The sequence below is a fragment of the Lactuca serriola genome, chromosome 1 (assembly GCF_051521515.1).
Source record: "Lactuca serriola cultivar US96UC23 chromosome 1, Lser_US96UC23_V15, whole genome shotgun sequence".
NCBI lineage: Eukaryota > Viridiplantae > Streptophyta > Magnoliopsida > Asterales > Asteraceae > Lactuca > Lactuca serriola.
This window is the reverse complement of record NC_136408.1, coordinates 17,252,837-17,324,925: the sequence shown is the minus strand read 5'-3', so window position 1 is coordinate 17,324,925 and position 72,089 is coordinate 17,252,837. Positions and strand designations below refer to the sequence as shown.

General features: G+C 35.6%; 5 protein-coding genes across 6 annotated transcripts; 3 read left to right on the top strand and 2 right to left on the bottom strand.

Moving 5' to 3' along the window:
* Positions 1-6,014: 6,014 nt before the first annotated feature.
* LOC145059888 (Leucine-rich repeat (LRR) family protein) lies at positions 6,015-9,028 on the top strand. The gene is made up of 9 exons (XM_079007676.1): positions 6,015-6,414; positions 6,795-6,864; positions 6,989-7,035; positions 7,351-7,459; positions 7,878-7,963; positions 8,038-8,128; positions 8,314-8,399; positions 8,521-8,607; positions 8,729-9,028. Exons 1-9 carry the CDS (start codon positions 6,316-6,318, stop codon positions 8,837-8,839), a joined length of 786 nt encoding a protein of 261 aa, XP_078863802.1. The 5' UTR covers positions 6,015-6,315; the 3' UTR covers positions 8,840-9,028.
* A 3,602-nt stretch (positions 9,029-12,630) lies between these two features.
* Positions 12,631-15,229, top strand: LOC145059826 (uncharacterized). Its single transcript, XM_079007623.1, has one exon. The coding sequence runs from the start codon at positions 13,545-13,547 to the stop codon at positions 14,988-14,990; it is 1,446 nt and encodes a 481-aa protein (XP_078863749.1). The 5' UTR covers positions 12,631-13,544; the 3' UTR covers positions 14,991-15,229.
* A 28,799-nt stretch (positions 15,230-44,028) lies between these two features.
* Positions 44,029-47,195, top strand: LOC145059758 (SNAP25 homologous protein SNAP33-like). The gene is made up of 6 exons (XM_079007564.1): positions 44,029-44,247; positions 44,923-45,470; positions 45,598-45,691; positions 45,803-45,936; positions 46,777-46,874; positions 46,984-47,195. The coding sequence occupies exons 2-6, from the start codon at positions 44,982-44,984 to the stop codon at positions 47,081-47,083; spliced, it is 915 nt and encodes a 304-aa protein (XP_078863690.1). The 5' UTR covers positions 44,029-44,247; positions 44,923-44,981; the 3' UTR covers positions 47,084-47,195.
* Positions 47,196-53,253: 6,058 nt separating this feature from the next.
* LOC145067669 (LYR family of Fe/S cluster biogenesis protein) lies at positions 53,254-53,792 on the bottom strand. The gene has a single exon (XM_079014756.1). It carries the CDS (start codon positions 53,723-53,725, stop codon positions 53,447-53,449), a length of 279 nt encoding a protein of 92 aa, XP_078870882.1. The 5' UTR covers positions 53,726-53,792; the 3' UTR covers positions 53,254-53,446.
* Positions 53,793-54,414: 622 nt separating this feature from the next.
* On the bottom strand, positions 54,415-57,741 carry LOC145059639 (heparanase-like protein 1). Of its 2 annotated transcripts, none has more exons than XM_079007471.1 (10): positions 57,558-57,741; positions 56,796-57,037; positions 56,673-56,709; positions 56,410-56,593; positions 56,177-56,325; positions 55,863-56,096; positions 55,579-55,768; positions 55,384-55,509; positions 55,200-55,302; positions 54,415-55,086 (listed from the first exon to the last, which is right to left on the bottom strand). In XM_079007471.1, the coding sequence occupies exons 2-10, from the start codon at positions 57,003-57,005 to the stop codon at positions 54,703-54,705; spliced, it is 1,617 nt and encodes a 538-aa protein (XP_078863597.1). In that variant the 5' UTR covers positions 57,006-57,037; positions 57,558-57,741; the 3' UTR covers positions 54,415-54,702. The 2 variants fall into 2 exon arrangements, with proteins under 2 accessions (XP_078863597.1, XP_078863638.1); XM_079007512.1 differs by lacking the exon at positions 57,558-57,741 and adding an exon at positions 57,224-57,362.
* Between the last annotated feature and the right edge of the window lie 14,348 nt (positions 57,742-72,089).

Genomic DNA, 72,089 nt, shown 5'->3' with positions numbered 1-72,089 from the left:
GAGAGTCAGAGAAGGTTGACAGGTGGACTGAGTCAAGCTGGAACTCGCCGAGTTGTTCTTGAGACTCAGCGAGTTGAGTCGTGGTGGTCCCGCGATTCATGCCAGGTGGAACTCGTCGAGTCAGGGAAGTACTCGACGTGTCAAGAGAGGATCCTAGGGAGTCAGTGAACACGTATAGACTCGCCGAGTCTGTTACAATAGTCAAATTCGGGTCAAGTCTAAGCCGGACAAGGTCAACGAGTCAAACCGGTCAACTCAATTAAACCTTGTATGATAGGGTTTGTATTATGTAATTTCTGTATAACTCACTATCTTAATGAGAAAACATCACTTGGAAAGTTCGTGTGTTTAAATTTCTTTAACCTTAGTGCTAAACAATGAACAAGAACAATAAAACAATGTTGCATACTCATAGGGAGTGTGTAAGATCCTAAAACATGGCATAACGGGGTTTACGGACCTTGCATTGCGAAGCCGGACACTCACATTCATCACACACGAAACCGCTCTCAATCGTTTTCACTCTATCTCTTCTTATCAAGAATCTCTCCCAAATCTCTCTAAGTATGTGAAATCTCTCCCAAATATCTCTCTGTATGTGAAATCTCTCCAAGTATGTCAAATCTCTCCCAAATCTCTCTAAGTATGTGAAATCTCTCCCAAATATCTCTCTATATGTGAAATCTCTCCAAGTATGTCAAATCTCTCCCAAATCTCTCTAAGTGTGTGAAATCTCTCCCAAATATCTCTCTGTATGTGAAATCTCTCCAAGTATGTCAAATCTCTCCCAAATCTCTCTAAGTGTGTGAAATCTCTCCTAAATATCTCTCTGTATGTGAAATCTATCCCAAATATCTCTCTGTATGTGAAATCTCTCCAAGTATGTCAAATCTCTCCCAAATCTCTCTAAGTATGTGAAATCTCTCCCAAATATCTCTCTGTATGTGAAATCTCTCCAAGTATGTCAAATCTCTCCCAAATCTCTCTAAGAATATGAAATCTCTCCCAAATATCTCTTTGTATGTGAAATCTCTCCAAGAATGTCAAATCTCTCCCAAATCTCTCTAAGAATATGAAATCTCTCCCAAATATCTCTCTGTATGTGAAATCTCTCCAAGAATGTCAAATCTCTCCCAAATCTCTCTAAGAAAGTGAAATCTCTCCCAAATATCTCTCTGTATGTGAAATCTCTCCAAGTATGTCAAATCTCTCCCAAATCTCTCTAAGTATGTGGAAGCTCTCTCAAATCTCTCTCAAAATCTCTCTCAACTTTCTATAATCACTCGGGGCATCCCGACCCTCGAATTTGGCGAAAACAGCCCAAAAACGGAAGTCTAAGCGAAAAACGGACTTAAGGAGCCGAAACCTCTCTTAGGAACCGAAACCTTCTGAGTCGAAGGCTGCTGAACCGAACCCGAAAGGTCCTCTCGGGCCCGAACCTCGCATGCCTCAACCGAACCCGAACGTTCGGCACATTTCGGATCTGACCTCTTCTCTTCTAATGGCTACCGAACCTTCCCTTCTGACCACCTTCGCTTCTGAGCTTCGGACCGAACCCTCGGCCTAGGACCCTTCGCATCTCGCCTCTGGTTCGCAACCCACTTCCGACTCGGCACCAGCAAGGACCGAACCTCGGCCTAGGACCGAGAGGTCTCGCTGGGAATGTTTTTCTTCCCGGTTTTCAACTAAATTCGCATTTTAGGCCCGTTTTTAATTGTTTTAACATGAGATTTTCACCCAAAACTTTATTTTAACATATAAGGACCCTTAACTATTAATTAATCACATTTTTAAGGATAAAACCTTATCCAAAAGAGAGTGGGTGAAGTACAAAGGTAGAGTGTTGACTTTACTTATTTCTATGACACAAGCAACCACTCCCATACCCACTCCATGTCACTATTCACCACCAGCCCATCCCTAGTCACTTCATAGGTCCTTTTTCACTATTTTCAACTATTCCCACATTCTTAGGGCTGGAACATCCATCCTCTCTCCTCACACTTTAATCATTCTCTCATTTTTACCAAGAATCACACTCCAAACTCTCTCATCTTTTTCTCTCTAATTCGAGAATTTCAAGGCATACTCCAAGACTTTTCTCCTACAATTAGTAAGTATCATCATCTTTCTTATGATTATTACACATCCTCCTACTCAAAATCATAGATTGCTTACACAAACATCATCACATTCTTGTTAGATCTTCGAATCTTCAAGTGATTCTCCAAGTGTTCTTGGGTTGAACACTTCTCTTCTTCAACACTTACCTACTGAAATCACTCAAGGTGAGTTCATACCCCTACATTTTTATGTTTTCTTAAGTTTTTAGGGGGGGAATACAAGTTAAAACACCAAGAACATAACTAAAATTTTCTAACAGCTTTCATCAGAAAAGTTGGACTCCATTCATGGACTGTTTTGGACAACTTAAACATTTTTGTTTGAAAAACTGTTTTAGGTGTAATTAGTTCCAGTTCTTAGCTTTAAAATGACTACTTGCACATCTCCATACGATTTTTCTACAATTTATGGTGATTTTTACAAAACTGCCTATCATTTCAAACACCAATCCGGACCAGTCTGTGATTATGGACTTTTTCACCCAAGTTGGAGGTCATTAAAAATCATGATAAAAATTATGAGTAAACTAGACACATTTTGGGAACTCTCAGAATTTACGGATTTAGTTTTCAACTTCGTATGATTTTTCTATGACATTTCAAAAACAGTGTAGAAAGGTTGAAAATTTGTTAACAGCTTATAACTTTCATAACACTTTGTATTATGTTGAGCAAAGTGTATAATGATAAGTTCTAAATATTGAATGTGTTTCCTTGTTAGTTTATCATCATAAACTGAAATATAGTCATTCATGATAAGATTATTCATTCATTTAGAACACGTATATTAAGCTATAATGAGCATAGTTTATGGATTCATAGCATTAAAGCATTCATAAAAGAATTCTTATACATTACAAACGTTTTGGATAAACTATAATAGGTATAGTTTATGTATCATTTACTTCTCAAACTTATTTACCAAAGGTTTTCAGTTTAGTTCACGTAAATCTGTTAATGAATAAATTTGTGAGTCATTCCCTTCGGGTTACTTCCAAAGTAACAAAGTCAAAAAGTCCTGTAAATTGTAACCAGAGTCTCTTGTAGGGAGAACGTGATAGTTGTGTATAGATCTATATTGGGTTTGACAAACCCACACCAGAGCTGCTAGCAACAGCTAGACCGGCAGGTCTGTGGTGACAAGTGTCATTTAACGGCGACGCCTGAAGAACGTCGCATTATGAGGCCGTCTATGTCAAGTATGGTTATAATAACTCACGGAAAGTATTAACAAACTTAAGAATTTACGAGAATTTCACTAATATCATACGCGTTTATATCGAAATAAACTCATGTTATTTTCTGTAAATAAGGAAGATTACTCATACGTTTCAGTCTTTGGATACAAGACTACAGTATTCATTTTAAGGAAAATATCGGATTTTTCTGGAACAACTATACAATTACGAGACAAGCTTTTTCATAATTATATACAAAAACTTATGAACTCACCAACCATTGTGTTGACACTTTTTCAAACTACTTGTATTCTCAGGAAATCGCTAAACAGGTAACAAAGTACTTTTGAGGATGGGACGTTGAGGCGTCAAACTTATCATATTTTGTCAACATATTGTAATTGATTTTGAAACATGTAATTCATACAATGATGTAACTCTTTCAATTATATATATGTTGGTTGTGTTTACTTTCATCACTATTGCCATTGTTGTTATGATACTACATATGAAGTCCTCCACCCCCGGGCGTTTCCGCCATCCTTGGTTTGGGGGTGTGACAGAGTCGCTCTAGTGCACTCGCCGAGTCCGGTCAAAGTTGACCGTTGACCGTTGACTAGAGTTGACCAGTGTTGACTTGATAGGGGTAGTCAACCTTAGTTGTGAAAGTGTTAATTAGAGATATATCGTGTTATAGGAGGATTATAGCTCGGAGGATCGAGCACGGGTGATTTCCGGGATTTGCGAGTATCGAGATACGCGAGGTGAGTCTTCTCACTATATTTTACCTTGAGTAGGTAAACAGAGTTATGTGACAGAGTATTTGTATGCTATGTGTTGTACTGCATTATTTCTATGTGATTTATGCTGTGCATGTTTACAGAGTTAGAACCGAAAGGTTCACAGAGTTAGAACCAGAGGGTTCATAGAGTAGGGTCCACGGACCCACAGAGTTATAGCCTCGAGTGGCTAATATGTGAATGTGTGGTATTTTGGGGAACTCACTAAGCTTCGCGCTTACAGTGTTTTGTGTTATGTGTTTCAGGTTTCTCTCAGGATCACGGGACGGCACCGGTTCGATTGTACACACCAGAGAAAGAGTCATGTTTTGAGGATCCTGGTTTATTATGCAAGTGAAAATGGAGTTATGTTTTGTAATTCGATTATGAATAATATTTTAAGCAAAGTGTTTTTAAGAATTAAACGATTATTTTTAAATGAAAAATTGTTTTTAAATTTTCGGTGTTACAATAGGTTTTTTCTCTTCATCTATCCATCAATAATCTTCCTTCTTTCTATCTCTTCTTCATTCAATTCCTCTCTATCTAAAATATAGGGGTGAGCATGGGTCGGTTTTACCCAGAACCGACTTATTGGTTTTCAGAAAATTAGAACCCAACCCAACTCAAAACCGATGGGTTCGATTTCTCAATTTTATTGGATTGGTTTCGGCTTTAATCATAAAACTGATTCCAAACCTAACTTTGAGAATTGAGAACCTGGGGTTTCTCTGTATAAGAGATGAAGTGTGCTCAAGTTTCATACAAGTTCCAACTTTAAAGAAGAGAATTCCTACTGATATCGGTTAAGCTGCCAAAAGAAAATTAAACACAAATGCCAAAGGCAAGACTCGAACTTCGGTGGTAGAGAGGCTGAGTAATATGAGTGAAGTGCCTTAACCAACTGGACCAAATACCTTGTCTTAGTTGCACAACATTAATATATATATATATATATATATATATATATATATATATATATATATATATATATATATATATATATATATATATATATATATATATATATATATATATATATATATATATATATATATATATATATATATATATATATATATATATATATATAAGGCGTAAAACACAACGAAAATAAAACAAACGTAATGAGGCCAGTGGGTTTCGATCATTGACCTCAAGAAGGCAACAACAACATTTAATATGTTTTTTTATCTATCAGGGTGTCAGGAATGGTTACTCCTTCATCCCTATGATATGTGGGTGGAGGGTTGTGTTTTCGGCTCTTGTTTTTTTCCGTATGTTGTGTCACCACATACATGCCAATAGTTTTTCTCTGTATCTATCAATCAATAATCTTTGTTCTTGTGTCTCTTCTTCATTCAATTCCTCACTGTCTAAAATATCCTAGCAAAATGCTTTGATACAAAGTCAAAGTTAGTTGAACTAATCGACATTTTTAGTCCCTTTAATCTAACTTTTTATTTGGAAGTTAAGATTTATTTCTCACTTCACATATAATTATTTATTACAATTATTATGATTTTATTTATTTATTTTTGTTATTTAATTAGTTTATTTATTTATTTATTTTTAAATTTCATTTTTATCAAAATTAGACAAACATTATAGCCATAAAACACGGATATTATATCAAGTCTTCAAGCCTTAAGCCATATATAAGAGATGAATTTGCATAAATGTAAATATCATGTTTTTTTTTTATCAATCTCTTGATAAAACAACTCAAACAAGATCACAATTTAAAACACAAATTTTGAGATATCAAATTTCTTGTGGAGAAAAATGCTAATTTATATGATTCATTCTTAAAAAAAAAAAAAATGCATTCCTACAAATTACAAAATTATATATCCGTGTGGTTGCGTAGCCAAACAAACGTTGAATTTTCGTTTAGAAAAGTTGCAAGTTTTCTTAAAGACAAAGAAAAAGAAAGAAAAAGAAAGACGTGATTTACCAAAAATATAACAACTTACAAATCAGATTCGTTGATCAGTTTCTCTAAAACTTGGATATCTGTCAAACCCAAAAGAGAGAACAAGACAGGCGCCCAGGTTTTGTCGTTTAAAGTCTTCCCCATTTCATCATCATCGTTATTAGTTTTGTCTCGTTCTCTTCGATTTATTTCGAGTTCGGAAAGATTAAACCCACAAGAAGAAATCCCTTTTAATAATTGAAACATTGGAGTAAATACGAGACCCTCTTCGTCCTTCGTCAATCCGGTAGCGAAGATCAATGGGTTGTGCTGCCAGCAAGACTGCTGATTCCAAAGCCGACCGCCTGTCACGGTGGAGCGCCACCGGCATTGTGGGCTTACGTGACGCCAAATTAAAGGCACACACTCTTATCTGTATATTTAAATACCCTTATCTGCAACTGTGTTATACGTTCTTTCATTTTGATTTTTCCATAAAAACTATTGTGTTAAGATAAATAGCTTAATTTCCGTGGGAAGATATCGACTTTGTTCATATTTGTTTATTTATGAATCAAAAGGAATTATTCAAACACATAATCCATCCTGAACATGGGCAAAAATGTCCACCATGTGTGTTTTACTGTTACATTAGCATATAGGAATAGGGGTTTTGGCCATTTGAATCTATGGAGATGAAATAATCGTTTATATTCTTAACCAATTAGCTAAGACATTTATGTTTGATTAGTTAATCAAACATGTTTCAAAACTAACTCAAGTTTATGTAATGAACCAGTCGTTTCCAGATGAAGTTCTTGAGCTGGATAGATCAGTACGGACTCTTGATTTGACACACAACAAATTAGGTACATTTTCTCTTTACACAACTTAATCTGACAAACTATATGGATGTTTCCTTTTGACCTAACACAGACTTAATAGAAAAATCTAATACTTTTCCTTGCTAACTTTTTCTTTTTGCTACCATAGCTGACATTCCAGAGGAGATCAGCAAATTCGTAAACATGCAGAGGCTGGTAAGAACCACAAATTTGCATTATCTTTTTCTATTTAATCTATTATATATATGAAATAAAGTATTAATCTTTAATTCTAAACTTTACCAAGCATGCATCATTCTATTCACAACTTTGTTCAGGGTAAGGTTGAATGATCAAGCTTACAACTTTCATGACCTTTTCTTGAATCAGTTCTTTAAATTGACAAATAGAATTCTTATTTAAGCTTTTATCTTTGGGGCATTGTGGGATATGTAGTTATTAACGACTAACATGTCTGTATGTGTTAATTAGTAAATATTAATATCTGAAACTACAACGCTTTGTTTTCAGATATTGGCTGAAAATATAATCGAGCGCCTTCCAGGGAATGTGGGAAAACTTCAGTCTTTGAAGCTATTAAATCTCGATCAAAATAGAGTTACCTTTTTACCCGATGAATGTAATAACACCAAATCTAGTTCATCATTTCCTCCATTCCATGAAAATTGCGTTTTTGACCCCCTTTTTTTTTTTCTAAAAAATAACCTTGGAAACCGTGCAGAGTCAGACATTGCAATTTTCATGAGACGCTGAATGTCTTATTTTTCATAAATTCCTAATTTTAAGGCTTTATTTTGATTCCTTGGGCTGTGTTTGTTACACAACAAGCAGAACTGGACTGGACAGGACAAACTTTCTTGGGTTATTTTAATGATGATGACAAGGAGGGCGTTTACGTCTTTTTCCAGAGACGAGAGATTGAGAGCGAGGTCTTGTCCCACCTTTTTGGGTGAGACAGTACAAGTCTGTTATGCTCTGTCCTGTTCTGTTCTGTCTTGTCGTGTGTAACAAATGGGGCCTTACAACTGTTTCTTCAGTGGGCCAACTTGTGAAACTTGAGCGGTTATCCATCTCGGGCAACCAGTTAACCAAACTGCCCGAAACCATTGGAAGCTTGCGCAATGTAAGTGGCTTCATTTACCAACTTACTAATCAATTTTGAAATTTTAGAACTCAATTGAGCTTTTGAATATGCAGTTGTTGCTGTTGAATGTGTCAAATAATCAACTGAAATTTCTTCCGGAATCTATTGGCAGCTGCTATTCTTTAGAAGAGCTACAAGCAAATGGTAAAGTTCTTTGTTTCAAGGAGTTATTTAATATTTGCTTCTCGTTTTTCTTGATTAGTGTACTCAACTTCATGTTGCAAATAGATAATCAATCTTGGAGAAATGAAAAAGAAAAAAAATAAAACATTGTTTATTCACATCTCTCACTGAATCAGCTTTGTGTTTCTTGGTTTTGTGGTTTCTAGAAAATTCTATTGAAGAACTGCCTCCTTCGGTCTGCAATCTCATTCACCTGAAGTCACTATGCTTGGACCATAACAAAGTCAAAAAGGTTGTTTTTGTTTGCAAAATATGGGTGTTTATGTAATTTAATGTAGAAAGATTAGGGGTAGTTTATGAACATCAAATTTTACCTAATATAAAACTTAATTTTCACACCATTTGCTCAACAGATACCTCCAAGTTTATTGAAGGAATGCAAGACTCTACAAAATATTTCACTGCATAATAATCCCATATCTATGGATCAATTCCAATCGGTAAACTTTAATGCCCCCCCCCCCCTTTTTTTTTTCCTGATTTTCAGTTTCTGCAATTTAGCCATTGAAGTCAAATTAGTTTGGTTAAAACATGAGATGATCAGATTTGAATTTTTCTCAGATGGAAGGATTTCAAGAATTTGAAGCTCGGAGGAAAAAGAAATTTGACAAAAAGATAGATTCAAATGTGATGATGGGTTCTAGAGGCCTCGATGAAGGCGTCGATCTGTAAAATTAAACCTCCATACCATTTTTAGTGAAGGCCTTACATCATATCATATGTTAATTTTGAGTTCATTTTTAGTGAAGGTCTTATTGTACATAACAAAACATATTTGAATTACAAGTTAAAAATGTATCTGCAATTGAAATAGACAATGTGTTATTATTATTATTATTATTATTATTATTATTATTATTATTATTATTATTATTATTATTTTTGAGTAGACATGTCCATGTCATTCCTTGATTCCTATACTCTCTTTTTTGTGTTTTTGGCTTTACTTTATGAGTGATTATGTGGACACTATTGCAAGTCAAGCTTCTTTAGTGCCGGTGACATTGAAGCGGGCCAACACATGACTCAAGGCGGTGGGCAACAAGACAAGGATGCTAAGACCGTCTTTGTTTCACAGGACACCGACAAATCATAACAGTGTTATCTGTGTTTGACATTTACTGGACTAAGACTAATAAAACTAATGGTAACCAGACAAAATTTGCAATTTCCCAAAAAGGTGAAACAATCTGGGCCGGGAGTTGCCTTTGATTTCTTCTGTGTGCAAAAGACGTTCATACCCTCCTCATCGATAATAGAAGAGACAATTTGTCTAGTCCTGTCCTAATCAATATTGTCTGTTATCGAGTCATGTATTATGACACATAGGACTGATCCATTCAAAGCAAATGTTGGTTACAATAGTTTACCATAGAGCTTTCTTAGTATATTATTAAGTTTTCTAAGATAACAACTGTGATTTTTAGGACTTCTCTAAAAAAGAAATTGAAGACACAGAAGTGTATCACATTTTTAGGTAAAAACACATGGAAAATGTGGAACTTTTTTAAACAATGATTGATTTTTTTTTTTTTTTAGATTTTGGTATTTTTCTTTGTTATGAAATGTTAATTTTTGAATTTAGCCTTTTATAAAATGCTAATTGCAATAAGATAACATAATTTTTTTTTCAAGAAAAATAAAATATTTAGCAAACTTAAACATGAATCTACATTTATTTGTGCCCCCACGTGGAGATGGCAGCCTGTTTGGTGAACTAAGCTCAATCTGCAACACCAAAACAGGAATAAACAAGGGACAACACTATGCATATGATGGTGGGTGGGACTTTGGGGGATATCGTCTTTTGTTATGGATCACATTAATATTTTAAAATACAACTCTTTTTTTTATCTATATAAAATACAAGAATCAAATGCCATTACAATTATAAGAATGCAATTCAACAGTCCTTATACATATAAAAAATACTATGTCAAGATTTTTCAACTTAGCAGTTTGTTCATGTTAGTTTAGTGACATTAAATTAAGTCTTTTATCTTAGTAATCTTAATGGTTGCTTGATCCAAGAGAGTAGGTCCCACCATTTGAATTTTTAAGGAGTTTATTTTGGTTTGGGTTTGATTGACTCTTTGTTAAAGAGTATTTTTTAAGCATGGCTGGTGAGAAACTTGTTTATTAAACACATGAAACCATTATCACTTTTGTAAAGGAACACATGCACTTTATTATGATTGGTATACAATACATACAAGATCCTTGTGGAACAAAAGAGTAAAATTTGTAACTTATAATTTATTTTCTTTTTCGCGAGCAATGTTGATTTCATCACGATAACATATAGATTTTAGGTTTATAGATCCCTTCTTCAAATCAATAATTTTAAATTCAAAATAGTAGTATGAAAAATAGTACAGAAATTTGTATAGTTGTTAATTTTGGAGAAGGGTTTAGTTGTATGATGTATGATTAAAGCTTGATGTGGTCATAACCTAATAATAAATTCTTTGGGATTAAGAATTAATTAATAACCAGTTAATGTTGATGACCAATTAAGCACTCACATGCTTTACTTTATACAACAAGATTGCTTTTGGGGCAATCAAGCACTTCAAATGGTTATGAGTCTCCTTCATGCACTAAAAGCTCACCTCCTATTTTGCTTAGACTTGTGGTTTAAAGACTAATTGGAAGTTGGTTCATCTTTTTAATAAAGATATTCCCACAACTAAATAGGTTTATAGAAAGGTCCACGTACATATTTATACAATAATATTTTTTTCAAGTTATGTAACAAAATAGTTTAATTTTGCAGAAATATACAACCACGTTTCATTTTAGAACCAAAACATCGCTTAAATATTTATTTATGCAAAGGTGTTTCACATTTTACCAATTTATACAATATTTTAATTATTTTATCAATTTTTGTTGACATGTATTACACATATATGGTTCAACGGGTGGTGAAACATGCTCTCGATAAAATTCCACATCATTTGGTTCTAAAATGAATTATTGTGGTATATTCTGTATAAAGAAAAAGGTGAAATGATGTTGTATAAATACATATATAAACAGATACAAAATAAATTTTGTATGTGACATTTTTAAAACCACAAAGGGAATAAAGATCAAAGTAAGGCATCTTATTTTGGCCTAAAAATGTATACAAAATGGCATGGAATAGAAGACAAAGAGTGACCAAAACTTGCCTTGAAGGGTTAAATGGGTTGTCAACTTGATTAACATCACTTTTAGTCATGCATTTGTCTACTCTCTCTCTCTCTTGTCTCATAAGCGAAGCTTAATTAATGCCACTACATGTGTGTATGTTTGTGCTTAGCATTAGGCATCAATAATCCTTTTTTTTTAACTAATCATAAATATTCTTCTACATATACTTTGTAGTTTATGCAACAAAGTTTGTACATTTTATTTGTAACTTAAAAGTTTTTTAGAACCGTCCATTCTATTGCAACAAGTCAATCCTGACCGTTGGATTAAGTAATCACAAAATTATGTGCATGCACATGTCATGAATTGGACTTGTATGCCAAAAGAATCTAAAAGTAAGGACCAAAACTAATAAAATAAAAGTTAGTTGTTATCTTGTAAGCACTTGCACTTGTGCTACAGCTAAACATTGTGCTAAGATGCCGGCTTAAACGATACAATTAACGCTTAATTAAGATAGTTATCAACCATGAATCATAAATCTCATAATAGGACATTAACGTTTCCGGTTTGAGCAATGAGGAAAGCCGGCTCTTTAATCTCTTAATTATATACCTTTTTGTGTATTTTAAGGTAAAAATGAGTGATGATTATATATTTTTTCACCAAAAAAATAATAACTTTTTCATATTTTGTTATCGCACTGCAATATGAAAATGTTTAATTTCTTCAAATTTGTAAGTTTTTGTTACTGAGAAATATTATTTCTTTAATTATAATTAAAAAAAAAAAAAACACTTGAAAAAGTCATGTAGTATTTAAGATATTTGCAAATCATTTGTATTAAAAGTTTCTCTTTTTATCAAGAATTAATATAAAAATAGTTTTTTTTAAAATGTTTTAAATATTGGGTTGCTTTTGATGTGAAGTGACGAAAATGCCACTAGCCTACTACCACTACTACTAGTATGCTTGTTTAGCACAAAAAAGCTTTTAGCTTCCATATGCAGGCTTGTAGATTCTTTACTTCACAAACTTCTTGTTGGTTTAGTGGGTCCCTTTTTCTCATTTGTCCAACTTACCAGTCATTGCAAAAGGGTTTCATTTGCTTATTCATTTTGCATTAGGAAATGACGAGATTGCCCTTTGTTAATTAATAAGGCCAAATACTTTAGGAATAAGTGTGACACTTGTCATGTCCTGATTGGGAGTATTAGGTTAATTCATTGAAGGAAGATGTGAGGTGTAAGAGACCCACACCATTGTTTATTAATGTTTATATTTCTGTGGGTAGATAAATTACAGAGATCATGGCAAAATTAGGAATTGTAGGGCAACAATCATGAGGCCACCGGTTTGGAGATGCCCAATGTGGAGCAATTTAAGCCGTCGGATTGGCGTTTGGCGTAGGATACTTAGCTGAGTACACGTTGCTTTTGCCTCTTTTTATCCTTATTTCCATGCATGGATTTCTCCTTCTCCCTCCAACTATAGCCTATTCATCTCTCTCTTCTGTCTCTCTGCTTACATATATATCTCTAGAGAGAGAAACTGATAAAAGTTCAGACAGAGAGAAAGAGAGAGAGGGTGTGCTTCTTCATCGTCATCATTAGCAAGAAAGGTAACCGACCCATCATCTCTTTTTCAGATTTCTGATCTTTTTTGCTTCGATTCTTGACTACTACTCGAGTGTAGCTTCAATTTAGTTCTTGTGTTCTCATTTTAACGCGATTGGATCTTGTTTTTGCTGAGCTACAAAATGCAATTTGAGATGGGTTCTTCTTTATTCTTCATTTCATTCTGCAAGACGATTGAAAACCCACCAAAGATTTGGGCTTCTAATCGTGTTTCTTGATCTTCGCGTGTCTCAATTTTCGGTTGAAATTTTTTTCAAGTCGTGTTCTTGCTAAGAACAAATCGAATCTGAGATGGGTTCTTTGTTATTCGTTTCAGTCGGCAGAAAGACCGGATACCAACTAACGATTTGAGCTTTTGATCATCTTTCTTGATCTGGGTGTTTCACAATTCTCAATATTCAACTTTTTAAGGCATGTTCTTGCTGAAAGTAAAATGCAATCCGAGATTTAAGCTTTTGTTCTTGTGTCTTGATCTGTGTGTTCTTTAATTCTCAATTTTCAAGCTTAAATTCTCTGTTTCTTTGAGAATTCATCATCATCCTCTGTCTTGGACCACTTTAGCTTACAATCTGATCTGTATTTTGACCTTTTGTTCGTTGAAAATGTTGAAGTCCAATCAAAATTCAGTGCAACAAAGTGATCGAGAACTTATGAAACACATGTGTAAGCTGTGCGACAAAAGCTTCCCCTGTGGTAGATCCTTGGGAGGTCACATGAGGTCTCACGTGATCAACTCCACCGATCATCATCACAAGATGAAGCTCTCATCTGTCAACAACAATGACAGAAAAAACATGATGGATAACAACAACACATCAGTCCTCAATGGCTCTTCAAACTCGAATGATTTGGGTTATGAACTGAGAAAAGATCCCAAAAAGACTCTGAAAGCAAAAGATTCAAGTGAACCCCACGACGACTGTTTGGTTGTTCTTGATAAGCTTTGTAAAGAATGTGGAAAAGGTTTTCAGTCTTGGAAGGCCTTGTTTGGACACATGAAATGTCACTCTGATAAAGTCTTAAACACCAAAACCGCAATTTTGACTCAAGATTCTAAGATTAGTCAATCCGGTAATGACAATTCGGGTATAAAAATCCGTCAAATGAAGAAATCAAGATCAAGAAATGGAACAACCAAAAAGTCGATAGTTACGTGTGCTACCACTCCTACTGTTACCACCACCACCACAACCACCACCACCGCTACAGCTTCATCTTCGGTTTCCATGAATGCTAACCATGCTTCAACAAGTGTTGTTTCTGATATGGATCAAGAACAAGAAGTAGAGATTGCTATGTGTTTGATCATGCTTTCCAGAGATGTGGGGAAATGGGGCAAGAAGATAACCGGAAATGGTTATAAGATGAAGAAATTAGCAGAATCAGAAGTTGGTTACGAAATCCTTGGAAGATCTGAGGTGGGTTTTGATGATTTCGAGAAAAAAACAATCAATGAAGACGAATTTGATGATCAAAACAAGAGAAAGTTTGAATGTACTACTTGCAACAAGAGTTTTCACTCTTATCAAGCACTTGGTGGGCATAGAGCAAGTCACAACAAGTTAAAGGGATGTTTTGATTGGAATAATGACCACAAAAACAAGATTGAAAGCAAACCCGTGTTAGATCATGAAGATATGATTAATGGGTGTTGTGAAAAAACATCTGATAATCATCATTCAACATCAAGTTTCAATCTTGGTGGTTCTTTGAAGAACACATTGGTGCTAGGAGCTCATGAGTGCTCAATTTGCTTTAAAATTTTCTCATCAGGACAAGCTTTGGGGGGTCACAAGAGATCACACTTGATTGCAGAGGCTAAACTTAATCAACAAAACCCAAGTTTGGTCGAGAAAGTGGCGAAACCAGTTCAGGAAATCCGAGGTTTTATTGATCTAAACATGCTTCCTGATCCTACAGAAGAAGAAGAAGAAGAAGAACAGCAACAAGAAATAATGATGGGGGACACAAGTACCATAGGAACCGAGTATAATCCATGGTGCTACAACCATGCATCAACATTACTTGGTTTGCTTTCAACAAGCTAACACTTCCAAAAGATCATTTCAAGTGTCAATTCCATTATACCACTACTAATACACCGGATCATACACATTTCATTGATTCTTTACGTATTTGATGTAATTTTCTGTGTTGACCAACACTTTTAAGTAGCCAATACAAAATTTGTCAGAGTTCTACATTGTGTGATTTAAATTCATTGTTATTCCTCATTAAAGAACAATAGTTTCATGAACTATAGTACTAAAGATCAGCACTTAACCTTTGTTTTTGCTCTTTCAATGGTCTGCTACCTTGTTGCCGGAGATTGGCCATGTATAATGCGCGGATTACTGATCTGGTAATTAGTATGTTTTTGTGTTGGAAAATATATAGAAACTAGCAAGTTGGCTAGTTTCCTTGTCTCCCATTAGTGGGAGGAAGAACATTTTGTGAGTTTTTAAGGCTTTTTTAGCCTTAAGCCATGAGACACGAGGTTCGCAAAAATCATATCTACGTTTGAACTTGTGGTCTTGCCAAAATATACAATTTCTGGAGGCATACATCACAAATCAGATCTATATTCTTACGACAATGCATCTCATTCTCGTAATTAAAAATGGTTGAAACCAAGTCGATTTTATGACAATTAAAGAAGATCAAATGCATTCTATCAAGAATTATATATTTAAGAATGTCATAATGCATTAGTGTTTTTGTTCGATTTTTAACCATTCTTAGTTTTATTCTTTGAGAATAAATATATGGGTTTTGATGTAGGAGTTTTTGGTGTCATCCTCATTATGTTCATCATAAACGCATCTAGGTTTCTTGAACACACACACAAAAGATTTCTTAACAATTTAAAATTGTGTTCTTTTGAAATCGAGTTTCAAGAACATCATGTTCATGTCTAGGTTCAAAACACACGTATTCACGTACACAAACCTTTCAACTTTAGTTTGGAAATGTCGGTGTCTAGATTTCTTGAACAGGTTTCCGGATTCGACATCTCAATGAAGATAAACTCAATTTCAAAAACCCAATAGAAGTTAAGAACACGAAATCTTTGTGTGTTTGTTTCAAAACCCACATGCACACATCCGTTGTGTGTTTCAAATCTTTGAAGAACTCCAGAATACGAAATCCTTGTGTTTTGTTTCGCACCGAGAACTCAAGAACCAAAAATCTTTGAAGCGAATATGAATGTGTAACGTCCCATTTTCACAACAAAAATTTTCATTTTTAATTAAGGTAAAACTTCACATTTATAGAATCCAAGTTAAGAAAATCATTTGTTCCAAAATACATTTATTTAAAAATCAGAGTAATAAACGCAGAACCTCCATTGCTACTGATGAATGTATACAGTCACGCATTCGTCTTCCCATGATCATCATTATTATCTGAAAAATATTTAATCCACAATTCTAAGTCAAAGTTTAGTGAGTTCCCCCGAAATACCACAGACCACAATATAAATACAATGCATGCACACCGGGCTCACATGTGACAACCTAGAAAATACGTCATCAATCGTCGTTTGTATCTAACAATAAAACACGAAAATATAATAAGGATGACCTTGTAACTGCCTAATATATGTCAATATATTCGACTAAGACCTTAATGGCGTCAAACCTTAAACTAAAAAATGAATGCGTTTAAATCTGCGTCACTTTGAGAGCAAGTTAACATATTTAGATTCTATAAGCTACCGCGATCCTAAAAATCTGAATTTCGCAACAATCTGAATAGGTACGTGTGAGATATAACTTTTATAGTAAATAAAAATCTATCGTGCATGAAATATTACAACGTCAAAATCTACAAAATGATTGGTTGTGTAACACCCCGTTTATTAAATAAATATATAAATAAGCAAATTAATGAATGATTAGTAAAACTAAAATCAATAATTATATAGCAAGGTGTTGGTTTTGAGGAGTTAACTGGCATAAATTAGAAGTTGGGGATTGAAAGTGTAAGTTCCAGGATTTATTTTGTAAAGATTTTAGAAGGCAGTGGGTGTTTGGTAAGTATGGGACTTAATATGAAAAGATTTATGGAAACAAGGGCTAAAGAGTAAATTCTGGACCTAAGTTGAAAAGGTTTTGGTAGAGGAGGGGCCACTTGGTAACATAAGGACTTCAATTGAAAACAATTTGTAGAGGGAGGGGTTGCTTGGTAAATTTCGGACTTGATTTGTAAGGGATTTCAGAGGGTGGGGTTTAAATGGTAAATTATGGACTTCTTTTGGAAAGATTCTTATGGGGGAGGGACCATTATTGTCATTATGGCTAAAAGTTTGGAAGGGTATCAGGTATATAGCACTCCCGTAACCCTAACACTAATGCATAACCTCAGCCGTCACCTTCACCTCCCACTCCCTCCGGCGCCGCCACCATATATCCCCATCCTTCCTCCGCCACGGTATAGCCACCATTAAGGCCGGAAACCGTCGGAGCCAATCCTTTTCTACATCAGAAAGAGAGCAAGGCAGTCGGAAGTTGCTGTTGTGAATTGCCGCAACCTAGCCGCTGATAGCCACCGCTCTATCGCCATCATCAACCGCCATTCCAGTCAACGACGAAGCTGAGAGACCCACTGTTGACCGATGGCGGAGCGAGGAATGTTGATTCTATTGGATTAGGTGTCTAAGCCCATAACTATTTCGGTATGTACTTGACCCGATTGTGAGCATGGTCCTTTTGGGTTGCCTTCACCATAGCAACTGATAGGATGAACTAAGGAGAAAGAGGATTAATTATTGTTTATTAATATATTATATAAGTAATATATTAAAAGAGAAATCATATTGTTTAATTAATATTAGTCAAGAATTAATAAGAATTAATTTTGTGGCTAAAAGAGATTAATTAAATAAAGGGGACTAATTGTGTAATTATAAAATTGTTACATAAATGAGCTAATGGACTCCACAAAAGTTGGAGTGGACGAAATCTATGGGGAAACCCATAAGAATTCGTCCAAGGCCTTTAAGGAGGGAGTCAATGGGCTGCTTAGGGCCTAAGCAGTCAAATTAGGGTTTCCTAGTTGAAAACCCTAATAGCCTACCTATATAAGGAACCCCTAAGGCCCTAAAAACGTAGTGAAGTAATCCCTAAGGGTTCTTGGTCGTTTTTGGTGCTCCTCCTCCATCTCCTAGGTCATCTTGTTGCTCATGGTGTTTGTGACTCCAATAGAGGTGCAACATTTGAGGCACTAAGCTTTCAAAGGTCAAGATCAAAAGGAATTGAGATTGTTATTGCTACATAACAATCAAGGTAAGATCTAAACCCTAATTCATATGTTAATTCGATTACTATATGCTAGATCTAGGGTTTATGAGCTTTGGATGATTATTGCATGTTCATTAGACAAACTAGATCCAAAGCTTTAGGGTTTGCATATACACCATACGATCGATGTAGTGCTCATAACCCATCAGTGGTATCAGAGACTAGGTTGTTTGTTTGATGTATTTGATGCTTTACATAATCGTTCAAGCTGAAAATCGCAAAAAAAAAGTGCATTCTGGAGCCTGAACTCGATGAGTTCATAGGTGAACTCGCCAAGTTCACTAGGAACTTGACGAGTTTGTAGGTCTGATTGTTGTTTTTGCGGGATTTTAACCTGTTTTGGCTGTGGATAATTACCATAAACGTTTTTTATTGATAAAATCTGATTTTTATTAATTTGGAGTGATTATCCTTACCAAAATAGAAGATAATTGTCAAATTAATTTGATAATCATTGTCTTATATGATAAACTTGATTTATTTGAATTATTTGATGAATTATCTTGCAAGAAATTGAATTAAGTCATATTTAGATAATCACCAAATTATTTGATTAGTTGAATTATTTGTAATTTGATCTAGATAGTTTTGAAAAGTTTCAAAACTTGTCCTCAAGTTTTGGAATTTAAATTTTTGATTAAAAGTTTAACTTTGAAAATTTTAAATTATAAAACCCTAGTTGTTTGAAAAGTTCAAATTACACCTTATGGTTTTATTAATTTAATTAAATGTATAATTAAAAGAGAGTTAATAAATCCATAATGATATGGTTTATATTTAATTAAATTAAAAGTATAATTTTATTAAATTAGACAGCATAGTATTTTAAAAGTGTAAAATACACCCTTGTACTATATAATATTAAAAGTCTAATATATTATATATGTATAAGTCAAGGTTGCAGAAATTGTTCGGCGGTAGCTCGGCGGTGGACTGGGGTCAAAGGATTAATCGGCTAAGCGGGGATTAATTTGGGACCATTAATTATTAAACAATTTATTAAAAAATTAATACATATAACATTAATCCTAAGAATATAACATTAATAAGTTTTAACACACTCATCAAATGTGACTTGAGTGACACATCTTAAGAAGTTTTAACACACTCATCAAATGTGAAGTAGAAAATTGTTTTTCTTACTCTTGCACGTTTGAAAGATGTCTTGGATAAAGACAATGACCAACTAAGACCAATTGGGTGTAGTGGTTTGTCTTGATAAGAATCCGTACTAACTCTTGAATATTTGTTTGTCAAGAAATGTTTCTTGACAAGAGAATCTTATATGTCAAGAGGTCAGTAGGAGTCTAAATGATCTTGAAAAAGGTTCAAGAACTAATCAGGAGTAAACCTATTAGACACTAGCGCACGACTTGAGGTTTGCAACCTATCGTGTTGACAAAATTTTATTTCTATGCCATTCCAATGAAGCTACTTATGCATATGAGTTCTACGAGTTCTCAATTGATTGCATAAGGGCCAACACCTTGTTCAATGAAAGTACGTTGACTAGTATAGGTGGGCTGCTAAATAACTTGGAAGCAATGGTGGGACCCTTAACGGCAAGAAATTAAGAATGAACAAGTTATGTCCATAAGAGTTTGGATTAGACACAAACATTATATTATGATTATGTTTATGACAAATTCACATGGATAAGAGCACATACACCATAAAATCTAAGTGTCATAAGGTTTCTCTCCTTCATGAAAATGATTGTAAGGAAACGCTTTCACTAGGAAGATTTTAAGGAGTTAGTTGTTGTGTAAATTGCATTCTCAAATTCGATTATGATTACGGCATCCCTCTTCGGAGTTCGAATTGTGATATTTGGCAATTAGTTTAAACATTTAGGAATTATTGTTATAAGTACTAAAATTGTTTAGACACACATATAAGCTTTCTAAGGAAAGATGTGTGAGGTTGAGAAGCTTAGATAAAGACTTATCGAAGCATATCGTATTAGAAATATGAACTTTGGAAGTAAATAAGTATTGATTTCTAGAAGTCCAAATGTTTTCTGAATACGTGTCAAAGCTAGTGGGAGCATAAATGTTATGCTGGTACGGATATAATTATCATGTTAGTGGAAGCATGATTATTATTTTAAGTATTGCAAGTTAGCAATATTAATTATAGAAAACAAAGTTTCAATTTGCAAAGGTTGAATAGTTGTTTTTCTATAATTAATTGAGAGAATATTATACTTCGTTTCGAAATCTAAAAGCTTGGATCGAGAAATTTTAATCAACTATAGTCAAAAGACATATATGGACGTTAAGTTGAAAAGATTCAACTTAAAAGGATTCTATATATGGCAATATTATAGCAAGGAACCGGTAAAGTATCACGTTTTTCATTATGAATCGTATCCCATACGCTTCGGGTATAGGGTCGATTGCATATGCTGGACTATTCTAAAATTTCCAAATGCCTAGGGAATTAAGAGGGAAAATGGATTAGAACCGGATTTGACTAAAATAATTAAACAACTGTCAACGAAAATCTAAGGTTCGCCAAGGATTTGTCACTTGTGGGCAGTTGGAAGTATAGTAACGAATGGACCATAATGACATTATTATGATTATATATGATTCTATTAATAATGAGTTGTCATCTAACAAATATGGAAATATTTACATATTGGGAGTTGGATATCGAGAATATATGTCTAGATTAGAAACTTTTACGCAAGAAGGATGTTCAAAGGAATGTACTTTGAATGTGAGACTTCACATCTATGGAATTTTCTTGTAACAATATCCAATAGAGAACTTTGTAGTTTCATTGGCAAAGTCTTGGTGACTTTTGTGCAATAAGATTACAAAAAGGATCATTGCATAAAATGTTAAAATCTAACATGTTCTAGTAGTGGCGAGAATTCTGTATTCTTACACTAATGATAAGGATTAAGAGTTGTGAAATGAGTATTATTTGGAAATGTGTTAAATTGATCTATTTCACAAAGTAAGGACCATAGGTAAACATAGTGCGCATGCTTGGTGCATGGGACAACTGTTGTTATAATTCAAGTAATAAGTTGATAATTACCCGAAACAATGAATAATGAGTAATAATCAATATGATGATTAAATAAAGGTGTCTTATTTATACTCAAAAGTTTGGGGCCATATGGGATTAGTATTATTCTTGTGTTTCACTTTGCATGTTTTGACTTCCCAAATAATAAGATTATTCAAACCATCCACAATCGATCATATTTTGGAAGTATGTATGAAAGAAGACTGTCATGAATCTGACTGTAGATTGTCTAAAGTGTTTTAGACATAGCAAAAGTTTGTTGCACGGTTTATGAGTGCTCCTATAAGATTAGAGTATTGGATTAAAACCACACTCACTTGGATCGCTTCATGGATTTTATCACGAGTCATTGGTGAGACGATAATATCTTATATTCTTAAAATCGAGACGTGTGAGTTGTATTCTGCAAGTTGGTTGCACATTGATAATATGTAAACGCACCAGTAACTTGGTGTTATAAAACATATTGTTATTGGTGATTTGATGAGTAGGTACAAGCGAGCATTGAGTCAAAGTTTATTCGTTCCTTTTACTCAAAGTGGGATAAAAGCGATATTTGTGTCCCCTCGATGATTTAGTGATGACACCCTAAGCGCTTGGCCAAGCCGGGACTGAGTTGATGTGTTCAATTGTAATCTGTTATCATTCGTCATAAATCGGAAATCGGGAAACAACACATGAATAGAGAGTATGATTAAAATCCATGTCTCAGTTCATACGATATCTAGAATGGAGGAATATATGATCCCTTGTCTAAAGGACACGTTTCTGATAAGATCAGAGTTCGACAACGGTTTTTGAAAGCTACGATTGTTGATCAGGTTCCGAAGTCATATGCAATATAGTTATTAGACTTATCCAAGTGGGAGACTGTTGGATTAGGTGTCTAAGCCCATAACTATTTTGGTATGTACTTGACCCGATTGTAAGCATGGTCCTTTTGGGTTGCCTTCACCATAGCAACTGATAGGATGAACTAAGGAGAAAGAGGATTAATTATGATTTATTAATATATTATATGAATAATATATTAAAAGAGAAATCATATTATTTAATTAATATTAGTCAATAATTAACAAGAATTAATTTTGTGGTTAAAAGAGATTAATTAAATAAAGGGGGCTGATTGTGTAATTATAAGATTGTTACATAAATGGGCTAATAGACTCCATAGAAGTTGGAGTTGACGAAATCTATAGGGAAACCCATAAGAATTCGTCCAAGGCCTCTAAGGAGGGAGTCCATCGTTTCGGTAATGACTAAGAAGATGATTGTTATTCTGACTCTAGTAGTCATATCAAATCGAGTCTGACTAAGATTAGTATGTTACGTAGTTCTGAGAACCAAGTTCGATGTAGCATCTGACTTAAGCTAGAAGATTGAAGTGAAAGATAATCGAAGCGATCAATAGAAGTATTGCGGTTGTTGTTAAAGTAAGAAGCTTGTAGCAATAAGTGCTCTATGTTAGAATGTGATTATACCACATTAGAACATGAAGGAAGGTATCGTCCATTCTGGAATCTGACACAAAAAGACTTGAGTCTAAGCGTTGTATCATACGATGAGAGGTCATTAGAACATGAACCATCAGTCTGTTACGATAATCGAAGTAAAGACCTTATACTAAGTTAAGTCCGTTTAAGTAGAACGCCCAAATCTGACTTCGTATGAGGAAGTTATGACTTATTGAAGTTTCGACTTAGCGGTATGCAGCCCGAAATATTCGATTTGAGATCAAGCGGTTTTTAGCCGAATCAATCTAAAAGAGAATCGAAGATCTCGTTGTTAGTATCGAAACGATGAAAAGTTAGGTGAGAACGGACGTCAAACGAAGAAGTTATGAATTTATAACGAAGTTTTTCTGTCCCGGCCTACTAAAAATAATTAATAAAAATAAATTCAAAATTAGCCGACGGAGTCTAAACGAAAGTTGTTGAACGTAGTCTCACCTATGCGTGGATATAAAGAACGTCGAAAACGGAGTTCATATGAAGAAGATATGAATTTTCAAAGTTTATTAAATAATTAATATTTTAAATTAATTATAAAATCCGGTATTATCCGAAGGGGAGTCATCGGACTCATCCGAAGTACGCCCAGCGTACTGCTGTATGTCCAGCGTACAACGAAGCGTGACGTCCCTCGCACTCGAGTTCTTCGGATGACGCATGCCATGACGATTCGGACGCGTACGCCCCGCGTACTGCTGTACGCCCAGCATACTCCGAGGCTCCAGCCTCCTATAAATAGGATGTGAGGGCAGCCGGCTCATTTGCTCTTTTTCTCTCTTCTCTCTCCCGTTTTGCATCGTTTTGCGTGCCAGAAGTACCCCGAAGCCCCGGTATCATTCCTGAGCCCCGAAGCAAGTCCCGAGGTCCCAAAGATCCCGAGAAGTAAGATTCCCGAGCCGAAGCTCTGCCCGCGAGGAGTCAGGTTTTTGTGAAGATCTTCCAGATCTGCCGAAGAATACTACTTCTACAAGCCGTAGTGTTGTCCGATCATCTTCTGATCAAGTGAGTGTGTAGTTACTTTCTTTTAACGCATAATTATGAAGTATTTTATATGAAATACGTGCTATGTGTATAATTTTGTTGTTATGTGCGTGAATGTATATTCACTCTCTTCAATCTCATAGATCTGATTTGTTTTCTATGAAATACATGTTATGTGGGTGTGCCTCATCTGTATGTGGAATATATATTGAATGAAAATGCTATACAGATTTTAAACTATGTATAAAAATATATATTATTATCTACTAATATGTTGGGTAGAACATGGGTAGATAGTTGGTGTGTAATAAACAGATGACAGGCCTCGATGTTGTTGTTGTTGATCTAGTTATTCAGCGGAGTATGGATAACGACCACAGACTCCTTCTAGATAGTCTTGTGGAACGCTAGCAGGTTCATAACCTGTAGGTGTTGTGAACAATGTGTTCACCGGTGTACTATATCCCCCTCATGGTTGCCTTTAGGATATCTATTGTTGAGGAAACCTCTTAGCAGTAATGTCCGTCCCGATGAAAATCCTAGATTAGGCCCCTTGAGATAGATGTTGTTTTAGGGACGTAAAGTGAGGATAACGGGAATGGGTAATCGGGATAGTGATTGGTTGGTGAAATTAAATATAATTTATTTATTGTGGGTTGAAAACCCTATATCCTCACCAGGCTCCCAAGCCTGACCCACTCAGTTTTATTTGTATTACAGGAAGTGGCGCAAGGGCGTAAGATGGATGAATCATTGAGTTGTTTTGTTTACAAGTCTGTATATGTATATATTTGTTGAATGACTTGTAATGTTATCGTTTATGTTTTATGGTCTGTATTGGAACATGACATCCCGAGTTTTGATTATATAATGAAAATGCATCTCTTGATGAAATGCTTTGATAAATATTATTTTATCATGTTTTGTTTTGGGAACAAATTTCGCAACTCTTTCAAATCAAAAGGATTTACTCTGAAATTATTTTAAAAGCATAAATGAAAATTGGTCTTTTATGGCCGTGATTTTGGGGATGTCACAGTTGGTATCAGGGCATTAGTTTAAGCGAACTAGGAATTTGTAGGATTTCTAGACTTAAACTTAGAATGCTAAGTGGAATTTTGAGATGTGTGTCTGTTGGATTTTAGACACGAGCACTAGTTTATTTTTAGGAAAGTTGCCTAAAATGTTTTTATGTGCTAAATGTTATATGTTGTCATATATGATATTATTTGTTCGGATCTACGGTTTGTTGCCAACCGGATCTGAAGGTTTATGTGTTTAGGATTCTAAGCGTATGTATACGATATTAGAACTAGCATGTAATCATTTCGGAGTGATAAGGATGATTTGAAATCTATCGTGAATGAAGATCTAAATTTCACCTTATTCAGTGTGTAGATCAAAAATGGTGAGAACAAGGAATGGCGTTGGAAACACGGATGAAAATAGGAATCAACCACCAGTGATTGAGCAAATACCTGTTGTAGCAGCAGCACCAGAACCAATAACAATGGCTAGGGTGCAAGCCATGATTCGGGCTATGTTAGTCGAACAAAGGGATGAGATGCGACAGATGTTGCATGATAATAGGGACGAACCTATCATACCTATTGAGGAACTCAAATTGATTCCCGAGCAATCGGAGGAAGGGAACAATAGTCGCATTATGAGTCAAGTTGGGACTCAAGGAGAACGAAGGAAAGATCTGGAAAGGAGAAACAACAAGGATGGGCGAATGTAAAAGAACTTCTTGGGCGCCAACCGCCAAGTCTTTCTGGGAGCCCAAAGCCTGTTGAGATAATGGATTGGATCTCCGAAATGGAGATGGTATTTGAAAGTTGCGACTGTAGCAACAAACAGAAGACTGTTTTCGCGGTTAGACAACTGAAGACTGGAGTCTTGAGTTGGTGGAAGTTGTTGGAAGATACTTTGCCACGAGGAGAAGCCCTAAAAATGTCATGGGAGGAGTTCTTAGAACAACTAAGGGTGCAGTATTGTTCAGAGATAGATCTGATTGATCTGAACAATGAGTTCCAAAACTTGAAGAAGGGGAAGATGAGCATAGACGACTATGCTACTACATTCACTGAGAAAATGAAGTTATTTCCGTACCTAGTGCCAACGGAAATCTCCAAGATTGAGAGGTTTGCTAATAGACTGCCTGCCGACTTTGGTCCGACAGTCAAGATGGCAACCACTCTGAAAACGGTTGTTCATGCAGCTAAGAATGTGGAGGCCCAACAGAAGGAAAAGGGTCTGGAAAGGATAGAAGTTGGTGAAAAGAGGAAGTTCGATGGAACTTCAGGGTCCAATAAGAAAAACAAGTTCTCGAAGTCTGGTTCGAGGGGAATTGGAGGCGAAGCAAAATGGTGCGACAAATGTAAGAAGAAGCATCATGGAAAATGTGAGGTAGTGGCCACATGCTACAAGTGTGGAAAGCCAGGGCACTATGCAAATGAATGCACCCTCTATAAGAAGGTTTGTTATGGTTGTGGTGAGGAGGGACACATGTCGAGGGACTGCCCGAAGAAGAAGGAGGCAGCTAGACCCAACATTCCGCCAAAGCCAAAGGCAAGAGCATTCCAGATGACACTGGAAGCTGCTAAAGATGAAGTTGATGTCGCTTCAGGTACCTTTCTCATAAACACATTGCCTGCCCAAATCTTATTTGATTCTGGAGCCAACTACTCCTTTATATCGCATGAATTTGGTCGAAAACTAGCTTTGCCTATTGTTAGACTAGATAATGCCTTATTAGTCGAAGTTGCTAGTGGCAAGTTTGTACCTGTTAGCCGTCATATGAAAAACATCTTAATTGATCTGAATGGGAATAAGTTCCAAGAGGAATTATTGCCTATCGAACTTAATGGTTTCGACATCGTATTGGGAATGGATTGGCTTAGCGCCAATGATGCCGAAATTTTATGCAAGAAGAAGATAGTGAAAGTGAACCCGCCTGGGAAGGAATCGTTTATGGTGTATGGAGATAAACACAGAGTAAATTCTGGAATCATTTCTCTAATGAAAGCCAGAAAATGTTTGACCAAGGGGTGTACATCACACTTAGCATTCGTGATCGATGCTAAGAAGGAAAAGAAGGTGATGCAGAATATTCCCGTTATGTGTGATTATCCTGAAGTATTTCCCGAAGATCTTCCTGGATTACCGCCTGATAGGCAAGTGGAGTTTAGAATAGACTTGTTGCCAGGGAAGACGCCAATAGCAAAAGCACCTTATCGATTAGCACCGACAGAGATGAAGGAGTTGATGATGCAACTTCAGGAGTTATTGGACAATGGTTTCATTAGACCTAGTTCATCACCCTGGGGAGCTCCGGTGTTATTTGTAAAGAAGAAAGATGGAAGTATGAGGATGTGCATTGATTACCGAGAGCTGAATAAGGTAACAATAAAGAATAGATACCTGTTGCCGAGGATTGATGACCTGTTCGATCAACTACAAGGTTCAAGTTATTTTTCAAAGATCGACTTGAGGTCAAGATATCATCAGCTGAAAGTAAGAGAGCAGGATATAGAGAAGATTGCATTCAGAACACGATATGCACACTACGAGTTCTTGGTTATGTCGTTTGGACTAACCAATGCTCCAGCAGCATTCATGGATTTAATGAACAGGGTTTGTAATCTGTTCCTAGATAAATCTGTGATAATGTTCATAGATGACATTCTGATTTATTCGAAAAGCCAAGAGGAGCATGGCAGACACTTGCGAGAAGTGTTAGAAGTCTTGAAGAAGGAGAAGTTGTATGCTAAGTTCTCCAAATATGATTTTTGGATTCGTGAAGTCCAATTCTTGGGTCACGTGGTCAACCAAGAAGGGATAATGGTTGATCCAGCAAAGATCGAAGCTGTGATGAAGTGGGAACAATCGAAAAGTCCCACGGAGATCCGAAGCTTTTTGGGATTAGCCGGATATTACCGAAGGTTTATCCAAGGCTTTTCTTCGATCGCTACTCCGTTAACAGCTTTGACCCACAAAGGAGCTACTTATGCTTGGAATAATAAGCATAAAGAAGCGTTCGAGAAGCTAAAGAAGAAACTATGCGAGGCACCGATACTTTCTCTACCCGATGGAGTTGAAGACTTCGTTGTTTATAGCGATGCGTCTGGGGTTGGATTGGGTTGTGTTTTGACCCAAAGAGAAAAGGTGATAGCATATGCATCTCGACAGCTGAAAGAGCATGAAAAGAACTACCCGACTCATGATTTGGAATTGGCAGTGGTAGTTTTCGCTCTGAAGATATGGAGGCATTACCTCTATGGCACGAAGTGCAAACTTTTTACTGATCATAAGAGTCTCCAATATCTCTTTAATCAAAAGGAATTGAATATGAGGCAACGACGCTGGCTAGAATTACTTAAAGACTACGACTGCGAAATACTTTACCACCCCGGTAAAGCTAATGTTGTTGCTGATGCTCTCAGTCGAAAAGTCAATCTTGAAAGGAAAAGGCCAAGAGCGTTGAGAATTGAAGTTGTCTCGGCTATTTTGGAAAGTATAAAGAAAGCTCAAAGCGAAGCTTTTGAGAAGAATGACCGAAAGGAGGAACGTTTGGGCAAAACATTGGTGTTCGGTGTAAACAGTCATGGACTGAAGGTGTTCCAAGATCGGATTTGGATACCTAAGACAGGAGGAGTCAGAGATCTTCTGATGGAAGAAGCTCACAAAACCATGTACTCGATTCATCCCGGTAGCACTAAAATGTATAGGGACCTGAAACCCTACTACTGGTGGCCGACGATGAAGCTTGATATTTCAAAGTATGTGGCCGAGTGTGTGACTTGTGCGAGAGTAAAGACACAACATCAGAAACCGTACGGGAGTTTAGAACCATTTCCTGTGCCTATGGGTAAGTGGGAAGACATTGCTATGGATTTTGTCACTAAACTGCCCAGAACAAAGAATGGTCACGACATGATTTGGGTGGTCGTTAATCGATTCACTAAGAGTGCGCATTTCATAGCGGCCAAGGAGAAATGGTCTATGGAGAAGCTTGCGAATTCTTATGTGAAGGAAATTATGAGGCTTCACGGTGTTCCGTTAACGATTGTATCGGATCGTGACAGAAGTTTCACCTCGAGGTTTTGGAAAACTCTACAAGAGGAATTGGGTACCAAGTTGTGTTTAAGTACAGCTTACCATCCGCAGACTGATGGTCAAAGCGAACGGACGATACAAACACTTGAAGATATGCTAAGAGCATGTACCTTAGAATTCCAAGGTAACTGGGATGAACATTTACCATTGGTAGAATTTTCCTACAATAATAGTTTTCACTCGAGCATTAAGATGGCACCTTACCAAGCTTTGTATGGACAGAAGTGTCGTACGCCGTCTTGTTGGCTTGAGGCTGGGGAAAAGCAGTTTATGGGACCGAAGATGGTTCATCAAACTGCTGAAAAGTTGAAAATAATTAGGGAAAGAATGTTAGCAGCTCAGGATCGTCAAAAGAGCTATGCTGACAAAAAACGAAGACCGATGACTTTTGAAGTTGGGGATTTGGTTTCGCTTAAAGTCTCGCCGTGGACGGGACTTATAAGATTTGGTAAAAGGGGAAAATTAAGTCCAAGGTTTATTGGACCGTTTAAAGTTCTTCAGAGGATTGGGAACCAAGCTTACAAGCTCGAACTACCAGAAGAACTGAATGGAATTCATAACACTTTTCATGTGTGTTATTTGAGGAAGTTCACGGGGGAAGTTCCCGACATGATTCCACTTTTGGAGTTGAGAATCGATGAGAACAAAAGGTTGATTGAAGAACCAGAGGCAATTGTTGACCGAAAGACTAAGAAGTTGTCACGCAAGATGGTCGAGTTAGTGCTTGTCCGATTGAAACACACGAATGGGCTGAATCTCACCTGGGAGACGGAGAGTGACATGATGGGTCGCTATCCGCATTTGTTTGTTGATGTGTGATTTCGGGGATGGAATCATTCTAAGGTGGAGAGAATTGTAATGCCTGTGTTTCTGGGCCTGTCATTAATGTTGATTTAATGGTCTAGGTTAACCTTTGTAACCCGTTTTGAAATAATAGAAGTGTATTATTTGAATATTATGTGTTTTGTGCTTAATTGCTTAATTATGTGGTTTGATTAATTAAGAATAAAAATAAGCGTCAAAATTTAAGTGTAAAATAAACTCGTTATCTTTGGATAATGTTGTAGTAGTTGAAACGAGGTTTCCGAATATATATATATATATATATATATATATATATATATATATATATATATATATATATATATATATATATATATATATATATATATATATATATATATATATATAACGCCCAAATCTGACTTCGTATGAGGAAGTTATGACTTATTGAAGTTTCGAATAGCGGTATGCAGCCCAAAATGCTCGATTTGAGATCAAGCGGTTTTTAGCCGAATCAATCTAAACGAGAATCGAAGATCTCGTTGATATCGAAACGATGAAAAGTTAGGTGAGAACGGACGTCAAACGAAGAAGTTATGAATTTATAACGAAGTTTTTCTGTCCCGGCCTACTAAAAATAATTAATAAAAATAAATTCAAAATTAGCCGACGGAGTCTAAACGAAAGTTGTAGAACGTTGTCTCACCTACGCGTGGATATAAAAAACGTCGAAAACGGAGTTCGTATGAAGAAGATATGAATTTTCAAAGTTTATTAAATAATTAATATTTTAAATTAATTATAAAATCTGGTATTATCCGAAGGGGAGTCATCGGACTCATCCGAAGTACGCCCAACATACAGCGAAGCGTGACGTCCCTCGCACTCGAGTTCTTCGGATGATGCATGCCATGACGATTCGGACGCGTACGCCCCGCGTACTGCTGTACGCCCAGCATACTCCGAGGCTCCAGCCTCCTATAAATAGGATGCGAGGGCAGCCGGCTCATTTGCTCTTTTTCTCTCTTCTCTCTCCCGTTTTGCATCGTTTTGCGTGCCAGAAGTACCCCGAAGCCCCGGTATCATTCCCGAGCCCCGAAGCAAGTCCCGAGGTCCCGAAGATCCCGAGAAGTAAGATTCCCGAGCCGAAGCTCTGCCCGCGAGGAGTCCGGTTTTTGTGAAGATCTTCCAGATCTGCCGAAGAATACTACTTCTACAAGCCGTAGTGTTGTCCGATCATCTTCTGATCAAGTGAGTGTGTAGTTACTTTCTTTTAACGCATAATTATGAAGTATTTTATATGAAATACGTGCTATGTGTATAATTTTGTTGTTATGTGCGTGAATGTATATTCACTCTCTTCAATCTCATAGATCTGATTTGTTTTCTATGAAATACATGTTATGTGGGTGTGCCTCATCTGTATGTGGAATATATATTGAATGAAAATGCTATACAGGTTTTAAACTATGTATAAAAATATATATTATTATCTACTAATATGTTGGGTAGAACATGGGTAGATAGTTGGTGTGTAATAAACAGATGACAGGCCTCGATGTTGTTGTTGTTGATCTAGTTATTCAGCGGAGTATGGATAACGACCACAGACTCCTTCTAGATAGTCTTGTGGAACGCTAGCAGGTTCATAACCTGTAGGTGTTGTGAACAATGTGTTCACCGGTGTACTATATCCCCCTCATGGTTGCCTTTAGGATATCTATTGTTGAGGAAACCTCTTAGCAGTAATGTCTGTCCCGATGAAAATCCTAGATTAGGCCCCTTGAGATAGATGTTGTTTTAGGGACGTAAAGTGAGGATAACGGGAATGGGTAATCGGGATAGTGATTGGTTGGTGAAATTAAATATAATTTATTTATTGTGGGTTGAAAACCCTATATGCTCACCAGGCTCCCAAGCCTGACCCACTCAGTTTTATTTGTATTACAGGAAGTGGCGTGTAACGCCTGTGTTTCCGGGCTTGTCACTTTTAGCAATGTAATAGTCTAGGTTAACCTCTGTAACCCGTTTTGAAATAATAAGATTGTATTATTTGAGTATTGTGTGTTTTGTGCTTAATTGCTTAATTATGTGGTTTGATTAATTAAGAATAAAAATAAGCGTCAAAATTTAAGTGTAAAATAAACTTAATATCTTTGAATAATGTTGTAGTAGTTGAAACGAGGTTTCCGAATATATATAAAACGCCCAAATCTGACTTCGTATGAGGAAGTTATGATTTATCGAAGTTTCGGCTTAGCGGTGAGCAGCCTGTTTTTACTCGATTTGAGATCGAGGGGTTTCTAGCCGAAGCAATCTAAATGAGAATCGAAGATCTCATTTTTGGTATCAAAGAGATAAAAATTTAGGCGAGAACGGACGTCAAACGAAGAAGTTATGAATTTATAACGAAGTTTTTCTGTCACAGCCTAATAAAAATAAATAATAAAAATAAAGTCGAAATTAGCCGACGGAGTCTAAACGAAAGTTGTAGAGCGTAGTCTCACCTTCACGTGGATATAAAGAACATCGAAAACGGAGTTCGTATGAAGAAGATATGAATTTCCGAAGTTTATTAATTATTTTGTATTTAAATTTAAATGGAAATTCGGAAGCATTATCCGAAGGCGAGTCACCGGTCTGATCCGAGGTACGCCCCGCGTACTCCGAAGGTGTCGACATCACAACAAGTGGCTTCGGATGACGCATGCCATGACGACTTCGGACCAGTACGCCCCGCGTACTGGCGTACGCCCCGCGTACTCCGAGGCTCCAGCCTCTATAAAAGGAATCCGAAGGCAGCCGACCCAATTGCCAATTTCTTCTCTTCTCTCTCCTGTTTTGCATCGTTTTGCGTGCTAGAAATATCCCGAAGCCCCGGTATTATTCTCGAGCCCCGAGGCAAGTCCCGAGATCCCGAAGATCCCGAGAAGTGCGGTTCCCGAGTCGAAGCTCTGCCCGCGAGAAGTTCGATTTTTGTGAAGATCTTCCAGATCTGCTGTGGATTACTACTTCTGCAAGTCGTAGTGCTGTCCGATCATCTTCTGATCAAGTGAGTGTATACTACCTTTCAGAAACACGATAATAATACAAGTTTGGTTCGAGTGTATTAAGTATATTGTTGTTTATAAGTGTGAGTGTATACTACCTTTCATAAACACAATAGTAATACGAGTTTGGTTCGAGTGTATTAAGTATATTGTTGTTTATAAGTGTGAGTGTGTAGTTACCTTTTCCAAATACAATAATAGGAAGTATTTTAAATAAAATATGTGCTATGTGTATATATTTGGTTGTGTTATGTGTGAATGTGTATTCACTCTCTTCTATCTCATAGATATGATTTATTCTCTATGAGGTATGTGCTATGTGTGTGTGCCTCATCTGTTATGTGGATTATGTGTTTATTAAAGCATGCTATACAAGTTTTCAAAACTATGTATAAAAATGTATATTTTATCTACTAATATGTTGGGTAGAACATGGGTAGATAGTTGGTGTGTAATAAACAGATGAGAGGCCTCGTTGTTGTTTGATTTAGTCATCTAGCGGAGTTTAGATGACGACCATTGGCTATTCTAGACAGTCTTGTGGAAACATTAGTAGGTTCGCCACCTGTAGGTGTTAATGAACTTGGGTGTTCATTTGTTGTACTCCATCCCCCTCATGGTTGCCTTATTTGACTTATATTGCTGAGGTACCCCCGAAGCATGTGTTGTCGCCCCGATGATATATTCTTAGACTAGGTCCCTTGTGTAAGTTGTTTTAGGGACATAAAGTGAGAATAACGGGAATGGATAATTGGGTTATTGTTGGTTGGTGAAAATTAAATATGATTATTTATTGTGGGTTGAAAACCCTATATGCTCACCAGGCTCCCAAGCCTGACCCACTCAGTTTTATTTGTATTACAGGAAGTGGCGCGAGGGCATGAGATGGATGATCCATCAGTTGTTTTGTTTACAAGTCTGTATATGTATATATTTGTTGAATGACTTGTAGTGCTATCGTTTATGCTTATTGGTCTGTATCGGAACATGACGCCCCGAGTTTTGATTATATAATGAAAAATACATTTCTTTTATGAAATGCTTTGGTAAACCTTGTTTTATCATGTTTTGTTTTTGGGAACAAATTCCGCAACTCTTTCAAATCAAAAGGATTTACTCTGAAAATATTTCAAAAGCATAAATGAAAAACGGTCTTTTCTGGCCGAGATTTTGGGGATGTCACATGGCGCAAGGGCGTAAGATGGATGAATCATCGAGTTGTTTTGTTTACAAGTCTGTATATGTATATATTTGTTGAATGACTTGTAATGTTATCGTTTATGCTTTATGGTCTGTATCGGAACATGACATCCCGAGTTTTGATTATATAATGAAAATGCCTCTCTTGATGAAATGCTTTGATAAATATTATTTTATCATGTTTTGTTTTGGGAACAAATTTCGCAACTCTTTCAAATCAAAAGGATTTACTCTGACATTATTTTAAAAGCATAAATGAAAATCGGTCTTTTCTGGCGTGATTTTGGGGATGTCACAAAGCACCACTCTTATTGGAAATTATAGAACATAAACCCTAAATAAGGTTAGTATTGTAACAATTCGATAATTCAATTTTATATTGTTTTAGTATAAATAAAATTCATAACACGATGTAGTGGAATTCATAATCCTTACACTACATGGCAAATTCATAACAAAGGCTACAAATACAAATTTTTGGTGAATTCGTCACCAAATACGACAAATTCCATACCCGGCCTAAAACGCCAAACTTTTAACGAAAAGAATTTAGGGATCAACCTAATTTTCGTGTAACATATTATTATTTTTGATAATAATGATTTTATTAACAATTTGAATTTTTATAATTCAAATTAAATATTTATACATCATTTATACCATATTTTCTTTATAAAAATACCACACCTTTTATAAAGAATATCACCTTTTTATACACTACTAGAAAAACAGCCTTTTACGACGCTCATTGCGCGTCGTAAAAGGCTTAGACGACACGCAAATGCGCGTCAAGGAAGGCCCTGTCATAAAGAGAGACGACGCGCTTTTGCGCGTTGTCTATAGACGGCGCGCATTTACGACGCGCGTTTACGACACGCAATGCGTATCAAGGAAGGCCTTGTCATAAAGGAAGAAGACACACATTCGCGTGTCGTAACCTTACGACGCGCGTGTTAATGACACGCAATGCGTATCAAGAAAGCCCCTGTCAAGAAAGGCCATGTCATAAATGAAGATGACACACATTTTTGCGTATCGTAAATTTAAATGTTTAAAAAAAATAAATTTATATGTTTATTAATTTTTAAATTAAAATTGCATTTAATTTCTCATAATAGAAATAAAATACCATATACAAAAAATACAATCCATTGCATAATATAAAATAAAATTTCATACTCAAAAAATAAAATAAATTGCACAAATTATAATGTCATACAAAGAATCATTCAAATGTTAAACAAAAATAATACATTGCTAACATGGGTTATACATTCCTATAAAACTAACAAATAATCATACAACTCTGTTTCTTACTGGAAAGGAATGCCAAACATGATTACAAGTCTCCCTTAATCTTGATTAATCACCTGCTTAAGTAGAATGTTGTTGTTGAGAAGGTTACCTAGCAACAGAGAAATGACCCAATCAATGTCTTGAACAACATCCAAAGTTTCTGCAAGAAACTGCAAACAAAAAAAAGAAATAAATAATAATGACATGAAAAGTAAACTCGCTATCCATATGAATAATAACACATACATTGATTGTCATATCATCCTACGTTTCTTGATAATTAAGGTCTTCTTTAAGGTCTTTAGTGTCACTGACAGCTTTCATTTTTGGAATCTAGAGCTTACCAAAACAATATATATGTTAGAGTTAGGTCAAAGCATCATAACTAATCCAATTCCAAACACATTAAAAAATAAAAATAAATAAAGATTATTGACTACATAACTTGGTACCTCATCTTGCCAAAAACAAGTTTATGTTTTTTGAAAATAGTGAAGCCAAGTAACATAATACCTGAAAATCCCATGAAGAGCAAAGTAATTATCTATTGTTATTAGTAATAATCTCATTTCTAGACCCTATAGTAAATAATAGTCCAGTAAGATCAAAGGAGAAGATTCTATATGATTAGATTAGGGTAGCAGACAAATGACCTCAAATGTCCAATATTACTTTCATTAGAAAGAATAATGGAAATGTTATAAGCTTCACTCCATAGGTAAGTGTTCCCTAATGGACGCCATCTTATCCGACCTGATTCTGATAAATGTAGAGGAAGAGGAAACTCGTGTCCTGGATATACAGGGTCCAGAATCTTGGGAGATACACCAAATGGGATATCGAATCTGACTTCAAATGGCATTGTTGTTGCATTTGTGAGTATGACCTAACATCAAAATAGAATCTTTTTAGAGAAAATAGCTAGAAACCATTACAAGTGTTCTGAAAGCAACCTCAATCAAGGATTCTGTAACATTGATATTGAGATTCATTGTTGACTCGAGATGAAAATCTGTCATGACTGGGTTGTTTTGAAGGGCACTTTTTCCTTGCTCTCTTCTTAAGCTTACTTGGAACTTCCAGGGTTCAAGGAAAGGCTCCCATAATACCTGGCGAGTATAATCAAAATAAGTTATCATCAATTCATCATTGCATAAATTGCTAGAAAAATTACTTCACCTTATGAATGTTATTGTAGTTCACTTGAAGCTCACTATCAACCGATCCTTCCATCACATTTGCAGTTATGATACCATGAAACAACAAGCTTCCCATAAGGTGACAGCTAACATCATGCTTGGATGAAAAGGTGACAGCTGTTAATCCAAGTACCTGTGTATGTTAAGGTTTGAAGTTAATATAAATACAAATAATAATAATGTGAACCTTGTATGACAATTTAAAAAGAAATCAATACCAATTTATGTATCTCTGACTTCCCATTCTCCCAGGGAATAATTATCTTGATGTTTATTAAACTAATATCCCACATCATTCTCTTCCGACCTGACAACATGTATCTACAAAAAAAAAAAGAGAAAATACATATGTGTAGTTTAAATACAATGTTGCTTGCTACTAATCCCAATTCTAGACCCTAAAGGAAATAATATTATTCCAGCAGTAAGATCATAAGAGAAGACATACTCGGCTTTCGATGTTAGACGTGACTTCATGTCATTTATCCCATTAAGCGAGTTTAGGACCTGTAACATGAAACCAGTTTCTCAGAAACCACATAAGTTAATCATATAGAATCTATTAGTTGCGTTGCGTATTAATGGAATAATGAATTCAATATCTACAGATAAAGAATGCATCTACTTTGAGGCATGTAACACTTAAAAAATCATGCAAGTACTTCAAAACATGTAAACTAGAATAACACTCACCCTTCCTTCATGAGATTGAAAGGAAGCCAACATAGTATATAACTCCACAAAATTAACAAGATAGGTTGGATCACATGTCATTTCAATCGGCTCAAGCAAAACCTAAAAACAAAGTTAAGGGTCATTGTCATTATCAGAAGTTTATAGCACAAGATATTTATAAGAAAAATGCAAGTTGGGTACCTCCCAAATCATGCACTACATTGTGTCTTCAAGGCAGCATCTTCATACCCTGAGGTAAACATTATAAAACTTATTTTTTTACCCTTTTCACATAAATAAATTTGTGTGAGGAGAGTAGCATAAAAACTACTTACTCTTTAAATAATTATCATGCTCATCAACTTCAAATTGCTCATTGTTGAAATACTTCACAGTCTAAAGGAGAAAAAATAAGTTGTAAGATAAAGAAAAAATAACGAAAGGTAAATTGTGATCTTACATATTATATTTGCACAAGAGAATCGATTGCCCTTGTGCTTGCATCGTTATCAGATTTGTTCACTGTCTTCCTAAATTTAGTCCTCCACTAGAAAATTGAAATATAGAAAAGCGCACATAAGTAAACATATTCCTCTATCAACTTTCATCAAAAGTCAATTTCATATTTTAAAAAAAAGGCATACTTGTGTTATAGTCAAAGTGAAGGGAACATATGCAGCTGGTTACAATGAAATGAATGACTCATTTCCTTTGACTGTGAAAGAGAAGCCCTAGCCCAACAAACATCTCTCTCAGAACAAATGCTCAACTACCTATAAGTCCACCAATTAATTATCAAAATTCAAACAAAAAAGAAGAAAGCTAAACAAAATACCCACAACCAAACCCTTCTTATCTCATCTCACACTGTCCAATACCTGTAAGTCCACCATAAATGAACTGCTAGTTGCTAATTTTCAACTAAGTTCTTTTCCAATAATAGTATTGTCAATATACAACTATATAGACCTGCAAATCAAACAGAACATAGTGTTAAATATGCAGAAAGCAGCTAAGATACGAGAATCTGTATTGTAATCACAGAAAAGCATAATGAAGTGCAGAGCTTCATATAAATTTACCTTAGATTCAAGATGAATGTTCTGATCAGGTTTCTTACTGCAAGCATTGACAGCAAAACATCTACAGTTGGATGTATCAGTTTGTGTGTGGTAGCTTCCATGGTTGAAAATGCTTTCTCGTGAAGAAATTTGCAGAGCTTTGTGAGCAGCATCCACAGCAACATTAACATCTTCTTCTGTAGCAGCTGGAATATCCCCTGAACACAATATTTTGAACATAACCAAGTTAACATACAAAAACCCTAACAACTTACACAACCATGAAATCAATAACAGATATGCAAATCGCAAAAACATAATCTTCCCTGAATTCATTGAATCTTCTGAGTTTCTATTCACTGATATTGCATTCTTGAGGTCAACAGAAGGCATCAAATTCGAATCTTGACTTGTGTTCATATGATGAATAAACATATAAGAAAACTCAAAGAAGACGATGATAAATGGAAGGAGAATAGGGGTGATGGTTGAGTACACGAGTCCAAGCAAGAAGTACAACTGTAATTGAGGCTCGGTTACAGGCCAAAGCAACGAACCAGGATCCATGGTTTCCTCTGTCTTCTCCGGGATGGCGACTGATCCAAGAACTCTTTTAGTTGCTGAAGCGCGGTTCCAGTTATGATGCTTCCGAGAAACATGTTGAGATGTAAAAAAAGATGAAAGAGATTAGAATGTCTCATACGAAGATACTTCCTCCATACGGAGCCTAAATAGAACTTGGGTCAAAGAGATTAGAAGGTCGCATACAAATAGTATAAAGCAAAGAAAAATTTGATGTATTACCGATAGAACTTTGAGGAAGTGAAGTGTGAAGAAAGCTATGGGGGCTAGGTTTCCTTTATGATTTAGGGTTTGATGAATTGTGTTAATCGAACGATACAGCCCAGGAGACAACTGCTTGCTCTTTCATGGGACCTTCTTTGAGAATTTTAACAAACACCGAGCATACACCGGCGTTCAACGCTCTCAGGATTACGACCAAATCCGATTGCAGACGCAGCGTTCTCCTGACCTTTTGGGGATCGAGAAATGAAGGAGAAGAAAATGTAGAGAGAGAAAAAAAAAGTCTGAGAACCATTTGAAGAAGTTAATGAATTCAGATGAGAAATTAGGGCTCGTATGAAGTTGTATCTCTTCCGTCGAGAACCCCTATGGGTTTGATCTGTTCAAAAGACGGGATTATATTGCGATTTTGTTGTGGGAAAAAAGAGGATTGGTGATGTTATTAGGGTTTTTTTGGGGTATTAGAGTGAGAGAGATAGAGAGAGAAAGAGAAAGAGAGAGAGAGAGAGAGAGAGAGAGAGAAAAGAACGATGGAAATAAGGCAGAGGGTAACAATGGCGGCCTTTCAAACTTTTGGGATTTTCATTTCCCCCCAGCTGCAAAAGAAAAGAACGCGCCTTTCATTAAAAAAAATATAAAGCGACATTTCTAGACGACACCCATTTTTAAATAAGTGCCCTCCGTGTTTTTATTTTTTTTGTTCGACATTAATTTTAGGGCACGCATAAAAGCGTGTCCACTATCCTTCAAATTTTAGAAGAGATAACATTATTTTTAGGGCACACGCTTTTGCGTATCGTAAATCACCGCGTGTCATTGTTTGCGCGTCATTAAAGGGCTGTTTTCTAGTAGTGATAAAAATTACCCTAATTTTATAAATTACCTAGATTCTTATAAAAATAAGTAAAGTTAACTTAGTGACATGATTGTTACATCTTTTCCCAACATAAAACATTAACCAACAATCCAACATGTATCAAGACAATTACCCAACATATAACAATGCAAACATCACCTCACCCCACCCCTTACCCCCTACCCACCCTACCTCCCCCATAAAATTTTGTTCACCTCTCCCCCCTCTCTCTCTTCATCTTCATCTCTCACTTCATCTTCTTCATTCTTCCATAGTACTCTCAAGAACAAGTTCAAGTCTTCCAAAGATCCATCCCTCCAAGTTGGTTCCTAGGATTTTTGGTAAGCATTCCTTGTTAATCTAGTGTTTTTATACACATTCATACTGGTTTTGTTACATTTACACACATTTATATGTGTTATTATCCATAGGGTAATACCATCTTCAAGTGTTCTTTAACCATCTTCAACTGTTCTAAGCTTGAGGATCTTCATCTTCATCTCTTTATCCATTAAGAAATCCAATCAAGGTGAGTTCATACCCCTTCCTTTTCAAGTTTTTCCAAGTTTTAGGGGGGATACAAGTAAACAAATCCTATTTGTATGATCTAAAGGATTTGTAAACTAAAAATACAAGTTAGGTCACTAAACATATCGAAGCTTAAAAATCAGCTTCTTACAGAAAAGTTGTGATCTGTTCACGGACTATTTTACCCTGCTTAAACTTAATATATATTTCAAAACTGCTCAATATGCAAATAATTAAGGTCTATACCTTTTTAAGGACTACTCGCACGCGTTCATACAATTTTTCTATAATTTATGGTAATTTTTACAAAACTGTCTATCATTTCAAAACATTTTCGGACTAGTATGTAAATATGAACATTTTCACTCTGGTTAGGAACCACTTAAGATCAGGGAAAAATATTATGGACAAAATAGACTCATTTTCTAACCCCTGAGAGTTTATGGATCCAAATTTCGACTTACGATGATTTTTCTATAATTTTAATAAAAACATGGACAGAAAAGTCAAAAAGTAGAAATTGTTTTTGTCGTATTAAATGTTTTTATACTTGTGTTAGATGTAAGTTTTAAGGACAAATTCATTTAAAAACATCTAGACAAGATATTTACTATGTATTTATATAAATGATTAGATAATTATTTTCAACAAACAAACAAGATAACTATAATATGTATAGTTTGAGGAAACATTCACGTTATTTTACTCTTTTGGGTCAAAGGAATAATTATATAAAAATATGATTATTTTATACATTGTGAATACTATAAAAGGATAATACAAACGACAACAAGGAAAAGATAACTTCAACACACTTTATGTAAACTAGTTAATATGAGATTGTGAGTCACTCCTTCGTTGTACCAAACATGGTACCCATTAAAATCCTGAATTATAACCAGAGTCTCCTGGAGGGAGAGCATGATTTTGTGTATAGATCTATACGGGATTGACAACTCCGTACCTCAGTTGTTCGATACAGTTAGACCCGCAAGTCTAGGGTGACATACTTCATAACTTTCCGACGTCTGAAGAACGTCGTGCAGGCCATTAGTCATATTAGCATGGTTATAATGAACACTCACAATAAGCATTAACTAAATATTTACGTAATGATATATTTTCAAACAGAATTAAAGGGGTATTCACTATGTGGCTACTTAGTGTATATGTCAGGGTTATATAAAAATTTATGTCCGGTAAACAATGGAATGTGTGATTTCCGTCTTACTTCTTGTTCCTTGTTTGGTTGTGGGATTAGGGCAGATTCACCCATTCAACTGCTTGTTCGACCTCGATTTTATATAACTCGTATGGACAAAGTGATCATAGGAGGATATCAACATCATATCTGGTTACAGTACAAACACGTCTTCAACTAGTTTTACTTATTAATAAAACTACGTATCATTAAACTAAGTATGACAATTATACTTATACTTTTCGGTCTTGGAACGTTTAAGACTACAATTCGGTTTTATGGAAAATACAGGATTTTCCAGGAATAAACATCATTATTTTACTAGTAAACAGTTTACAATTCAACTTTCTGGAAACAAATACGATTACTTACTCTTAGGTTAAGAACCATAATAGGAACCAATATGGGTTACATTTCTTTTATGAAATCAAAGCGTTACATTATATTCTTTAAGCATAAGAAACATATATATTTTGGTCTTAAGGCCTAAGACTACATTCCATTTTATTGAGAAAGTATAGGATTTTCTGAATGAACACACAAACATTTTCAAGGAACATAACTTATTTTCTAAAACAAAATGCTTATGAACTCACCAACATTCAATGTTGATGTTTTTCAAAATCATTTGTATTCTCAGGAAACTAGTAGACAGGTACACGTACAGGTTTCGAGAAGACAGAGCATAGTAGCTTCAAGTGTTTGTTTTGCTTTTTTGCTTTTGGAGTCAAACATTATGTAAATCAAGTACAATGTAAAGCCTATATTATTAATACAATGATTGTTGTTGCTACTTTGATTACTATTATAAAATTGTTGTGATACTGTACATGACGTCCTCCGCCCTCGAACGTTTCCGCCGTTCCAGTTTGGGGGTGTGACATGATGCGCCTTCTTCCACAATTATCTGACCCTCAGAGTGAGCTTCTTCTGCTTCGGTCTTGTATGGGTATTGTTAAGCTTTTCTTTGGGCTGAGGACGTGTCAACACGTTCACATGGAGGAGGCGACAATATTCTTTGATAATGGGTTGCGCAGGACGGTTGAGGACATTGTGGTTTGTGGTGACCCTTTCTTTGGCGACATACAGTGGCAAATTGCTTCCTTACCCATTAGGTTTGGAGGTTTGGGTTTATACTCGACAGTAGAGGCTACCTCATATGCTTTTGTTGCCTCAAGGTCCCAATCTTGGGTATTGCAAGACCACATCTTACGAGATAGCGACATATATGGTATGGATTCTGATTATGATTGTGCATTGGCTTCTCTTCGTAACAAGCTTCTAGATTTTGACAATAACAATTTTACTACTAAAGACACTGCCCCCTAAATCCCATAATACACTGGTGACTACTCTTTTTCGTAAAATTGTCCAAGATATGGAAGTGCATCTCGACATGACGGCTCGATAGAAAGCGGTTTTCCAGTGCTTACGTGCATCACATGCTCAAGATTTTCTTCTAGCTATCCCTATAGATAGGCTTGGCCAACATTTGTCTCCTGTGGAGTATCGTACTATCCTCAAATATCGACTCATAATTCAAATATTCTCAGCTGACGAGATATGTCTGGTGTGTCGCAAGACATGTTTGGACTCTTTTGGAGAGTATGCAGTTCACTATAAAGAACTCTCGGGGTTCAAATGCATGCACAATACGGTTAGGGATGTTTTGTTTGACATATTTAAGCATGTCGGGGTTTCCACTAAGAAAGAGGCACCTGTTAATTTCTTGACTGACTCGACAGAAGAAAAGTCAACCCTCAAACCGATTGACATTTTGATTTTTGGATGGGGCGGAGGGAAACACGCATATGTGGACCTTACAGGGGTATCCCCTCTCGTGGGCTTGAGGGCTAGGGGTTTCACGGCGAGACATACTGCTTTAAAAGCTGCTACATGCAAAGTCACAAAACATGATAAATCGTGCATGGAAAATCAACACATGTTCATATCATTTGCATTTGATACGTTTGGTTTCATCGCGTCGGATGCAGTAGAGCTTCTTAATAGAGTACAACGGATCATGCATAACAATGTTATATCGCCGAGATTCATGTATGTAATATTTGAAAGAATTAATTTTACCATACAAAAAGGCTTAGCGGCGTAGCTTGTTGCCCGTTTGTCATCTCACTCATTGTACGATGATAATTAAATTAAAAATATTGATAGTTAAAAAAAATTAAAAAAAAAGTTAAAAAACTACACTTTTGGTTCTCAACCTATTACCAAGGACATACCGTTATACTACAAATCGTTGGTTCAAATATTAAATGTGAACTCCAGAAAATACAACACAAAGTCACAAAAGTAACAAAACTATGGTAAAATTTATTTTTATGTTGGATAAATCAATTTGTACAGTACTTGAATTCAAAATCAAGTGAAGGTGAAGTCCAATTCAAAGTCCAAGATCTTACGCGCTTGTCCTCTCTTCCATGCTATATCCTCTTTGAAGTTTGATCTCTTCAATTCTTCCAGACATCGATCACGATCTTACTCCCATCCAATTTTCAACGACACCCATCGTAGACTTTTCATTGAACTATTCTTTAGTATTCAATTTTCCCCATTTGCCAAATTGCTTTAAATTCCGTTTCTCCCCCTTTCAGTTTCAATTCATTTAGATATTATCTCTTTAGCCTTCTCTCGCATCTCCCGAATCGAAGGTTGTCTCTTCTTGTTCAAGAATCTCAGGTACTACTCCGCAAATTCACCAGTTTCATATATTTCTTGTGTTTGTTAGTTTATATTTTTTACTTTTTCAACACACCCATCTCGCATACGATCCATATAATCAGTTACTGTGAAACTATTTTTTGCAGTATATGTTCTTAATTCATGTTGGTTTTGTCTCCTACCTTGATTTCTCTAATGGGTGTATCCACCCTGTTTTTCATGTCGTTTAGGTTTAACGTTCGACTTCTAGAACATACCAAATCATAAAGAATTACTATACTCAGTTTCTGCTAAGTGTTCTTGCTATTTTGTTATTAATTCATATGGGCTTCGTTTCTTTTGTTGATTTTTATTTTGCTTTGATTTACTTGATGCACTTGAATGACCTAAAAATTTGGGAATTTTTGGTTTTCTTTTTTCTTTTACCTCCACGGATTTGTTGTTCTTGGTGCTAGTTATATTTGGCTAACTGATGTCTGATAAATCAGAGCAATTCAGAGTTCGGTGCACTTAATTTGAAAATGTAAGAGGGCACAATATATCAACAGTATTATAAAATTTGAAAAAGTTCACTATTTTCTTTTCTTTGTGATTGAATAATTGCACAAAAATATCATGATTCTTGGTGATATTTTCAAAAAGTTTCACTTCAAAACTACCATCTAATTTCTAATCTGATTTTTGTTTTTCCAGGAACATCGTGTGATTCTTTCCTAATTGAACCCTGCAAAATCTATATAACAAGATCCACCATGTTTGGGATCAAGAAACCTCATTTCCATAGACCTACCAAACACAACTCAGTTGACCCTGGATTCCCCGGTCAACATGCTTCAAACCCATTCGATTCCGATGATGAGATTGACAAAAAGTCAACACCAAATCCTGCAAGGAGAACTTCATCTGAACCTTCTGTACTAACCCAAGATTCCCGAGCTGCTCTTTTTGATGATGATGATGAAGTTAAAGGATCAGGATACAAACTCAGTTATGCATCAAGAAACAAGTATAAGAATGATTTTGTTGATTCTGGTGGAATTGAGAACCAAGATGTACAAGAACTAGAACAATATGCTGCATATAAGGCTGAAGAGACTACAAAAACTGTGAATAGTGCCTTAAAGATTGCAGAAAACATAAGAGAAGATGCTACTAAAACTATGATCACTTTGCATCAACAGGGTGAGCAGATCACACGCACTCACATGACTGCAGCTGATATAGAACAAGATCTTAGCAGGGTATCACTCTTTTCTCACTGTTACTGTTATTGTTATTGTTATTGTTTATGCAAAAGACGTGAATGCCCTCCTCATCTTCATCACCAAAAACCGTAGATGGATTTTGAAGTTATACTTTGTGATGCAGGGTGAGAAGCTGTTAGGAAGTCTTGGGGGCATTTTCTCTAGGACATGGAAACCTAAGAAGGGTCATGCAATAAAAGGGCCTGTGATTACAAGAGGTGATAATGATAGAACACTTTATGTGTTGATGCGTTTTTTTAAAGATTGGACATTTTGTTTTGTGATCTTTTTGTACAGTTTTTTTTATTAAAGTTTTTTGTGATTTTTAGATGATCCTGCCCTTCGAAAAGGTGCCCATTTGGAACAAAGAGAAAAGCTTGGACTTTCAACCACCCAAACTAAAGGACAATCACATTCAAGAACACCACCCTCTGAACCTACAAATGCATTGCAGAAAGTTGAGGTATGTAAAGATCTTCTTTCTTTCTTTTTCTAATTAAGTGTTGTCTTGATAAATCTTGTTTAAAAATTATTTGAGAAAAAGAAGACACACTTGAGGAATTTGAAGAAAAAACTAAATAAGGATAAATTTGTAAAAAGTTAGGATTTTTTTCCTTACTTTCTGTATTAAGTCATTCTTTCTGCATTAAGCCAAAAAAGAAACGCTCATATATGGCTTACCGGACTAACTTGTTGTTTCCTTTTGGCTTAATGGAGTTATGTGAAAACAACTTAATCTGGACAAATATATAGTGGTGTTTCTTTTTGAGTTAATATAAACTGATGGACTTAATGGGTGTCTTTATCCATTAAGATCGCATTTTCTATGTTGCTACCCTTTCAGCAAACTCTCCTTTTTTATTTCTTTTAAATTTATTATCTACCTTGTTTTGAAAAGATAATAATAATAAAAACAAGTTATAAGGATTTAGAATTATTGTTGAGAACACTTATGTAGCATGAAATAGCAATGAAAAATGAAAACAAAAGGTAGTTATTAATCTACCAAAAAAACCTTTGACATATATCCAAATAGTATAAAAAATATCATGCAATTGTAAATAAATCAAAAAGATTCCAAGTATGCATTTGTTGTCAAAATCATAAAATTATGAAAATATCATGTAAGTTCTAGACAGAAGGATAAAATGACCATTTTTCCATATTCATTCGGCCCAAAAAGAGAAGTCTTTGTTTATACAGCACTTACTCCAGACAGACATTGATTAAGTAAAAAGAAAAAGATCAAAAACTTGTTTATGAGGTTCTGAATTCTAATTCATTAATTTTGTGATTTAAACAGTATGAGAAAACAAAGCAAGATGATGCCCTCTCGGACTTAAGTAACATACTTGGGGAACTTAAGGAAATGGCTGTTGACATGGGTTCAGAGATCGAAAGGTTTGTTTCTTTTTTTTCTTTTAAATTTAATTTCAGGTCTATAGATTTTAAAAGTTTGTGTTAATTTTTGTTACTTGATTTCCTGAAAATAAAATTTAATTTTGTGCAGGCAAAACAAAGCTCTTGATCCTCTTCAAGATGATGTGGATGAACTTAATTTCAGAGTTAAAGGTGTTAATCAACGCGCTCGACATTTGCTTGGAAAATAAATCCAATAAATTTGTGTTATTTTGTTACCTTTTTGTATGATGTGTTTCATGTTAAAAGATTTACATATGTATGCACATGATTATTATGCCATTGGAATTCTTTTACTAGCCATATATTGTTTACATATCTCATTTAAAGCGTTTGACATGTTCTAATTGTTCAAGGAAAAATAAACAAATAAAATAAGAGTGAGATAAGGTTATATGATGAGTCGGTTGATTAAAACTGAGTATTTTTTTAAACCTTTAATAAACAAGGCAGAATGGTGGAACATAATTAGATAATCATAACTAGGAATAAGGAATTATGGAAGCAACGTCTTTACCTTTGGGTGAATATAATTAAGAGTCTCTTTCTACATCGAACATCCTTTTACACATACGATGTTATGGAAATTGAGTATTGACTGGTGTGTTGTTTGTAAAGATTGAAAGACTGATTGTTATGTGGATTTGAAATTGTAATAATCATATAATAATTGAAAAAGTGTCGCATCTTTTGTTATTAGAAAAGTGGTAGCCTTGTGTCCAACTTTAGAAGACACACACACACACACAGAGCAATGCATGCTTTAACCTAACCCAGTCCCACACCCATCTTTAGGACCTGTTGCTATGCAGAGAGTAGCTTTAAATGCTTCGCTTGCAATAGCGAATTAGCTATTGACACTATCAACTGTCATCCTCATCACTCATCATACCTGCACCATATCAATGACTAAACCTGTGTTTTTTTTCCTTAAATATCGTTTCAATAAATAATGTTTTAAAATATCTAACAAAATGACAGATATGAGGCCAAGATTGTATAAAAAATTACGACTCGGGAAGAACCTCAATTCTTCAACTCTCTGTTATGACGTTTTTTTTTTACATTAAGTAAACAAGAAACAAACATATTATCTTAAAAGATTACATTTTTCCCACTAAGGTATTGTCTTTTTTACTTAACGAGCTTAATATGGGTAGCTATACACATGGCTTTCTTTTTTACTTAATCCCAATATAGCGACTTAATGGGTTAAGCCATAAAAAAACACGAGTTAATGTATTAATTAAGAGAGTGACCATTTCCCTGTTTTCCCATCTACTAATTTTTTTTTTCCTTTCAACCATTAAGTGAATAAAGAAATGAGAGGTGGGTCTCTTTTCCCAAAAAGTCAAAAAAGAAACATTAATAGTATTTGAGTTTGTATATCCAGTTGTGAAGCTTGGGTAGTTGTACATTGTTTAAAAGGAGTTGTAGAGTTGATGAGTCTTATTTGTCATGTAACATCATGAATGAGTTCTAGTTTGAGCAACCCAGGAAAGGTACTGCTGACTGCTGAGATTACAATAAAATTCTTTATACAGAAATGAGAATTCCATCTCCCAACCCAACCCCGGCCGGGGCCTTCTGCCTAGAATTCAATATGCTGCAGAAATTACCATTTTGGAACAAACATACGAATTAAGTATTTCTGTAAGCTTTGGACCATAGCCTCTTTGGTCGTATTATTGTATACAAACCACCTCAGCCTGACAAATTCCATGGATCCCGAAATGTCACACATACTAAATACCTTTGATTCATTCATTAAATGCGTAACAACCCAAAACAACTTATTTATGGATACCTTGTATATACATATATATATTAGTCACAGACACCATCACCACCACCACCACCACCATGAAGACCTCATTTTCCGGTCATCAGGTTCTAGCAGCTGCCTATCTATGCTGCCTCATTGCAACCACGTTACAAGCTCCGGTGAACCACCGTGAAGGCAACCACAACCACCATCCTCAATGTTCAAGAACATCTACCATGTCTAATTGCTATTGCCTACGATGTCGACGACTGTTCAAGAATCTATCTGAAGAGAAGGATACAAGATTTGGCACAGAGAAGAGACTAGTTCCTGGGGGACCCAACCCTCTCCATAACTAAACCTCACGTAAATATTCTTCACCTTATGTTTCCCGACTTTTTGAACCATTGTTCGATCTTGCTAAAAATTACCAGAAACATTACACTTTGCATGAATGAACGACTTTGGACAAAAGATATATACCAACTTTAATGGTTTTCTTTTTCGTTACAGTTGTACAAAGCCACTCATTCTTGTAAACATATAATTTAGTACTGTTCTTTCTCAAAAACAGTGGTTAATTAGGTTATGACTAAAAGATATAAGTATGATGGTTCAAGAAGTCTATCACCCGGAACATAAGTCATGTAATATGTAGGAAGATGAAGTTTAATTAATAGTATATACAAATTAAGCAAGTATTCCAATCGTAAAACTTCCTAAAAATGCTGCGTGGTTTTTCATTTCTTTATGCTTTATAACACATTTGAGTGTATATCAGAAACCAAAAAGTATCGGTGATTGTAGTGTCATCAAACTATTTAATTAGTGTGATGGGAAGTAATTTGAGACATGGTGAACTTAGTCTATGCTATATTGTGAGTTTGGGAGGTGTGGAGTGCACGTGTTTGTTCCCAAAAGGCACAACTTTTCCCGCCATTAACAGTCGGATATCTATATTATATATACAGGTTTTTTGGTTTGGCAGAGGTTAACTCTTCATCTACATTTTCTCAACAAATTATTAATTGTACACTTCTATGTTTTGTATCGCTATTTTTGCCATAAATCGGGGATTATCCTAAACATGGTTTCATGCATGTAACTCAAGCAGTAGAGTCGAAGTTATAGATTTAAGAAAATATATGTACACAATTGGAGAATTGTCCAAGTTCATTTTGATCTTCATTAATTAACCCATTTTTTCAACAAAAAAGCCAATCAGCGGAACCGATCTTTTTTGGCTTTTTTTAGGGATTTGGTTAATGAAACTATAGTAAAACTTTCGGATTTTTCAATCGGTTACAGTAAGGCTTTTTTTTGATACAGACGGTTAATCGAAAATTCAACTGTTAATTGTTTTTTTACAGCACTAATATTTAGATTTTAGCACGTGGTTGATGATGTTAAAGTAAGTCTTTATTAATTAACTTAGCTCATACTAAACCATCCCAATTTTATTTGAGGGTTTTAGATTTTACGTTTGGTAGTTTTATGAGATGATGCATTGTTGAGTTGTCACAATGGTTGTTGAGGTAGTATTGAATATATGAAGGACAGATTTTTTTACATTTCATAGCTAGGAGTTTTGTAGTTTAGAGATATGATCCATATTATCAGTAAAGAAAATTTTATCAAAAACCTTAGAAACTATAGTATTTTAATAAAATTTGGCTGGTTGTTAAACAAAATCATCCAGATCAACGGTAATGATTTAGCCTATTTTACTTTTTAGGTATCATACACTTCAAATTAGGCTAATTCTATACTACTTTCTCAATTGCTTCATGTATCCCTTTATGTGAGTGAGTATGTATACCCTCGTGATTTGATTATTTATACGAATCGATTGGTACATATACTAGCATGCTAAAGTTTTTATGTATTTTACTTTTGTAATTGTGATAGAGTTTAATTAACATAATGTTTGAAATGTTTTTTTTTAGCAACAGAATTGAAGATTCAAATAAATTCTAAAATTCAAAAGGTAAATTAGTATGATGACGTAGAATTTATTAATTAAACTTTACACAGTTGAATAGATTGAATATGAGCTTATTTCTAGAATTAGTTATGGACTTCCTTAATTTTTAAAGTATTCGTTAATTAAAAACAGGTTAACATGATTTTTGTTTAGGTTCATGTTCAATAAACTAATAAGCCAATATTTTAGGTTAATCTTTTAAATGTGATCTTGGTTTTATTAACCATCCATCAATGCCTAATATATACGGTGTATGGTGTTTCTCATCAGTAACAAACTATTAAAAATGTAACGATTAATCTGAAAGATCAATATGTAACTTATCTTTTTACCTATTTAGGATAAGAAGACTATTTAGTGTATTGATCCAAAAAAGTCGATATAACTTTTATCTAACCATTCAAGAGTATATTAATGCAAAACATTTGAAACGATATAACCACAGCCATATATGATCTTTCGAATCGTATTTTGAATTCATATTGAAACTCCGAACCATGTATCAACGGTTGTGATGATAGATGCCTCGTAACCTAGCAAATTGGGGATGCAGAGATGACTTTTTCTAGGTTGATCACCAACTCTCTAAATAATTTTATTTGTATATCATTACATGAAAGAATTGAAATAAATTGATGTAGATACCAATTTGTAAGGTAATAAATCAAATGAAATCATGGAAAACATGCAATTATAGTGTACTTATAAGATTGAGAAATTAAATAGTCTTCTACTTTTTCTTCCTAATATCATCCTACCTACTTTAGATGGTGACAAGTGTCATTAAATTTAATTTAAATTTGATTGAGATTTTGAATTTGTACATTTGTCATCATCTTAAATAGATAGGAAGAAAAGTAAAAACAAAAGGTAAGATGATATTTAATTTCTCTATAAGATTTGTTACGAGGATGAGGGTATCAACAAGCTTTGGTGTCCAAAAAATATATATTCATAATTGAAAAGATTATTTTCGGCTTCACTGTGATTCTTTGGATAAATACACCTTTTTATTTCAAGATAAAGATTTGAAAAATCAAATAGAAATTAAATATCCTCCTACATTTTATTCCTACTATCCTCCTACCCACATTAAATGATAATAAGTGGGCTAAAATATTATCATTTTCATTAAATATGTTATTAAATGTGTCACATGTCAACATTTGATTTGGTAGGAATAAAATGTAGGAAAATATTTAATTTCTCAAAGAATTTGAAACGATAAAGTTTTCTAACCATATGGATATGAAAATATGATCATTTAGGACGTATCGAAATGATATCGTTCCCTAACGATATCAATATTTTTATTCTTTATTCATTTTAGAGCTGAAAATAATAATAATAATAATAATAATAATAAATTATTGAAAACAAAATTTTGTCTAACTAATTTTGTCTAATTTGGTGTTGTAGATAATAATCACATATAAATCATTTAACTTATCAAAATAACAAGGCCAAGTTGAATGTAGAAAAAAAAATAATATATATATATATATATATATATATATATATATATATATATATATATATATATATATATATATATATATATATATTATCAAGTCAATCAAGTTTTAGTTTTGAAGTAGTCCTTTTAGGTTCCTAGTTTTCTGGATGGTTTTACATTTCAAGTTTGAAAAACTTAAATCTATTAAATTTAGAGTTGTAAACAAACTGAACGTTCGGCATGAATCGTTCAATAGAAAGTTCGTTTATGTTTGTTAATTTATTAATAAATGAACATGAATAAAAATTCGTGTTCGTTTAGTTAAACGAACGAGCATGAACAATGATCTCGTTCGTTCATTTATGTCAGTTCGCTTAAATTTATTTATGTTTATATATGTTCAATTATTTTTTATTACATTACTATATTATATGTTTGTTTATGTTCATATATGTTAGTTGAGTTTGTTTATCTTTGTTCATTTAGTTGTGTTTATGTTCATATATGTTTGTTAACTATATTCTATGTTTGTTTATGCATATTCATGGACATAAACGAACGAACATAAACAATATAGTTTATTAAATGAACGAATATTAATAAGAAAACTTGTTTGTTTTTTTTTTAACCGACAAATATAGATATATAATCTACTCTTAAGCTAACACTTAATTCACTAATATTCACGACGAGATTTGAACCTTCAACTTCAAAGAGGGAAGACACTTGTTTGTTTATCCGTTTGTTTGTTCGACTAACTTAAATGAATAAATTCGTTTTGTTCATTTACAGTTCTTTTTATTACATGAAATTGTTTTTTGAAATTTGTAAATAGTTTGTTAAATTTTTATTGCTTTTTTAATTTGCGGATTTTTTTTTAAAAAGGTATAATTATGACGGTGTATTTCCACTGTAGCCGACCATCCTTTGATATTTCATAAAGTCGTCAAAGTTTCAATGACGGTATACATCCAAATCAAAGTTTACCTAGTTGTCGTGATACCATTATATAAAAATAGTTTTTTGCCCAACTCATAAAATGGTTAGATAACAAATAGAGTCGAATTTTATGTTTTAAAAATCATCAAAACAAACAAAATTATTAAATCATTAAGCACATGTAGTTAATTCATTCAGGAAAAAAAATCACAATGTATAAAAGAAAGGGAAAACATAGATTTCCTGGGCGAATTGAACATCATATATATCCATGATTTACAAGCAACTTCTTGCCATAAAATAAAGCTTCAGAAACTATGGATTAGCCATTATTGAATTCAGTTATAACTCTATGTAATGTAAAGTGGTTTTGAAACCCTAACAACACATATAAATACCATTCAAATCGATCAATGCTTGATGTCCATGATGCTTTTGAGTTTGGGAGAGTAGAATGAGTACACAAGAGCTTGTCTTTTGGCAACCTGTAGCTGATAATTTCCGTCGGCGAAAGCAGCGGCGACCGAGGAAGGGTTAGACAGAGTTTTGTTGCTGTGAAAAGCGTCGATAGTACGGCGCTTGGTGTACTCCCTGATGTTGTAGTCAGGGAACTGACGGACTGATCGCAGAAATGACCGGAAAAGGGACAGAACTGTCGTTCGAGACGGCGGTGGCACGGCCGTTGCCATTTTTTTCCTGAGAGAAAGAGCGTCTATTGCCTTGCCTGTGTTTATTTGCCATTTATGCTAGAGAAACTAATTTCTTTTCCTCGCTGTATTTTAATTTGATACTAATTATATTTTCGATTTGTACTACAAAGTAGATTTTTTTGAGCATTTTCAATCTATTTTATTTTTGTCATTATAAAGGGTAAAATAAAATTAATGTTTGAATCCAATTTTATTTTACACCCTAAAAATAAAGAATCGAATATTTACTCTCGAAATTTAAAGTATAAATTACACCATCTTGGCATCTTCCATGCAATTTATTTTTACGCTTTATTTTTAAGATGTAAAACAGAATTTAGAGTGGGTTTATTTTATATTTTAAAAATAAAGTATAAAATTGAAGATGCTTTTACTAACTTATAGATAAATTGATAGAACTTTTAGGGCTAATTACACAATTGGGTAGTGTATAACAAAATATCCTTGTTTATTTAATTTATGTCAAAATAACCAATAGCCTTTTGGTTTTTTTGTATTAAATACAACATTTAGCCAAAAATATGATATATATATATATATATATATATATATATATATATATATATATATATATATATATATATATATATATATATATATATTTCATATCTTAACTAAATATTTATTTATAAAAATAGAAAACATCTACACAATTTCATCACATGGAATTTCAAGCTAACCATAATGTTGTATATTGTAACGTACTATTAATTATGAAATTTTCATAGTTGAGGGTGGTCAAGTGTCATTTTTTTAACCCAAAGGGGACACTTGGACCACAACAGTTTAAACAAAGTGGTTCAAAGTGGAACTTATCAACTTCACAATGCTCTTTCGCAATTGCAAAGCTCTTCTACACTTGAACAATTTTTTTCATTATACATATACAGGATGAGGATACATTACAAACATCACAATCACATCACCAACCGTGTCAAGGTACAACCCTTAATGCGTCATTTACAACCTGACGCCTGGAAGTTGGGAAACTGAATGAACTTGATGTTCAAAGGAGCAATGGAAACCGGAGAATTCACATTCACAAAAGCAGGTTTCATTTGTGGGATTTCTCCGGTTTTTGTGACCATTAATGGAATCCCATTCAAAAGCATTGTTTTACTTTTAATATCACCTCCTTGTGGTGTCAATCGGTATTCCTCTCGTGTAAGTTTTGCATCGGTTGACTTTGACCCGATCCATGAAAAGGTTGACTTTAGTTTATGAAAGAAAGACACTTTTGTGACTTTTGGTGTAACCAAATTCGTGTTCAAGATGTTGTGAATAGAGAGTCTGAATTCTGTTTGGTTGCTTAGGTTAATCAAAAGCAATGTTATGCCCGCCTACAACAACAACAACAACAACAAAATATGATATCAGGATGAGAAAGGGTATTTCTGTCTTTTGCACACCATTTTTACAAGATCATAGCGAATAAAATAAATAAATAACTTACTTTCCCTTTAGAACAATGGGCATAAGTGCGCAAATGTGGCCCAACACTTCTCCTTTCTACAGAAAGAACCCCTGTCCCCATAAGCCGATTCCATAGAAGTGCACTGCATGTTTTAATAAAACATGTATAACCAAGTTTTATAACATAAACATGTTTAAAAAAAATAAAATTAAACTAAAATCACCTGTAATAATCAGGATTAGGTGCAAATGTTGTTTTACTAAGAAGACCATAATTTCCACCAATTAAACTTTGGCGACAATATACTTGTGTGTGGAACTTAGCTGCCATTGCAAGCTGATCCAAGTACCTATAAAATATTTTAGTAATTTTTGATCTGGGATTTTACAAATATGCCCTCATTTATATATATATTTACCAGAAACTATTCACAAAGGTGTCTGAAACATGAAGACCACCACTGTTGTATGCTCCACCGGATTCCCCGATCCAAGAAGAAGCCCACGGGCCATTCGTTTTAATGATTTGATGGAGATCACTGAAAGTGATAGATGCCCTACTCAAAAAATGGGGATCCAAAATCTTTTTCACTAGATTCGGATCAATTCCTGGATACATATATTTATAAAATAAAACTCATTGGCATTATAAGTCTGTCATGTCATACATGACAAAGGGGTAAAGATGTAAATTAAATTTTACCTGGCCCAAGGTTATACATATGGAGTGTCATGACATTGACAATTTGTGAACCTGTTTCCTTAAGAAGCTTTGCAAACCATTCTTTATCAAAGAACCCTCCAGGGGCTACAAGTAGTGGTTTTGGCTGGATTCGTCTGTATAGATTGTCGATTATACCCCTGAGTTCAATTAAATCGTTCCCATACTGTTCAGCATGGACCATGGCGCCAACACCATTACCACTCAACTCATTTCCTACACCAATAAAGGATATGAATGTGTCATATAATAATATAAGTAAAAACAAATCTAAGGATTTGAGATGAATCAAGTACCAAATTCCCATGAATGTATTTGATACCCCTTGGAAACAGTATACTTTATAAAATCATGGGCATTACTGGAATTCCAACTTCCTCCCCAAACCCCCTTCCTAATCTGGTGTCTTCCTCGAAGTGCATTTAAGCCAAAGGTGACAAGTGATCTACAAATACAATCAACAAGTTCAGTTTCTATCAAATTAATGAAGCACACGTTTTTTTTTCTTATAAATAAAAGAAAATATAACCTTGTCTTGACAAAAAATTGATTCAATTCATCCCATCTATCCATACGAAGACAGCCTTTAGAGAATCCGAATAATCCCCATTTCAATTTTATAAAGGGATGACAAGGACCCGAGATACCCCCCACATCATACACCACTTGATCTTGTAACGAACCTCCTACTCGAATTCTTAGATGTTCAAATGCTGTTTAAGTCATATCAATAAAACAAGTGAGCAAAAATCAAGAACAAGTTCTTGCGATTGGACTAAAAAAAAAACAAACCTTGGACTGCTTTTGTAAGAATCGGATTAGATAAATCCTGAAAATACGATACCATGGAAAAAAGAAATTATTTTCTATCTTTCTTTTTTGTTACGTATATGGAAAAGTATGTGATGTGTTTACCAGATTTAGAGCAGATGACGACCCCCATGGGCAATGATTGTAGTTACACTTGTCATCAGGCCACCAATCGATAGTAGCACAAATGTAATTTGCATCTGTATGTGATATTGGTAAAGTTCCATTAATTACAAGTTCCGACTCTTGAACATATTGTGCCGAAATTGCAGAAATCGATGCCAGAAATAGAAACAATGATGCGAAAAACTCCATTAATGGTTAAAGAACTTGACTTCTAGCTCAGCCTGGTTACAATTTAGAGCAAAAAAGAAACTGTTAGGATGAATACAGAAGAGCAACAGTGTATACTGCTTGAATGGCCCTTGTTGATACCTTTTTAAGGAATTATACTTGCCTTTTGTTAGAAACAAATCATAGTGTTCTTGTAAAAGTGTAAAAAAGAAAAGAAAAATAAAAAGTGTACATCTTACAAAAATGAATTGTTCTTTTCCTTTTCATATCCGTAATTTGTGCAAATTTGTTCTTTCCAGAGAGCAATTTTCTTGATGTGTTTAACATTTCGAGCAAAAATCACAAAAGTAAAAGCTAAGCAACCGACACCATTATTGTTTAAACGAAACCTGCTTTGTTTGAATTTCAAAAATCAGATCCCAATGCATAGATTAATAATATTCTAGAACGACAAACGTCAAAATGAGATTCTCCGAGACTTAAAAAATTCAATTCTTACATTCTCGTGAAGATATGAGGCGAAATTGAAGGAACTAAAAAGTAAAAACCCCAGATGGATGTGGTTGAACTAACCTGAAAGCGATTATAGCTTCAAGCACCGAAGAAGTAGTTCAACAGCTCAACTACAACTACACTCCTAGGGAAGCAGCTTTTGCTCCGGATTCCATAGGCGGTTGTTGTGAATGAACACCCGTTTGCAACTTTTGAGCTACTTTCTTTTGAATTGGGGATGAGATGAGCTGTTTGTCAGTTCATTTCACATGTTTTCAGAGTTGGGTAATGAATCTTTAATGTGTGTACTAGTGTGATTTAATGGAAAACTTATTAGTAGAAAAGAAACATTTTTTTTACTGTGATTCCTTTTTCATGCAATAAGAGCACTTTAATCAGAATTGTCGCCATTATTATATTGCAAGAATGTAATGATTTCCATAAAACTAAAAAACACATAGGTAGTGGGTATAACCCTAAAATGACATCAAATCAAGAAAAAGAGGTAATTGATGATCCAGTCTTCTGTTTCTATATTTGGAAAAATCAATTTTACAAATTATTTCTTTATTATTTTTATCATTTAACATGATTTTTTTTTGTTCTCATAAAACTATTGTTAGAAATATAGAGGGAGCTGATATTTCTAAGGAAGACTTTTAATATTTCCAATGAATAATTAATGAATGGACTATCTTACTCTTAATCAATTTAATTTAATTTTAATTTAGAAATTAGAATAATGAAGACAAAGAAAGATCTTTCCAAACTTTACATCCTTTTTTTTTATGTTGATCAATGTCAAATATATTTTCCAACAATTTAAAAAGTTATCTTGCCTCACAATTATATACTATTTTTCTTGAAAATATTTAACCAATATAATATATTACATTTTATTTTGCTTTTTTTTATTTCTTACACCAAATGTGGTGAATATGGATTTGAGTAAATTTTAAAGTCGCTTTGTTGTTATACACCGACAAGGTTTAAAAATAAAAATATTCTACAATGTCAATAAATCAATTAAGTTTTAATATTGTTTATTGGAATAAGAGTAGTTTAATGATTTTACGACGTCAATAATTTAGTTAACTATTAATATTGTTTAATGGAATAAGAGAAGTTTTGGAACTAAAAGTTGTTTGGGTACTCCTATTCAAAATTTATACTTATCAGTGAAGGTTAATGCATGCATTTTGTTTTTTATTAATAGATGTTATAAACATGTTAATTAGGTAAAACTATTATATCATATAGTAAACTATTTAACAAAAAGAACAAATTACATGAATGGTCCTTAAGGTTTTGTTTTTTTTCTCTAAAGTAATCCTTATCAAACTTTTTTCCCTCAAATGGTACCTACGGAGTAAACATTGCACATAAATGATCCATATGACTAACTTTGTTAATAGATTATGTTAAGTGTGTGTGAAAGACGAAAATACCTTTTGTTTTTATTTATTTATTTTTAATATTTTATTAATTTGATATTAAAACTCTCTCTCTCTCTCTGTTTCCTCTCTCTCTCTCTCTCTCCAGCCATCACCACCGTATCCTAACCTCCTCCGTCCTCTTACTTATTGAAACCCATAACCGTCGTCGTCTGCTACCCTCCCTCTCCCTTCACTGCCTAGGACAAACACCACTAAGGGTGGTGTTGTTGTGGTGACCACCGAGAAGCACCGTCACCTCCATTCTCCATCTTTTCTGTTGAATAGAGAAAGTACAAATGCCCTTGAGTAAATTGTTGTTGCTGTTATGCTCCCTTCCTTCTAGTCAGCCTAACTAGACGCTAAAAACGGAGCAGCTTTGCTCACTGCCACGCACCGCCGACGACGAACCACCCAGCACCCACCATTTTGTTGTTGTACTCTTCCACCACTCCGACTACACGTCACCGCCCATCGTCCCCTCCTTTTTTGTTCTCCCCTTCTGAAAAGCAAGCAAAAGCAACAGCAGTCGCCAGAGCCGCCCGCCATTGGTGACGAAGCGATTTTTTCAGACGAAGAGGGGTTTGTTTCGTTGGTTTTGTTGGTTCCTTGGTGTTTGTTTGACCTTGTCATTTTTTCACTTACATTAACAATTCAACAGTGGGAAAACCCTTATTTGTTTTTTCACTTGCATTAAGTTTTGAATTGATGCTGGTAATATTTTTGTTGACCCTATTCACCCAAATTCAATAATGGGGAAAACCCTCTGTTCGTATTTAGGGTTCTAAGATCTAACCATTTCCAGATTGCAATCAAAAGGACAAGAGTAAATACTGTTAGTCGATTCTCGAAGGTTGTGACGATGGGTTTCATCTGAGCAAATTGGAATTTTGTTGATCTAATTCGTATCTTGGCTGGGCAATCTAGAGGGCATGTGCTTGTTTCTTGAAATCTCTTTTCCAAACATCACCTGCAACTATGATTGCAGCCATGGCGGATTTTGACCATTAAATTCCTTAAATTACAGCAGATTGAGCCTTCGTTGGTTTGTTTATTATAGCATTTTATTTTCATTTCTTCCTATTGCAACAACATTGTACTCTGAAAGATCTATCCAATTGGTAGTAACGGTAATTTAATGGAAATCTTGTTAGAGATGGCTATGATGATCGGTGTATTATGAGAAAAAGGAAAAACGACATGAATGATCCGATTTGTATCTTGGTGTGGCAACATCATGGATGGCATAGTGAAGAGGAAATTGATATTCGCTCACTTTGCAATTGTATTTGGTTGCAGCCATGATGGATCCACCATATTCTTTGTCTGCATTCCCTAATTGCAGATCTGAGCAGGTGGTGGTAGAGATCTTTCCGGTGCAGGTTTGAACCGTTGATGGATTAAGGTTGTGCATGTGCTGGAAAAGAGGCGGACACAACTGAAGTTAAGCTTCTGGTGGTGTTGCTCCATCAGAAAATGGTACTCCGGTGGTGGTGTTGGGAAGATGTCGTCTAGAGAGAGAGAGAGAGAGAGAGAGAGAGAGCCCACTTTTTTTAATTTCAAATTAATAAAATACTAAAAATAAATGAATAAAAACAAAGGGCATTTTTGTTTTTTCACACACACTTAACAGAATATGTTAACAAAGTTAGTCATAAGGATCATTTATGTGCAAGGTTTGCTCCGTAGGTACCATTTGAGGTAAAAAGTTTCGTAAGGACTACTTTAGGGAAAAAAACAAAACCTTAAGGACCATTCGTGTAATTTGTTCTAACAAAAAATACAACTTCAACCCAATACAAATCAAATAACAATAAAATGTTGTCCAACAAAATTATTCAAACTAATGCATATCAAATCACAATAAAATATTGTCCAACAAAAATATTTAATATATATATATATATATATATATATATATATATATATATATATATATATATATATATATATCAAATAATCAAACTATTCATATGGTATATCATCACTTGAAAAAGTGGGATATGAATTTAGATCAAGTAAATCGTTTTCATGACGTACATGACCAACATTATCATACACTTCATTGATGCAACATTCGTAGATTAGGGCTAGTCAATTTAAAGACGATAAACGTCAAAAATGAATTTTTGATGAAAGACTATTTAGAATGAATAATCTTAACTAAGTTATAATATATGTTACAAGGATTCCGTACATATGAAGAACACTGAAATCCGAGTTATAACGAAGAAGTTATGACCTGTCGAAGTTTCGCGACAGAACCGGCATGACGCTGAATGATGTAAAAAGTGAATTTACTTTAGAGCGATATTTAGCCTTAGCGGTCTAAACAAAAGTCATAGAGTTCGTTAAACCATGAGCGTACATAAAAAAAAACGTCAAAATCTGACTTCGTATGAGGAAGTTATGATTTTTCTAAGTTTCGACTTAGCGGTATAAAGCCCGAATACTCGATTTGAGACCGAGCGGTTTTTAGCCGAAACAATATAAACGAGAATCGAAGATCTTGTTGATAGTAGTGCAAAGGTAAAAAGACACACGAAAACGGACGTCGGATGAAGAAGTTATGAATTTATAACGAAGTTTTCTTCTCCCGGTCTACTAAAAATAAATTCAAAATTAGCCGACGGAGTCTAAACGAAAGTTGTAGAGCATAGTCTCACCTACGTGTGGGTATAAAGAACGTCGAAAACAGAGTTCGTATGAGAAAAATATGAATTTTTGAAGTTTATTAAATAGTTAAAATATTAAATTTAATTATAAATTTCAATATTATCCGAAAGGGGGGAGGGAGAGTCAGCGGCCTTATCCAAACTACGCCCAGCGTAACTTTGATTACGCCCAGCGTAATTTGGTGGTTCAGCCCCTATAAATAAACGTCGAGTGCAGCCGAGTTCTATTGCTCATTTCTTCCTTTCTCTCTCATTTTTGCATCGTTTTGCGTGCAAGAAATACCCTGAAGCCCCGGTATCATTCCTGAGACCCGAAGAAAGTTCTGAAGCCCCGAAGATCCTGAGAAAAATAGTTTTCAAGCTGAAGCTTTGCCCGCATGAAGCCCGTTTTTGAAGGAAACATCCCGGTTTCGTCGCAAAAGATTATTTCAAGAGCCGTAGTGCTGTCCGATCATCTTCTGATCAAGTGAGTGTGTGGTTACTTTCTTCTAACACATAAATATGAAGTATTTGTTATGAAATACGTGCTATGTGTTTATATATTGTTGTTTATTTGAGATGTTGGTGGAATGGATGAACTATATAGGTTTTAATGAGTTAAACTGTATATGTATTTTATATCTACAAATATGTTGGGTAGGACATGGATAGATGAGATCCGTGAGTATGGATCAGATCAAGAGGTTAGTTTTAGATCCGTGAGTATGGATCAGATCAAGAGGTTAGTTTTAGATCCGTAAGTATGGATTAGACCAAGAGGTTAGTTTTAGATCCGGGAGTATGGATTAGGTAAAGAGATAAACTTGCTATTAGTCCGGGAGTATGGATTAAGAGTAAGTTAATTGTCCCTAGTCCGGGAGTATGGATTGGGCACATTTATAGATCCGGGAGTATGGATCAAATCATGATTAAGGTATAGTTAATTGTCCCTAATCCGAGAGTATGGATTGGGCACAGTTTTAGATCCGGGAGTATGGATCAGATCAGGAGGTTAGTTTTGGATTCGTGATTATGGATCTGGTGAAGAGATTAGTTTTAGATTCGTGAGCATGGATCAAGTGAAAATGTTAGTTTTAGATCCGTGAGTAGGGATCAGGTAAAGAGGAAAATTTTAGATCGTGTCGTTGTGAGGATCGATGGGGTGGGATAAGAGTTGTCTTTATATGGTGAAATTGTACAGGTTTGAATGTTCTATATTTATAAATATATGATATAACATTGTGGGATGAAAACCCTATATGCTCACCAGGCTCCCAAGCCTGACCCACTCAGTTTTTTTTGTATCACAGATATCGATACGAAAACATATTTCACAGAGAGATTTAAAGGAGATATAAATCATTAGTGTAATTGAATGTAAGTTCTATTTATGCTTATATGTCTGTATCGGAACATGACATTCCGAGGTTTTATTATTAAATAAAAATACATTCTCTTTGAGAAATGTTTTGATAAGTTATTATCATATCTTGTTTTGGGAACAAATTCCGCAACCGTTTTCTTTAAAAGATTACTCTGATTTTAAAAACAAAGCATAAACAAATTGGTCTTTTCTGGCCGTGAAATTGGGGATGTCACAATTGATCATTTGCACGACACGGGTAGAACTTGAATCTTTTTGTGTTTGTGATGATTCTACAAGCTCAAATCTTGAAGGGTCTTGTGCGGTGGCATTTATTCCTCTTTTCTTTTTTGATTTTGGAGGTCTACCCTTTGGTCGACGAATCAAAGGCTCAAATAATATATCAGAATCAGTTAGAAGTTTAGTAATCATAGAATTAGCAAAAAAATTCTTACTTTGAGGCCATATTTGATATCTTGAAGACAACTCACTAAGCAACTCATCAAATTCTTTGGCTCCATCAATGTGTAAATCATCTTCTGAATTCAGACGTATCGTATCAATCCTCCAATGTGGATGAATAAGATCTAATGAAAGTGTCATTCCTTCTAAACGTTTTATCTTGTGAGCACGAAGACCTATGGTTGCCATAAAATGACCGGTGCAAGGAGTCATTGTACCTAAAAACCAAAAATATATTAAAGGTTATTATAAAAAATAATGTTGTGCAACAATGTAAAACTATAAGCATTGTAAATATTACCATATTTTATTTTTTCATATTGCATATGTATCTCCTTTAATGCAAAATGAGATATATTGTAACACTCTAAAAATTTAAGCCAATTTAAACTTTTCAAAAACAACCCGATTTCACAAAGTTATTACAAAAAGGTTTTCAATACAATTATTATTAGAGTCTTCCCAGAAACATATCATAAAACATAATCATGAGGAGCGGTACGATCACGCCTTTGCCTTGCCACGGTCTCCTGAAGAGACTCAAAAACATTAAACCACAATTGTAAGCCCGAAAGCTTAGTGAGATACCCCCAAAATACCAACCACATATACCATACATGCACAACATGCCATAACATAACAGAACACAGAACAGCCATGCACTTTGGGTCTACTGTGTGTCTGGTCCGCCGCACCGACCTTCAGTCCACCTGGTCCACCCTCTGAGTCTAACCACATACATCGATTCTACAGTGTGATTGGTCCGCCCGCACCGGGCCTTCAATCCACCTGGTCCACTCTCTGAGTCTACAGTATGACTGATCCGCCCGCACTGGGCCTTCAGTTGGCCTGGTCCACTCTCCGAGCCTCGGCACGTCTGGTCCACCCTCTTGGGGCCTACAGCCTATCCGGACCGCTCGCTGGGCCTTCGGGATAACCGGTCCGTCCTGGGTGTGTTGGCCTACAGCACAAAGTAGGTCCCGCCTCAACCCAACCCCAGTCCAACAACCATGTACACATAAACATTCAATCATATAACAAATCACATCCAATCAATCCGATCTAACAGATCACATAGCATAACATCATCCTAACCAGGATACCGACCTAACCGGTCACTAGCATAGCATCATCCTATATACCAGGATTCCGACCTTAACCAGGTCTCTAACATATACCATCCTAACTACCAGGATGCATCATAGCAATGCAATAACATAACAATGATACCCAGATCACAATCCGATAAAGGGTCGGCCTTGGTGTCGTAGACCATGTTGATATAGTGAGGATAACTCAACTCGCAACTGCCGAAACTCTGAACCGAAGAAGCAGATTCCCGAATCACCGCCTCACCGAAAATCCCGAACTATCCGAAGCAGCAAAATAACCGTTAGACCAAACACAACATCCTTCCAAGGGTAAATTGACCAATTTACCCTTAACTCAATCCGATCCATGACTAAGGCCCAATCACCCGATAAGCTCTTAAGCCCACCAATGGCCTATTAATGGCCCAATTTGCTACATTGGGCCCATTCTCTTAATTGGGCCTTACTCTAGGCCCAACATACATACTTGGCTCTTATCCCTTACTCTTGATGGCCCACGAAGGCCCAATGATCCAGAATTCGAAGCAAAGCCCAATATTGGCCCAATTTACCAAATTGGGACCATCTCTCTAAATGGGCCTAGATCCCAGGTCCATACAGTTATAGAGTCCAGAACACTACATCCATAATGTCCAGCCACGGCCCAAACTCTAATGGCCCAATAACAGCCCAAACTCTAAAGGCCTAAAATGAAGAACTCAACAGAGGGAGTATGCTGGGCGTACCCCTCTTGGTACGCTGGGCGTAACTCAAAGTTCACGGGTTGGAATCGGGACTCATAATCACTACGCGAGGCGTACATAAGATTGCGCGGGGCGTAATCTCGCTGACTTCAAATCCTCATGGGTTCTTAATGGCTTAATCTCTTAAGTCCAAACTTCATATCCATAGGCCAAATATACCTAGGATTCATAAAGTTTTAAACTTTATTGCTTGAGACGTCTATAAAGCTCTCAATCCATTAAGACCTACTTATCTCACACATGGAACAACCACAGCCCTTAGGACCTCATTTTTCTCACTCAAGACCTCTCCTAAGGTCTGAAAGGACAGATAATCTCGACCAACTTGAAACATGCATCAAGATGAGCACTTTTGGGACAAGACTGGTGTCAATACTTCACAACACATAGATCTATTCAATATAAATGTCAAGTAAGAAGCTTTATACCTCAGATAGGCTCCAAAGGATGATGTCTTTCTAGATCTATAAGTTCCAGCCGCTCCACTCCTTCTTTGACAACTTCTCCTTTCTTCCTTTATGCTTTCCTTTGCTAATCCAAGCTTTCCAAGACTGTGACAACCCAAAGTTTATTCCGTTACATTACCCCGTTACCGTTAACGGAATATTCAATTTTATAAAAGTTCCGTTAATTAGAGGTCGCCAAATAAATAAATGTTTTATTTATTTATATTTTTATGTCGTTATAGTCGTAATAAAATAAATAAAACAATTACTTTACATTTCCATATTAATTTGGAAAAAAGTTAAATTTTATTACGACCACTAAATCGGGTGCGACCAAAAGCCTCGTTTAACGGCAATATCGGGTAGATTTCCACTAAGCTCCAACTCCAACCCATATATAAGGGGGAATGGACTTCATTCCACCCTTTTCACCCTCTCTCTATACTCTCTCTCATAAAAGTCCAATTTCGTCTCAAAACCGCAAGTTTCCGCCTCCAAATCGTAAGTTCTTGTACCCTAGCTTGTTTTACAACCCATTGCATGTCATTATAGCTCAAAAATCGTCCAAGAAGGCAAGGAGTAAGGAGTTTACGGCCCAAGAACACTCTAGGGCCGTAAACCCCTAAAATGATGCCAAACTTGCCTTTAAACTCATCCTTGAGGTTGGAAACTAATTGGGGATTTAGCCTAGGAGTGTTTGCACCATAAAACAACAAATTTTAAGGCATAAAAGAGGGTTTATGGCCCAAGCACATGCTTAGGCCGTAAACACCCTCTAAACTTGTTAAAACAAGTTCCAAACACTCCCAAACCACCCTTAGGCTTAAGACATAAATTAGGGACTTGCTATTTCGGGTTTGGAGCAATTAAACACATAGATTTGAGGGGTAAAATGGAGTTTACGGCCCAAGCACATGCTTAGGCCGTAAACACCTCCAAACCATGTCAAATGGTAGTTTTAATCCCCCCAAATGGCCTTATACTTCATTATAAATCACTAGGATTAAAACAAGGGCCTTAAACTTCCATAAAATCAAGGGGTAGGAGTTCACGGCCGTGAACTCCCATAGGGGTGGTTCATGGGCCGTAAAATCCCATTTGGTCCTTTTAAATGACTTAAACCCATTCATACATTTTAGATTTGGACCTAGCAAAATTCCACGATCAATATAAGGCCTTTAAACATCCTAGAACCCCCTCACCATGAGTTTACGGTCGTAAACTCATGGGGAGTTGTCCCAGGGCCGTAAACACTATGTATAGAGTTTACTCTTGGAGAGTAAACTCCATTCCTAAGCCATTCACACCCTTAAATGTTACCCGGGACACCCCAAACACTTAACCAAAGTGTTTTTCGCTCCTTAGAGTGCGTATACTTGTTTAATTAGTATTAAATGTACTAATTGTATGTGAACATATGTTATCATATGTTAAATAGGTCACTAAGTGTGTCCAAGTCTTTACTTGACACCGAGCACCCAACCGACACCTTCGTCGGATCCACTTACACCAGGAGAGTTCATACCCCTGAATGAACCTTTTAAATGTTTTTACATGTTTTATAGGGGGGAATACAAGTTAAACATGCCAGTTATCATATCAATCATATGTGATTGATAACCCGCATGCACAAGGATTTACCACACTGTAAACTGTTTTACCGAGTAGGATACTATAAATGGTTTTCTAAAATGTTTTCACTTGTTCAAAACTCTTACTTATACTGTTTATTCAAAGTTTCATTTCAAACTGGTTTATTAAAGGTTTCCAAAGAATTTTTAAAGGTTTTCAAACTTATTTTACCAAAGAATACCAAGTTGCGATTTACTTAAGTATAAAGGTTTTTCCAAGGTTTTTCATCAAGGTTTTCTTTCATGTTGTATACTCTTACTTGTTAGATACCGCTGCCTCGCTTCTACTTAGTTTAAACTCTTATGTGATACGCTTTTACCTAGTGATATGCTTATTCTTCACTTATACTTGATTACGTTTCCGTTTCACTTATACATATTAACGATTCCACTTCGGGGTACACTTATACTTGATGACACTTTTGCTTCACGATTCGCTTATACATCACAAGTCGGTTATTCCACACTGTTCGTTTACACTTCACGATTTGGTTATTCCATACTGTTCGTTTACACTTCACGATTTGGTTATTCCACACGATTCGGTTATACATCACGATTCGGTTATACATCACGATTCGGTTATACATCACGATTTGGTTATACTTCACGATACGTTTCCACTTGTTACACACTCAAACATAGTTGGATGTATGCCTATGCTTGTATAGATGCATATAAATAATGGTTGAAGGACTCAGGAAGGCTTGTTCGCCCTATTTCCTTTTCTTCGTTGAGATGTGGTCTGGTGGGATCCGATGTCCGTCCGAAGGTCATTTGATCATTAGTTATATATTATGTACACAAGCATAAACATATAGGTTCACATTAGTCAGTTCAGTTATGAGTCTCTACCACTCGTTTAGCACTTGTATTGGGAACCCACTACCCACTATTTGGGATGCATCTTCGGGACACGGCCTTCTCCGTCGTCTAGTTGGTAACCAAAGTCTCCTGTAGGGAGAGCGGACATTGTGTGTATAGATCTATACGGGATTGACACCCCCGCACCCTGACTGCTAGCTATAGTCCACGGCCTACCAAGCCAAGGGGTGACAAATGTCATATTTTATATTGACGCTTGTAGGGTTTCAGGTACTCTAGTGTCGGTTAGTATGGTTACGAGTATCCCAGGTTACCTTATAATTCATGGCCTTAAGGTAACGGTATTTTACACTGTATTTTACACTGTGTTCTACACTGTATGCTGGAAACCCACTCTCAAAGTCACAATGTTTTTAGACCTTGCTAGCTGTATCTTTCATTTGATACTATCTGGGGTCTGTATTCTTTGTTTTAGACCTTGCTAGCTGTATCTTTCATTTGATACTGTCTGGGGTCTGTATTCTTTGTTTTAGACCTTACTAGCTGTATCTTTCATTTGATACTGTCTGGGGTCTGTATTCTCTGTTTAGACCTTGCCAGTTGTACCTTTCATATGGTACCGTCTAGGGTCTGTGTCTCCCTTTGTTAGACTGAGCCAGGCGTGTCGTTTGTTCGATACTCTCCTAGAGTCTAAGATTCCTTTTGCCTTAGTTAGCAGTCTTCACTACAGAGGCATATGTTATTCCCTGATTTCTCTTGCTTTCTTTAATAATCAAATTTTGTATTTTGATAATGATAGCGATTAAGGGAAAACTACTTTTTACCACATAACTTCGTCCAGTCTTGGTAGAAGACTGCTTTTATTAAAGAAAATATAGGATTTTCTGGAAAGGACTCTAACTTAATGGATACTCTAAAACTACCACTTTTATTAAAGTTATTTGAATGAAATGACACTAAATACTTATGAACTCACCAGCATTTGTAAAAATGTTGATACTCGCTTTTCAAATAACTTGTATTCTCAGGTCAGCATTAGACAGGTACATTCCCGGAGCTGTTGATGAAGATAGCTTAGTACCAAGCTGTACTTATATTATTACCTGTATTACTTTGATGTTCTGTAATGTAAACCATGTAAAATTTATTACTACTAATGCAATGGTTGTTGTACTTTGATTACTATAATGCTATAATGCATGTGTTGTGATACTTGACATGACGTCATCCACCCCAGAACGTTTCTGCCGTTCCGGTTTTGGGGTGTGACAAAGACCAACCACGCCCAACAATGGAGGTAAGACGGATATCTTGGGTTTCTGAGGGCAAGAGAGTGTCTATGGAGGCTGAGGAGGGAACCATTATGTTCCTTATATAGTGGTTGCCCTTAAAATTAGGGTTTTAAGACTCTGAGAGTACGCTAGGCGTACTCGACCTTGCACCCGCGTCCATTTACTCATTATGCTGGGCGTAACCCAGCCTACACTGGGCGTACCCACGTGTGTCTCATGCATGCATGGCTTACATTGTCAACCTTTTCCATTAAGGGCCATAAATGCCAATATCTTCAAAGTGTCATAACTCCCTCATTCTAGATCCGTTTTCGATGAACTTTATATCTATGAAGAGGTGGCGAGAAGCCCTACGCTTCTAGATACATACCCTGGTCCGAAACCTTCTCGGATGAAACCCATTTCCCATAAAAGGACCAAAATACCCTTCCTCTTAAATCCCGGGGACTCATATGTAACACCGAAAATTTCAAAACAATTTTTCATTTAAAAATAATCGTTTAGTTCTTAAAAACACTTTGCTTAAAATCTCATTCATAATCGAATTACAAAACATAACTCCATTTTCACTTGCATAATAAACCAGGATCCTCAAAACAGACTCTTTCTCTGGTGTGTACAATCGAGCCGGTGCCGTCCCGTGATCCTGAGAGAAACCTGAAACACATAACACAAAACACTGTAAGCACGAAGCTTAGTGAGTTCCCCAAAATACCACTCTAACACATATTAGCCACTCAAGGCTATAACTCTGTTGACCCTCCGGTCAGTGTGTCTCAGTGGGACCCTCCAATCCCAGCTCTTTGTGGGCCCTCTGGCCCTAACTCTATGGACCCAAGGGTCCTAACTCTGAATCATGCATATCACATATCACAATAAATCTCAACATATAAATAGCATACAAATATACTGGCACATAATACGAAAAACACCACATATAGCACATATTAGTCACTCGAGGCTATAACTCTATGGGACCTTGGGCCCTAACTCTGCGGACCCTCTGGTCCTAGCTCTGTGGATCATCTGGTCCTATCTCTGATATACACATAGCATAAATCACATAGAAATAATGCGGTGCCACACGTCACATACAATAACTCTGTCACATAACTCTGTTACCACTCTAGGTAAAGTATAGTGAGAAGACTCACCTGGAAATCAGAAAGCAATTATCTGCACATGCGAACCTCGGACTTGCCACCGCCTAACACATAAGGCAAATATCTCTAATTAGTACTCGAAGTCCCAACTCTAATTAACCAGCGATTACTCTTTCCCTCTCTAGTCAGGTAATGGGTAAAAGACCATTTTACCCCTCCCTGACCTCTATTACCTCTGTTGACCAAAACTCCCAAAGTCAACATAAGACAACTCAAGTCAACCGTTAACATTGACCAGACTCGGCGAGTACACAAGAGTGACTCGGCGAGTCCATGCGGGTTCTCTAAATCCTTTTTAAACCTCTTAGACACGACGAGTTCCCTCTCCACTCATCGAGTTACTCGGCAATGAAACGCGGGGCAAACCCAACTCGACTCGTCGAGTTTGCCTACGGACTCGGCGAGTTTCTCCCATGACAACCCTCATCTGACCTTCTGAGGTCAGATCTGCTTCACCAAACCATAGATCTAACTCCCTCAAAGCCAATAACCCCGAAAAGGTCGAACCTTGGGCACTCATGCAAGGTTCTACAAGCTCATTTGGGTGAAACCCTCCATTACATAACAACCCTAGCTCAAAACTCCAAATAGAATGCATAAAGCAGGGTAAAAGGGACTCTCTGGACCTCTTTGGGTCCAGATCTATGGCTTCACACTAAATGGGACACTATACTCCACAAATCAAGCCATAAAAGAAGCTAGAAAACCCTAAAATCACAAATCTCACCCAAAACAGAAAAGGGAGAACGATTTGATACCTCAATGGTGAAGATGCAAGCTCAGAAGCTCTGAATCGACACCCCCCTTGACCTCCCTTTGCTGGAAATGACTAGTCCATTGCACAACCACCTCAAGAATGCTCCAAAATGGCTCTTATTCACTCTCTCAGCTCTCTGGTTCGATAGTAGTCTCTCAAAGGTGTAGGTGGCCGCCACTGAAGGCCATAAGGGCCTTTAAATAGGTCCCAAACCCGGACAATTAGGGTTTTCCTCGACAGCGCCGACTCGGCGAGTCCAAATACCCGACGCGTCGAGTCCCTTCATTAAACTGGTCCCCAAAACGCGATCCTACTCGACGAGTTGAGGCGTCAACTCGCCGAGTCTCCTCATTCCCCAATATAAAATACTCAAATTCCCATACCTGGATATCCGGATGTTACATCATAAATAAGTACTTTAAGAACGGGGCGTTACATATATGACACAAAAGCTCTCTAAAAATAGGTGCATCACAATTATGAAGAATTTGGATTCTGTCACTTGCGAGTTTCACTTTAATCTCATTCAACTCATGTTTGATTGCAAGAGAAATCTTTTTTGTAACATCTTGAAAGCCACCTGTAGATACTTGTAGATATTGTTTCAGTTTGGCATGAGCACCTTCAGCCCTTGATGATGACCGATTATCAAAATGCAAATAATTTTCTGTCCAAGCACTAACAAACTTTTCCTTCCAAGGCAACCATGTTTTTTTATGTACTCGATTGCAA

What these genes read in the sequence shown, in the direction of transcription:
- LOC145059888 (XM_079007676.1), top strand. Translation starts at nt 6,316, where the DNA reads ATGGGTTGTGCTGCCAGCAAGACTGCTGATTCCAAAGCCGACCGCCTG. An exon ending in TCGTAAACATGCAGAGGCTG is followed by an intron (nt 7,036 to 7,350) that starts GTAAGAACCACA and finishes CTTTGTTTTCAG; the next exon opens with ATATTGGCTGAAAATATAAT. An exon ending in ACCATAACAAAGTCAAAAAG is followed by an intron (nt 8,400 to 8,520) that starts GTTGTTTTTGTT and finishes TTTGCTCAACAG; the next exon opens with ATACCTCCAAGTTTATTGAA.
- LOC145059826 (XM_079007623.1), top strand. Translation starts at nt 13,545, where the DNA reads ATGTTGAAGTCCAATCAAAATTCAGTGCAACAAAGTGATCGAGAACTT.
- LOC145059758 (XM_079007564.1), top strand. Translation starts at nt 44,982, where the DNA reads ATGTTTGGGATCAAGAAACCTCATTTCCATAGACCTACCAAACACAAC. An exon ending in AGGGCCTGTGATTACAAGAG is followed by an intron (nt 45,692 to 45,802) that starts GTGATAATGATA and finishes TGTGATTTTTAG; the next exon opens with ATGATCCTGCCCTTCGAAAA. An exon ending in ATGCATTGCAGAAAGTTGAG is followed by an intron (nt 45,937 to 46,776) that starts GTATGTAAAGAT and finishes TGATTTAAACAG; the next exon opens with TATGAGAAAACAAAGCAAGA.
- LOC145067669 (XM_079014756.1), bottom strand. Translation starts at nt 53,725, where the DNA reads ATGGCAACGGCCGTGCCACCGCCGTCTCGAACGACAGTTCTGTCCCTT.
- LOC145059639 (XM_079007471.1), bottom strand. Translation starts at nt 57,005, where the DNA reads ATGGAGTTTTTCGCATCATTGTTTCTATTTCTGGCATCGATTTCTGCA. An exon ending in AATACATTCATGGGAATTTG is followed by an intron (nt 56,097 to 56,176) that starts GTACTTGATTCA and finishes TTATTGGTGTAG; the next exon opens with GAAATGAGTTGAGTGGTAAT. An exon ending in ACCTTTGTGAATAGTTTCTG is followed by an intron (nt 55,510 to 55,578) that starts GTAAATATATAT and finishes AATATTTTATAG; the next exon opens with GTACTTGGATCAGCTTGCAA.